This window comes from Gobio gobio (assembly GCF_949357685.1).
Source record: "Gobio gobio genome assembly, chromosome: 18".
NCBI lineage: Eukaryota > Metazoa > Chordata > Actinopteri > Cypriniformes > Gobionidae > Gobio > Gobio gobio.
The window spans coordinates 41,022,311-41,094,225 of NC_137111.1; the positions used below are offsets into that span (position 1 = coordinate 41,022,311).

General features: G+C 39.4%; 4 protein-coding genes across 8 annotated transcripts in view; 1 reads left to right on the forward strand and 3 right to left on the reverse strand.

Annotated features, from left to right (window-relative positions):
• cpeb3 (cytoplasmic polyadenylation element binding protein 3) overlaps positions 1-1,493 on the forward strand; it is a 51,108-nt gene extending 49,615 nt beyond the window's left edge. For 4 of the 5 annotated variants that reach the window (XM_079843308.1, XM_079843309.1, XM_079843312.1 and 1 more), the window contains one exon: positions 875-1,245. In XM_079843308.1, the coding sequence (XP_079699434.1) occupies positions 875-1,102 (228 nt within the window). In that variant the 3' untranslated portion in view covers positions 1,103-1,245. Of the gene's footprint in view, positions 1-874 lie in introns of all 5 variants that reach the window. The other variant, XM_079843310.1, reaches the window with a different exon arrangement.
• Positions 1,494-7,086: 5,593 nt separating this feature from the next.
• On the reverse strand, positions 7,087-38,331 carry btaf1 (BTAF1 RNA polymerase II, B-TFIID transcription factor-associated). Its single transcript, XM_079843307.1, has 38 exons — positions 37,966-38,331; positions 35,058-35,181; positions 31,985-32,099; positions 31,589-31,735; positions 30,786-30,985; positions 30,465-30,592; positions 27,289-27,418; positions 27,109-27,177; positions 26,475-26,564; positions 26,298-26,393; positions 24,508-24,684; positions 24,017-24,157; positions 22,523-22,647; positions 21,839-21,959; positions 21,546-21,650; positions 21,312-21,461; positions 20,638-20,780; positions 20,377-20,551; positions 20,096-20,299; positions 19,521-19,956; positions 18,946-19,133; positions 18,701-18,854; positions 18,485-18,594; positions 18,190-18,391; positions 17,245-17,393; positions 16,931-17,083; positions 15,763-15,884; positions 15,501-15,668; positions 15,312-15,389; positions 15,088-15,217; positions 13,588-13,729; positions 13,290-13,420; positions 12,807-12,932; positions 12,570-12,722; positions 11,197-11,408; positions 10,947-11,106; positions 9,250-9,420; positions 7,087-9,129 (listed from the first exon to the last, which is right to left on the reverse strand). Exons 1-38 carry the CDS (start codon positions 37,977-37,979, stop codon positions 8,986-8,988), a joined length of 5,583 nt encoding a protein of 1,860 aa, XP_079699433.1. The 5' UTR covers positions 37,980-38,331; the 3' UTR covers positions 7,087-8,985.
• A 4,277-nt stretch (positions 38,332-42,608) lies between these two features.
• Positions 42,609-47,988, reverse strand: LOC307141740 (androgen-dependent TFPI-regulating protein). Its single transcript, XM_079842168.1, has 5 exons — positions 47,728-47,988; positions 47,496-47,627; positions 44,484-44,585; positions 44,254-44,369; positions 42,609-44,119 (listed from the first exon to the last, which is right to left on the reverse strand). Exons 1-5 carry the CDS (start codon positions 47,890-47,892, stop codon positions 43,948-43,950), a joined length of 687 nt encoding a protein of 228 aa, XP_079698294.1. The 5' UTR covers positions 47,893-47,988; the 3' UTR covers positions 42,609-43,947.
• A 7,310-nt stretch (positions 47,989-55,298) lies between these two features.
• Positions 55,299-69,080, reverse strand: fam83ha (family with sequence similarity 83 member Ha). The gene is made up of 6 exons (XM_079842169.1): positions 68,753-69,080; positions 67,167-67,618; positions 65,951-66,115; positions 64,766-64,890; positions 57,361-64,657; positions 55,299-56,756 (listed from the first exon to the last, which is right to left on the reverse strand). Exons 2-6 carry the CDS (start codon positions 67,608-67,610, stop codon positions 56,748-56,750), a joined length of 8,040 nt encoding a protein of 2,679 aa, XP_079698295.1. The 5' UTR covers positions 67,611-67,618; positions 68,753-69,080; the 3' UTR covers positions 55,299-56,747.
• Between the last annotated feature and the right edge of the window lie 2,835 nt (positions 69,081-71,915).

A 71,915-nucleotide genomic window follows, 5' to 3' on the forward strand; every position in this document is an offset into this window, starting at 1 on the left:
GAAAGCTTACAAACTCAAAATTCATCCTGTGAAAACCGTTTTGAAATCGGACATTGTGTTGCCATGGAAACGTTACTCTAAATTATTCTAGTGGGCTCCTCCCCTAGTGGGCGCTGTCATGTTTCATATTACAACAATTATTTTAACTACTTTATATTCAAAATCTTTTCCAATCTTGACAAAACGCATATTGTCGGAAAGGTCTGAGTCTCAAGGGTCCATATTTGGTTTTGTGTTTTGTGATGGAAGTAATATTTGGACAGAAATTTACAGGAAAATGCATCAAAACAACAATAAATGGAATTTGAATGACACCCGGTGGCTATTTTTGGTACAGCACCCTAAACAAAATCTCATGGGGACTTCAATTTTTGTGATATCAACTTCAAATTTGGAACACAAATTGGTTAGACATATGGCTTTGATTTTATAGTAATTTTAGAGTAAATTCTTTTCTGTAAAATATATATTTTATATGAAATAAAAAATATTTAGTACAGTATTTTTCATTTACAGTAAATTTACTTCCATAACCATTTCATACTTTCATATTTTGAATTGCTTTCACTTCAGCAATAATCTGCAGAATGTCGTCTTTAAAACGAGACCAAACTTTGGTCTATATTCCAAAGCATTCTTGAATTACAGCCCTTTAAGTTTGGATAGTGCATTTTCATGTGTATTCTCAAAAAGGGGGGTGACAGTCAAAGGGCTAGTCAAGAGCAGCGAGTGATTTTTCTCTTATTCTTTTGTTCTTTGATTAACATTAATGATGGACTGCAGCCAGTTTATTAGGCTGCTGTCACTTTAAGACCTGCCCCACATGGCTTTGAATTTAGCTGTCTATAATGGCTCTTTCTGCCCGTGTCCGCAGGTGGAGGTGAAACCGTACGTGCTGGACGATCAGATGTGCGATGAATGTCAGGGCGCTCGCTGCGGAGGAAAATTCGCCCCTTTTTTCTGTGCCAACGTCACCTGTCTGCAGTATTACTGCGAGTACTGCTGGGCGAGCATCCACTCGCGCGCCGGCCGCGAGTTCCACAAACCGCTGGTGAAGGAAGGTGGAGACCGACCTCGGCACGTGTCCTTCCGCTGGAGCTGATGACAACCGTCACATCACCCTCTCCACCCACCAAACACCTTCAACACCATTACCAGTAACCACACACGGATCTCCCCTCTCATTTTTTGTTATTAGAAAACAAATATCATGATATCTCTGTCAAGTATATTCTCTGCTTACGAACATTTAGGAAAATATGAATTTTGTTCATATTGAGTCTGCGCGCTCAAACGTTGCACTTTGGCACAAACAGTCGATGTTAACGCTTATCAGGATGTTGTGCTTTAATTCTCTCGTTTTCCTTCGTTTTGATCGGCTTAGTGCTCCACATAGGTAACATTAGACAGTGTGAGACATATATGATAATATATATATATATATATATATGCACGATATATATATATATATATATATATACACACACATTTACAAAAAGGATATATTTTTATTTTATATTTATCTATATACACATAGATAATACATTTTGAGTGTCAGACTTTTTAAAGGAGCATGCACTTATTGTGATAAAAGAGTGATAGGAAATTCCCCTGATGATGACAAAAAAAAGAGTTACCAAAGGTAAAAGTAATTCATTAAGAAATCATGTTGGGTGAGCTGTTAAAAAACACCCAAGTTATTTAAGTAAACCACCATTTGCTCTCCATGTTGAGATGAATAGTAATACCTCATGCATGCATCTCATTCTGTTCGCTTGAATATTTTTTTTACGAGTTTTTTAGTATTATCTACATGTAATGCTGCAATAGCTTTGCTGCTAAATCCATGGTATGAACCCATACCGTCATACTTTATTCAGGCGAACGAGCGCTCCGAAACTGCATGTAAATGAATCTGCGATGCATGCTGTAAGATCGGGCATCACTTTCATTTCCTCCACGAGACCGGCCAGATGACCGTGCTAAGGAGCTCTTCAGGGCACATGGGGATAGGAAAAAAAATAAGATTGGAGGAAAAATTATGTCTCTCTGCTTTTGTTCACTCGTAAAACATTTTGTTTGTTCCAAAAAACCTTTCCTTTCACTCACAAAACATTTGCGTTTGCTCTAAAAACATTAGCGTTCTCTCACAAAACATTTGCGTTGCCACAAGAAACTTTGTGAAAAAAATTTTTGCTCAAAAACATTTCCATTTGCCCACAAGACATTTGCGTTTGCTCGAAAAACAGCGTTCGCTCGAAAAACAATTGCATTTGCTCGAAAAAAATTAGCGTTCGCTCACAATTTTTTTTGCGTAAGCTCGAAAAACCTTTGCATTCTTGCAAAACGTTCGCGTTTGTTCAAAAAACATTTCCTTTCGCTCACAAAAAAAAGTTTTCTCTCAAAACATTAGCGTTGACGTGCAAAATATTTTTAGTTCGCTCCAAACACATTAGCGTTCACTCTCGAAACATTTGCTTGCCCACAAGAAACTTTGTATTCACTAGCAAAACATTTGCTCAAAAACATTTCCATTTTCTCGCAAAACATTAGAGTACACTAAAAAAAGTTTGCGTTCTCAAAACATTTGCATATGGCGAAAAACGTTTGCGTCCTCAAAACATTTGCATATGGTGAAAAACTTTTGCGTTCTCAAAATATTTGCATATGCCGTAAAACGTGTGCGTTCTCAAAACGTTTGCGTTCTCGTTCTCAAAACATTTGCATACGTCAAAAAACGTTTGCGCTCTCAAAACATTTACATTTGCTTTAAAAACATTAGCGTTCGCTCGCGAAACATTTTGCGTTCCCACAAGAAACTTCGTGTTCACTAGCAAAACTATGCTGGAAAAACGTGTGTTCTCAAACATTTGCATTTGTTCAAAAAACATTTCCTTTTGCTCACAAAAAATGAGTTTCTTCTTAAAACAGCACTTGCTTTCAAAACATTTTCGCTTGCTTTAAAAACATTAGCGTTCCCACAAAAACACTTGCGTATGCTCGAAAAACACTTGCGTTCTCTCACAAAAGTATTGCGTAAAGAGAAACTTTACGTTTCCTTGCAAAAACACCAGTATGTTTTTTCCTCCCTCTCCCATTTTAATTCCATTACAGAATTTCGCAAGAAAATGCTAAAGTTTTGTGAGTGAAATATCCTTTTTCCTCCTATCTCATTGTTTTACCATCACCGTGTCCCTTTAGGGGCTCCACACAGAACCGCAGTGGTGTGTTTCAAACCAGTTAGATGTAGGAAATCTTCTAGCGAAATAACAGGTGAAGTATTTTTGCAGTGATTGTTCATAGAATTGTGCAATTTTTATACACTATGTAGTTCAGTTAGACGACGCCTAGAACTGTGATTCGCTTTAACTGTTATTGATGTCTGACATGGAACGTCCTGTGAAACTAGCGTATGTAAACATACGGTCCCTTCTCTCGCACACTTCTGCTAGTTGGTAGCCCACGACGCGCGTCCCGTCAGAACCAAAGAGTCCGGCTCGAAACGACCAATAACACTATGTTGCATGCCAACGATTCACAATACTGTGTCCTTGCGGTGACTCTGGTAGAATAAGCGAACACTGGCTCTGAATCAGTAACCTAACGGCGAGATACGGCGGGCGGAATAACCTTGAGCGACCGCTGCATTTATATCCAGATTATCCTGCGAAGCTTGAAGTAGAATCATGACCTGCTAATGTCGACATTTTTAAACTAAATTCAGAAAGGTAGAGAGGGTGGAGAGGAACGCGGCGCAAGAAACGCGTCTCGGCTGCTTATCCGAGAGTCAAAAAACTGTCAGCTTTAGGGCGGCACGTTTAGTTCGTTCATGTGTGCGAACACTGCTTTTGTACCGAAAGAGGATTGTGGGTAACCCCCGTCCTGATGATGGTGAATTCTGGGTGTCTTTGTGATATTTCTTTCCCTGCCCAGATTTTTCTATGTTTGTTCCTTCTCTGTAGTAGATAATATTTGTTATGCACTACTCTTTGTATCTGGATGGTTGAACAGTCAGCGTTGTTATTGTTGTTGTTGTTGTTGTTGTTTTTCCCTTTATTTTTTTAATAGAAAAATATGTGTGCTTTCTGACTGACGTAATCTTTTGCAATACCTCAATTTTGAAATATAATAGGAGAGAGATTGATATTTTCTAAGTAAGTTTATTCAAATAAAGACTATATATATATATTAATTTAATTCTGCTAGAGAGAAAAAAATGATTTAACAGATGCTTAATTTTATTTTTGTCATGCTTATTTGCTTTTAATTTTATTTTTGGAAAAAAATTAAAAACAAAAACAACTGAAGGAGTTAGAGCTGTATTATTTGAATACTGTAGGAAGCTGAAGTATACAGACGCAACATCACAGTGTTCCACAAACATCTGATCTTATTAATATTATAATATATATATATATATATATATATATATTTGATTTCAATATATATATATTCTTTAGGGTCAACCGGCCGTCAGGTGCTTATAAAGTCAACTGAACATACTACTTACGTTTTTATATATTTACAAACAGTCCTTTACTATGCTGACCAGAGTTGTGAAATCTTCTGTTCGTTATTTTTTATGTTTCGTGAAATGATGTGTTCCCCTTCGTTTTGTAAAGCGCACATGCCCCGATTTGTTAATTTAGGGAAAACAAATTTTGTATGGTTTTTGGCAGGACGGAAAGAAAATAATGTTCATTTTTGAGAAGCTGGAAAGATATGAAACCCGATGGAAAGCCTTCTACTCACCCAAGACTTGAATTAGTCCCTTTTTTTAAAGGCTGAGAACCTCGATTCTTTGTTGTAATGTGCAATACTGTTTGTACTGTTTGTAAAAAAGAAAAAGAACAGAAAAAGAGGCATATATCTTTATTGTAGATTTATTTTCATTGCAAGCATTGTGATTCACTAAAATCATTTTCTACTCGACATGCTAGTACCTTCCAGTAGTAATGTAGCCTTTGTACGGAGAAATTTTTTCATTATTTTTTAGAGATTTTTTGCAAAAAAGAAAAGAGAAAAAGAGACGACTTAAAACACATTTACATAATTGTCATTCTTTTTTATTTGTGTTTTCTTTACACACTAATTCCTCAACCATTAATGTTAGCTATTTCTGGGAGCGACTTTCATGTCTGGTCAATGTCCTTATTATTTTGTATTTTTACTTGGAATAAATTAATTTTAAGGTTTTTTTTTCCATTTTATTTTTTTAAGCTAAAAATGTGTATGATGTTACTAAAATGTCTGTTTTTTTTAAACCTAAAGCTTGTGAGTTCTGTTGCTTACATTAGTGTGATATTTTTTTTTTTTTTTGGGGGGGGGGGGGGGGGGGGGTTGCACACAAAAATTAACACAATCATGGATGGTAATATATGTGATTGAAATGGGCAATAAAAATAATGGCGGAATGGAGCAAATGTGAGGTTTTGGTGAAATAACAACATTTCTGAAGCTCTGTAGCTCCACATTCACCGTCAGAACACAGCATGTGTGCGTTTAACTGACATGATGTTTCCCAGAATGCATTTTATTTATGAGTAGATTTCATGCAGTCATCAACAGCCTCAAACATGACAATTCCCTTTACTTATGTCACTTTAAACGAACTTGAGACTCACACCGTCTACACCCGACGCGACTAAAGCAGATAGAGCCCATTATAATCAGTGATGATAATGGTTGAATCCGAAATCGCCCCCTATACCCTCAAATAGGGCATTATTTGAGGGGAAAGCCATTTGTAATGATGTCCGAAACCATAGTGGTTGTTATTGAGTGCGCATTCAATCCCACAATGCAATACGAGTGTACAGCCGATGTACGCTCAACGGCTGTCCGAATTCACTCACTCGTTTTCATTCACTCCTTCAAGTGAACTGTATTAGTGGACTAACGTGGGGAATGTGGGTTTAGGAGGCGATTTCGGATTCATCCAGCGTTTAAGTTACACTGACTGGACGTCGCGCGAAGCCACTCGACATATTCAAGCTCTCGCGCGATACTTCTGATAAGAACGAATGGGGTTTTCAACGGTCACGCTCAGTGTAGTAGACATTAACGTTACCTCGTTTTCATTTAAAGCATCTTTGTCTTCAGATTTTGTGCTGTACAGTCATGAGACGACCTGTGTTTAATAATAGTTTCACAAAAACACCTCTGTAATATCTAATCAGGTCATTTTGGCTTGTGTTTTTCTCTTCTACCACACTTTTAGCTCCATTTGTCAATTTTGTTGAAATGCTTGACCTTTTCCTAATGCAGTTTAACTTCTGATTTCATATTCACGTCTGGAATTGAGATTGTTAACTTGGACCTCTGCTTGTCTAAATTTGCAGTAAAACTGTGATTTAAATGATTTATTATTTTTTTGGATAAAATAAACGCAGTGCTGCTAATGCTTACTAGCTTCCCCACTTTCATGATTTTTCCCTTTTCTGTACTAAACAGCAAATCTTATTAAATGTAATTGTATGACACTGTGAAACTCTGTCATCTTTTGCAGTCTCTTTCTCTTGTAAATCTTCATCATCATCATCATCTGCATACAAACCAACCACCAGTTGCGAGATGTTGGACAATTTTCCTAAAATAATAACAATAGTTTTGAGACAGTCCGAATTTTTTTTCCCTGACACTTTATCACAGACGTTTTCCAGAAGCTGTGGAATATTTAATATTCTGCACCCCAGGTAAAGAGGGCAAGACAGTAATATTCTACAACAGGGGTTTTCATGATGCCAAGGACCCCCAAATATGATGAATCTTTTACAAGGAACACCCTTCCTAATCTATATATTTTTATGTATGAAAAAAAACATTCAAACTGTTAGATAAATAGTATGCGTGACATTATAAATACATTTCAAACTTAAATTGGCTATACTTAATGTTAGATGTTAAACCTGATAAAGAACATTTTCAATTAAAAATGATTTGTATAAGCAACTTTCACAATTAATGTATATAAGCAGCTTACATACTAACCTACTTTCCAGAATTGTATACGGCAAGAAAGGAGAGAAATGTTTAGAAATTAAACAATGTTCGGTACTTCATCCATTTTTGCTTTGTCTTTTTATTCTCTGAACTTTTCTGGGGATCCCTTAGAACCTTCTGGAGGACCCCAGTTCTACAAAACAGGTGCCGTGTGTCTCTGGCATATAAACTAAAATATAATCATCTAAAAATGACTTCAACAATAAACGGGTGACTACACACACCATTTAATATAGGAAGCTTCTCCACAAAAAATTATATGATCTAATGGCTAGTTTTCTCACCTGTCTTTACTCCTGCATTATTTGTTATATTAGAAAATATGTACATTGAGATGCATGTAGTATATACTCATTTTATCCATGCTATAAAAAGAAAAAGAAGCCAAATTAGCCAAAGGGTCCAGATGCTGTTAGATCCCATGACTAGAAGTAAACAATAAAAAAAAGCAAACTATTATAGTTGTTTACCTGGGCTGCGATATAAAAAGATTTATATATTTGAGTGAGAGAGAACGAACCAGTCAAAAGTTTGGAAAAATATATATTTTTTAAAATGTCCTATGCTCATCAAGGCTGCATTTATTTGATCAAAAATAAAGGGAAAAAACGTGAAATATTAAAATTATGGTTTTCTATTTTAATATACTTTAAAATATAATTTATTTCTGTGACGCAAAGCTGAATTTTCAGCATCATTAATGTGAAATTAGAAATCATTCTACTATGCTGATTTATTATCAATGTGGGGAACAGTTGTGCTGCTTGACATTTTTTTATAATCCGATACTTTTTTCTGGATTCTTTAAGTGAAAAAAAAAGAAGAAAAAGAACAGCATTTATTTACAATTGAATGCTTTTGTAACAATATACACTACCTTTCAAAAGTTGAGTAAAAAAAAAAAAAATCATAGTAAATATTTATATTCTTAGAAAATACTTTTTTTTTCATAACCTGTAATAACTTATTCATCAGTGAATCCTGAAAAAAGCAGCAGCAGCAGCACAACAGTTTCCAACATGAAAAATAACAGTATCAAATTAGCATATTAGAATGATTTCTGAAGGATCATGTGACACAAAGCTGAATTTTCAGCATCATTACTTCACAAGACTAAATTATATTTTAGTTTATTAAATTAGAATAATATTTGAAATTGTAATTTCAGTTTTACTTTTTCCCCCTGTACTTATCAAATAAAAGGCAGCATTGTTGAGCATAAGAGACTCCTTTCAAAAAAAGTGTATAAATAAATGGCAACAACAATAAAACCACGCAGTTCCGCAATTCTACTCTGTACAACGTAATACTTAAATATTTCATTATATCTGATTTAACAGTTCACAGATTTTTCATAAATGTAAACCGACAAGACATTTTAAACAGAGCTCATTAGAATTTATTAAAATTCTACCAGCTTACCCAAAAAAGGCAAATAACAGAAGTATTTACAATTCTATTTTTTTCCTTTTAAAACTCTACAATGTTTCTGAGGCCGTTGTCCTGCCGCTCTTCCAGCTGTACCTAAAGATCTGAGTCAGTGAGTGTTAGACATTTGAGATGGAGCAGCAGCTACAGGAGTTAGTCTAGCGTCTCCTAGTGGTCTGATGAACCATTACAGTCCTTCATCGTGGAAGCGTTTCAGTGTGTCCCGTCTCTCTTCATTCAGTCCTGGAATACTGTCATCGTGGATACTGATGGTGAAATCCTGAGGTTCAAATATTGTAAATTCATACAACACTCAGCTTTGTAAGATTAACTTTAAGACTTCCTCCAGTGCCACATTAAACACAGACATTTTTCGATTGCAAATCTTGAGCGAATTGTAAGAACCTAAAGGAAGAGCTGTAAGACTGTGACGAGCGTTAGACGGGAGTGTTTAAGGCCGATAGCTACAGTGCTTGTGCACGTCTCTCCGTTCGTTGTCCCATCATCAGACGGCTTCAAGTCATTTCTGGTTTTGTTGTGCAGGTTGAATTAGGCTCATTTAAGTGAGTGTATGAAGCTGTCCAGGTCGTATTCGTTCTCGTACTGCTGCTGGTCCCACAGGTCGCCCAGTCCATCCAGAACAGACTTCATGCCGGTTTTACCAGAGGACGACGCCGCCTCGTTCTTCTCCGCTTCATCCTGAACATCATCAACACAAAGCATCAGTATATGAATGTGAATCTGTCATTTCCTCATTAACAATGTTAGTGCAGATGCAGCACTGCTTCATGGGACGGCGATTTCTCTGTAAGCACTGACCTTGTCCAGTGTGAAGAGGTTGAGCAGCTGATCTGTGCCCATACTCTGCAGACTGGCGTTCTCTTGGCTGATGACTGTATTGGCGATGGTCATCTTAAATTTCTGCAGACCCATGATCTTTTCCTCCAGCGTGCCTCGTGTGATGAGACGATACACATTCACCACACGTTTCTGAAACGCACAAACACACAATCGTTCTATGGATGCAAATGGATCTATTTTTTTTTTTTTTTTTACGAAACACCACAAACTCAAGTTCTCATTTAGCCAAAAACCAAAACAAAAAGTTAATTTAATTAATCAATTTCTTTTACACTGAAACTATAATTAAAAAGTTTGTATAAAAATGTACACATTAACTCATGGTTGAAAGGTAAACCTTTAAAAGATGGCTTTAATTAATGCGTTTTAAATGTATGCTATATAAGAAAGACATTAGGTTAAGTAAAAATATAATGAATATGTCATTTAGTGCATACATTAACTCGAGTTTATGGACATGAAATGGCTTTGAGGTAAATGTATTTGTACATCTCAATGGCTTTCTCTTCCTCTTACCTCTGCACTTATAAACACTAATACGCTTTAATACAGAAATGCTTTGTGTCCAGCAGTAACCAAGAAAACAAAACCGCTGCTGTTCCATAAGCACCACCTACTGTCAGAGTGAATCTGCATTTTCATTCAGGCCGTCTGCAGTTTGTGTTTTGTGTAGCATTTCACAAAGATATCTAATTTAAATTAAAAACGACTGCTCATCCTTCATGTGTGTAACATATTTGCATGGATCATGATTCATATTCAGTGGTTGCCTCTAATTTCAAAAGGCTACAGATATTTTTTTAGGCCCGTTTGGCTTGTAATTAAAGGCCCACTGAAATTCAATGTATTGAATTTTCCCTGAAACGGCTCCAGCTGTAAGCAGCTCCTCCCCTTTTTTGAAACAGCCAATAGCGTTTTGTTAAAACCACAGTATGACTAGAGCCTTTCTGTTTGGTAAAGCCACAGTTTTATGTTTATCATCATAATCGCCTCCATATCGCTTTGAAATACGGCATTCTGTGCAGAATTTAAACGGGTCCGATATGTTTTGTTGCCTGGCCGGTTCGTTCGTTCGTGTGTGTGTGTGTGTGTGTGAAACTTAACGTGGAACCAGACTTCATTCGCCTCAACTGAAAGCATTACATGCGATAGGAAACGATTCAGACATGTATAGTGCGCTATGTGCCTTTCACCATGTAGAAGTTAGTAAATGTGTGAACAACTGACCGAATTTAGACGCAGCTTCAGTGTCTATTTATAATGTAGGGGGCGGGACGCTTCAGATTCTAGAGAGCATTTGATTGGACAGAAGAGGTGATGAGAAGGTGAAGTCTGCGATAATGTCATCAAAATCTGTGATTCATTTTAACGGAAGTGAGAGACTAAGTTTTGAATGCTTATATCTCCTAAATGCAAATTTTGTCATTGTTTTGGAACACACCAGCTTATTCCTAACCTTAAGGCCAAGTTATACTAAAAGCTTGTTTATTTACTCTAAGAAAAAAAGCACCTGATATCTGCCTATTTTCTTAATAAAGACCAGTCGGAATCACCCTTAAAGCATGATCAGTACATCCCTAATTTTTGCCCAAATATTTAATTCAGTTCATTATTAAATACTGATGTAGGTAATGAAAACGGCAACTCTTTCGTACCTGTCCTATTCTGTGAGCTCGGTCCATAGCCTGCAAGTCTCTCATTGGGTTCCAGTCGTGCTCCACAAACACCACAGTATCTGCCCCGGTCAGATTCAATCCCAGTCCACCCACATGGGTCGTGAGCAGCAGGACATCTATGGACGGGTCATTATTGAACCTGTATAAGGAAAAATATCACATACAGTGACCCAAATGACACTGGCTTTTAGGTTAAATATTTCCAGGGTAGTTTGTGTGGCCGTCTCACCTGGAGACAATGGAGTGCCTGAGGCCGGCCTGAACGCCTCCGTCCAGCCTGAGGTAGGAGATGGTGGGCAGCTGAGCTTTGAGCAGGTCTTGCTCCACGATGTCCAGCATGCTCTTCAGTTGGCAGAAGATCAGAACGCGGTGCTGGGCCACCACAGCCTCTGTGCCGCCATCCGATGCTCCAGATGAACCCAGTCCACAGTCCAACAGCAGCTGCAACACAAAACAGAACAAAAATAAATACATCCTGCTAGTACTGCATCTTGTTCATACTTTACACTAGATGGCATTTATTGATGACGATGAAAATTGGGGAAAAGAAAACACCACTGGATATTGATGATTTAAAACAAATCAATTCATATAAGAATCACAATTCTATCTCCTACCAATTCAAATCGATTCACAAATTTATGAAAAATGTATTTTCTAAATGTTTGTTAACGTGGCGATGTCAGATCAAAGGCGGCGGCGGCGGCAGTCAACTGTGAGAGCAGTGCAGCACGCGGACAGTTTCGAGAGCTAAACCGATCACTCTTTAATGATGCAAAGGACATGCTGTGAGAGGCGAATATGAAAGGCTGAGCGTCAGTGCCTCAGTCTCTGCCAGGCTAGAGTAAAAAGATTTCAATTATACACGCCTCGTAACAGTTACTTTATTAATTAACTCTCAACCAATCTGCACTAACAGTAACTGCAGGCAGCGTTTACACATGAAGGTACCTCACAAAACAAGATCACCCATTTCTGTGAAGGATCCAATAGAAAATTCTTAAATTTTCAGTTTCATTTTAATTCTAGTTCAAATAAATAATTAAAAACAAGTTTAGAATCAAATCAAAAATCAAATGTATGCATATATAGCGAATTGAAATCAAGAATACATTTTTATTCGAAAATAGTGAGCAAAAACCAATTGGAATCGAATCGTGAGATTCCAAACTTTAAATCAGATTCACAACCTTATTGTCTGATATTGATGATACGAATCCAAAACACTAAAATTGGCTAAAAATAATATTATTGCATATTTTAGAAAATCAAAAAAAAAAATATACGATATACCACCCCACCCCCAGAAATAAACAATAAAATTGGCTGATATTGATTAATAACAGCCAATTCTCCTGTTTTTATTTATTTATTTATGATTAATTTAAAAAACAGCAAACATAAGAAAAAAAAAGAAACGAGAAATGAAGAGAGCAACAACAACAAAAAAAACTTGCTCTTGGCTGATAGTGATAGAAAAAAAACAACTTTCATATTAGCAGATAAGTATCTGTCAAAATGAATGTTTCTTAAATCATCCATATTGGTTTCATATTGATATGTTCGGTTATCTCTTTGGTAGTACAGATGTGTGGACGGCACCTGTTTGAGGGCTGAGAGTTTGGGGGCGTGCTGAATGTCTCTGAGGTTGGAGTGCTGGCTGTTCAGCTGTTCGGTGATGTGTTTGTACTCTGGGTGTTGAGGTGTCAGCACCAGTGCTGGGTGATTACACAGCTTCCTCAGATACTGCAGAGCCTGAAACCACCAACACAACAACATTATAGACTGTTTGACAGAGGAGGAGATTCTTGCACTCTTATATGACTTCCTAAGACCAACCTGGAAGACATGTCCGGTGGCCTTTAGTTTGGGTTTCTCTTCCTCCTCTTGCGTAGACGTTGTGGAGATCACATCATCCACGTCCACCTTTGCGCGAGACTTTGCAAAGTCCTCATACAGTTGAACCTGAGCAGGCACAGGTGAGAATACAAGAGTGATGTCAGCAATATTACTTTAATATTTTTAGATTTAGATTTCAGATTTCTTTCTCGCAAAACTTAATAGTATGCCTCCTGAACACTTTCCATATATGGCGGGCGGCTCACTGTATCATTGCGTGATACTTTTGTAACCTATTTGTAAAGCTTAAGCCTGGTCACCATTCACTGCCATTAAATGGAGGAGGGCGTGCAGGACCTTTTTCAAAATGTCTAATTTTGAACAGCAGGGTGAGTAAAAGATGAGTATTTTAATTTCAGGGTGAACTATCCCTTTAAGTCATTTGAGTCTAATTTCATCAACCACATCCTGTGTGTTTTGTACCTGTAGAGGACTGAGGTTGCAGTAGTAATCTTGTATGATCTTGGGTGGCAGATCTTGAAGCACATCATCCTTCATTCTCCTCAGGAGGAAGGGCAGAACCTGTCTATGGAGTGCTTCCATTGCCAGCACACCTGAAAAACACCAACACGTTATTTTAGACTAAAAAGATGAAATGACTAAGCAATGAAATTAAAACAATTTATGTATTGATTTAAGTCCAGAGCTTAAGATAAAAAAAGCGCTTCAGAATGAGGTCAGTGATGCTAAAAATGAAGAATCAGAGATGTGATAATCACACCTGCTTCCTGTTCGCGTGAGGAACTTTTAGCATCTCGACTGGCAAGGATGGGCTTCCCATAGCGGGCAGCAAACTGGCGTTCAGTACCAAGAAAGCCTGGCATCAGGAAGTCAAAGAGAGACCACAACTCCAGAACATTGTTCTATAGACAAAAAACAAAACAAAGGACAGTCATTAGCTTGTCAAAAATCAAACTTCAGAATGTTTCAAGTCAAAATTCTACTTCATGTTGGCAAAATCTGAAAGTTACATTACCATTCAGAATTAAAAAAAAGAAAATAGTATTCAGCAAAGTTTCAGACAAGACAATGTTACAAAAGACGTCCATTTCAAATAAATGCTATTCTTTTGGACTTTTTATTCATCATCAAAGAATAAAAAAAAAAAAAAAAAGTATTATGGTTTCTGCAAAAATATAAAGATTTCTTGAGCAGCACATCAGCATATTAGAATAATTTCTGAAGCATCACGAGACACTGAAGACTGGAGGAATGATGCTGAAAATTCAGTTTTGGCATCACATATAACAATTTAAAACACATTTTCAAATAATAAAATAGAAAACAGTTAATCATTTCACAGTATTATAGTGTTTACTGTATTTGATCAAATAAAAACAATATAGATATTTTAAAATTGACCACAGAGCTTTGAACAGTAGTGTATACAAGCCACTTAAAGGGATAGTTCACCCAAAAACGGAAATTTGATGTTTTTCTGCTTACCCCTAAGGCATCCAAGATGTAGGTGTCTTCGTTTCTTCAGTAGAACACAAATGAAGATTTAACTCCAACCGTTGCTGTGTGTCGCTCATATAATGCTTGTCAATGGGGTCTAATTCTATTAGAGTAAAAAAAAACATGGACGGACAACTTCAAATTAAACCCTGTGGCTCGTGACGACACATTGATGTCTTAAATACCGTTCGGTTTCTCTCAGAAACTGATCGTTTCGTGTCTTATGCAATTAATTTCACCTCATATCAGACGAGCGCTTCAGCTCTCCAGACTGCCATCACTTCCCGTGAGTGAGGTCAAAATTCCGGCCGGGTCAGATATATACATAGATACCTCATTAGTGCCTGCGTGGATGGCTCGAATGAGGATTCTACGTATGCATATCTATGACCCGGGTGGAATTTTGACCTCTGGCAGTCTGCAGAGCTGAAGCTTTCGTCTGATATGAGGTGAGGTAATTGCATAAATACCATTCGGTTTCACTCAGAAACCGATCGTTTCGTGTCTTAAGACATCAATGAGTCGTCACGAGCCGCGGGGTTTAATTTGAAGTTGTCTGTCCAGGTTTTTTTTACTCTAATAGAATTAGACCCCATTGACAAGCATTATATGAGTGACACACAGCAACGGTTGGAGTTAAAAATCTTCATTTGTGTTCTACTGAAGAAACTAAGACACCTACATCTTGGATGCCTTAGGGGTAAGCAGAAAAACATCAAATTTTCGTTTTTGGGTGAACTATCTCTAAGAGCGCAGCTCTCACCTGAATGGGCGTTCCTGAGAGAATTATCCTATAGTTGGCAGATAACTGCTTGATCGCTTTGGAGAGTTTGGTCTTTCCATTCTTAATGACATGACCCTCGTCAAGGATACAGTAATTAAATTTAATATCCCTGTATGGGAGAAAAAGCATTGAATTAAGAAAGCTTTCCTTCACCCCCACTGTATATGAAGTCTGTGAATGATAAGAAAATAACGAGTTGCTACCTGAAAAAGTCAACGTCATTCCTAACGACATCATACGAGGCAACAATAAGATTGTGTTTCTTCACCTGGTGCTGCAACCTGCATAGAATGAAAAATATATACATCATGCATGCATGCATTTCCTATTTCTTTTTTAAAAATGTATGACGAGTCAATATTCATTAAGCAAGCACTTTCTTAAGATCGTACCGTGCTCTTTCCGTAGGGGGGCCAGTATAGTGCAGAGGATTCAGATACTCTTTAGAGCAAAACTTCCCAACCTCATCCACCCAGTGACCTGTCAGGGTGGGCGGACAAACCACTATGGAGGGCAGAGGGCAACAGTCAGGAGCCTTAGTCTTGGTGTACTCCTGAGCCCTACACACACACACAACAAAATTATTTGGCAAATAAAGTCTTGTTTTAACATATAATGCTGCACTATGAAGGATGAAGTTGATTTGGGGTGTACCTGAGGAAATGATCGCCAGCCAGAATACAGATGGACTGCAAGGTTTTACCCAGACCCATATCATCACACAAGATCCCATGAAGCTTGTACTTGTTCAAAAATGCCAGCCAGTTCACACCATCCTACAAAAGAGAACAGACATTCTTTAAAAATGAAACCCGTTTAAAAAGGATGGATTTAAATTACCAGCGATAAATGCAGTCAAACTTTTTATATTCAGGGTTCCCACTTTTTCAGCGACCATTTTCCAGGACATTTTCAATTTTACTGCGACGGGAATATAAGAGAGGAATATTTGGCATGATCCTTGTCGAAGTCTTTAAAAGGCATACAGTTTACTGCCATGACTAAGAATAAAAAGAAAAAGGTAATTGTGACTTTTTTTTTTTAGTTGTGATGGAAACAAGCTTCCATAGTCATAATGCATGATTTAAGAGCTCATATTAAAAATAGTTTTTAATACGAGCTCTTAAAATCATGCATCTCTCACTATTCTGACTTTTTCCTCGTAATTGCCAGTTTACATAATTATGATATAAACTTGCAAATTGTTGCAATTTTGAAAATTGTTCACAATTCTCTTTTTCCTCAGAATTGGACTTTGTGAATTTATATCTTGACTTTTCTCAAGTTATAAAGTTCAATTCTAAGGAGAAAAAAAAGAATTGCGACAATTTGCAAGTTTTTATCACAATTATGTAAACTGGCAATTGTGAGGAAAGTCAGAATTGCGAGTTTATATCGTGCAATTCAGGCTCTCTTAAAAATGTTTGTATCAAAATGATGATTAGGTAGCTGCTTACCAGTTAACATTCACTGCATACATTTCTGCAGTTAATCGCATTAGCTAACTGCTGCAAGTAGCAACACAAAAGGCTAAACATCCTCATTCAAAATACTTCTCACTTGTCAAAACTCAGCATCCCTGAACATAGCACTTTCTGCAACTAGCAGTAATTGTTTGGACCAGCGATAAACTCTTTATACTTGGCTAAAGAAATAACTTTTTTTTTTTTTTTATCCAGGACAACAAGAAGATTTTCCAGGACGAGTGGGAACCCTGTATATTAAAGTTCTGTATTTCCACCCTCATTTCATTCTCAGAAGGATTTGCCAAAAAATAAAACAGACATTTTCATGGACAGAACTGTGAAAAAGCAAAACACACCTGTTGGTATTTCCTGAGCTCTGCTTTGATGGGCACAGGAATCTTGTAATTTTCCAGTTTCCTTCCATCCAGCAGCTGCTCGAGGAAGTGTCGTTCTCTGGCCTTCTGCCGAATTAGATCTTCAGACATTGACGGTGGGTCTGGGATTCCAGCCTGAAAGGGAAAAAAAAAGACTAAGACGAAAAGGAAAACAGCTGCACAGAAGTTATGCAACAAGCAACCCACCCATACTGAGAACCCTCTGCAGGATGTATTGCATTATTAGAAACGATGAAAAGCATAAATGCTGGACTGTGCTGTTACGGATTGCTCACCTCAAGAGGAAGCAGTCGGATCAGAGTAGCAAAGCATTGTGTGGCCATAAATCGGACGCTGTCACAGGGGTCACTCATCCGGCCCAACACAGGGACCACCAACAGCACAATGTAGGGCACAATATCCACATCCAGCTGTTCCATCACACCTGGACATGTGCTCAGGGAAAATATTTGTGTTCTGAACAACACTGAACACATTGTAAATGTTTGTACACTGCTATATAAAAGTTTGGGGTTTGGTAAGATTATATGTTTTTGAAGCGTCTTATGCTCACCAAGGTTACATTTATTTAATCAAAAATACAGTAAAACATTTTCTATTTTAATGCATTTTCAATTTATTCCTATGATTGCAGCCTGCTGAAAACTCAAGTCACATGACCCTTCAGAAATTATTCTAATATGCCAATTTGCCACACCAAGAAATACCAATGTTGAAAACAGTAGTGCTGATTAATTTTGTGGAAACAAATTTAAGGATTCTTGGATGAACGAGTTCAAAAGAACAGCATTTATTTGAAACAAATATTTTGTAACATTATAAAATCTTTACTCTCAAACTCTGATACTTCAAAACATTCATAAAGAGATTGTGTTATGCCAGCGCATTTTAGCTTCTGCAATAACCAGTGAGGTTTGTTCTCACTCATCAAGCATGTACGGTTGAGCTTCTGTTTATATTGCCTGATCAATGTTTATATCAATTAAATCAAATAAAGTAATCATGTCTCTTCAGATGACTTGGTTCACCCAAAACTGAAAAATCTGGTTTAATGTCTTTGATATGTCTTTAAATTTCCATTTTTTTTTTTTTTTTAAATCTTACTGACACTAAACTTTTGAACTGTACTGTTTCTTACACAAATTATAATGCACCTTGGTGAAATACAAAGGCATTTAAAATATGAAAATCTAGCGGTTTTCTTGTGACGCAGAGGATACAGGCCATGGCTTCGATGGCTCCCTCCTGCTTGGTGTTGTCATCAATAGCACCCAACCAGGGCAGCACGTGTTCCAAGAACACATTCATAGTCTGCATAGTAGCGATCTTGCTGAGCACGCCCACACAGCGAGCGGCCATGTGACGTACGGCTGTGTATGGATGCTGCAGACAGGTGCACAGGAAAGGCAGCTGCCCCATCAACTGCAGATATAGAGACAAAACGAGACCGACTATAATTGCCAATGTTCATGTAGTTTGATGCAAGACGTTCTTGAAAGTTGTATGTGTACATACTACAGGGATGAGCTCTTGGGACATGGCTCCTGCTGTGACCTCTAGCACCTGCAGAGAGTTCACAAGCTCCTGAGCAATCGAGTCTCCCTGCTTCAACAACTGGCTGGAATCTGCAACAGAGACAAAATGAGAAGCTGGAAAAGCATATTAACAAACATTCATCTGAAATATAAAGAGTTTCACTTTACTCAAACTCCACTGAAACATCAAGATTACCAAATCCCTGAGCATTCAGCGCATTCCTCAGCGGACCAGTCATAAACTCCCATAGATATGGCAATGTTTGTGTCAACTCCTGACCGAAATGCCTAGCAACTGTCATCAAGCAGAACTCTGCCCCTCTCCTCTGGATAAGACATGGCTTCTTGCTCTACGTTAGAATTATAAAGAGACTTTAAGCATCAGTCATGAGATCATTGGGAAGGAAACCGTGACGCTACTAATTAAAACACTGTTAATACCTCGTCTGTTTCTGTAGTAATGCTGCCTCCGAGGGGCAGGTCATTGTTGGTGTTGGTTTTGGGGGCTTTTGGGGTAGGTCCCCTCTTACTGGTGATGGCAAAAGCTGCTTTCTGATGCCGGTAAAGAGTGATGATACCCTTTGTCTTGTTTACCATATGATGCATGGCATCCTTCTCTGCCACAGACCCTGCAGGACAGATTAAATGCACACGTCTAAAACCCATGAAACAACAGAGCTCACATTTTAAAATGAAATGCCAACATTCAAATTAAATAGGATGAATCTGGACAATACTAATATAATTAAAAATTACTATACAGAAAGAAAAGGGAAAGAAAAAAATTCACATTAAAAAAAAAAGAAAAAAAAGTTGTATTTCCATACTATACATTTAAATACTATATTATATTTTATTTATTATATTTTTTATTTCCAATAGTATCCATTTTATAATACATAAATTGAATTTAAATTGAAAGGGACAACAAACAATTTACCCACAAATTCGTTCTGCTCAGGTTTCATAAATAAGGCCGGCCAATGAAAATATGAAAGCTATTGTGTTCATCTCACCTTTACTGCTCTCTTGTATTGCTGGAGTGCTGGATGGCGGGACAGGACAGGCAGCGCTAGGGGTGAGCATCGGATCTACACACACGGAGCTGCAGAGATTCTTCACAATCTTGGAGTTAGGACAGGGAGCTCTGGCAGCGCACAGCTGCAGCAGACGAGCGATGTTGGAGGCTGCGTAACCCTGAACGAGTATGTTCTCTTCACGGCGGGCCGCCTCCATCAGGGGTCTCACCAAAGGATTGAGTTTATCCGGCAGCATGGCCAGTCCCACCACAGCGCAGGCAGTGAAGGTGTGAACTCTCAGCTGCAACTGCTGCCATTCAGCACTGGTCTCGCTCACAGTGGAATGAGCCTGCAGCCTCTTGCCGTCCAAAGGCTGGAACTGACGGGACTTGAGGTTCAGAGAAGAGGTGCAGTCTGAGAAGATGGTGGTCACCTAGAGGAAATGAGGGGATGAATAAGTCTTCTGTTTAAATTTTTTATTTATATACGATCAAGGATGGACCTTATTCTTGAAATAAAAGCAGAATGCTCTAGAACTTGAGTTTGGGCTTCTTTAAGCATCTTTTACTAACCAGCTCATTGGCCTGATCAATGGTGAACACAGCAGAGTTGATTCGTTCGGTCACGTCAATTTGGGCATCAGCCAGCAGTGCTATGAGCTGTTTGCATTCATTCTGCATGCGAGTAAAAGGAATGGCGATCTCATCGTAGTAGAGTTGTTCTGAGAGGATGGTCAGCAACCGGGGCTGAACCACGCTGGATAACAGCTCACACTCCTGTGATGCAGGACAGCACGTCATTAACATGTTTTAAAAAAAACCCAAGGCTGACCTGACACCTCTCCCGTTCTCACCTTCTGAAGGCCTGCCCACTCACAGATCACCATAGAAACCGCAATCCGCTGCAGGGCCGATTTGGAATTGAGATGGAACAGTAAAAGTTGAGCAAGAGACTCGGCAGGTCGGAGTTCCTGAGAAGAGCTGTTCAACCGAGGGTCACATATACAACTGCACAGCGCCCCCAACAGCCTAAGAGGACACAAAGTAGTCAGACTCAAATATGGCACAAAAAAAAACAGAAAAAAAAAAAAGTTTAAAGATTCCCCCACACTCACTTTGCAGACATTAGACGTGCACGTGTCACCACATAGTCTCGTGTGGCAGGGTCTTCAGTAATCGTCTCCGCTCCACCGATGTATTCCTGGACCGTTTCCTTGACTGGAACAGATCCCTGACGGGTCTTCCCAGAAGCCTTCTCCTGCGGATTAACAGAATGAAGCTCAGAACAGATCTGTTTTTGGGTGTGTGGGAAGTGTGAAGGTTGTAGGCTGGATTAGTCTCAGCCTCAGACAGTATGCCCACGGTCCACCCACATTCTGTTCACTGACCGTCTGATGCATACTGCACAGAAGAAAAAAAAACTGGAAAGCACTTTCTCACTCTAGAGAGCTCTAATCTGAAGTGTTAAGTCTGCTTTGTTTGAGTCATGTCTGTACTTATGACTTTTTGACAGGCAGAAAGTTTGAAGCACATGTACACTACTGTTTAAATGTTAGGCATCAAAGTACAGTACAGAGTAATATTGAGAAATTACGATTTAAAATAAGTGGTTTATTTTAAAATATATATTCCTGTGGAGTAGTGTTGCTAAAAATTATTCAGTCTTCAGTGTCACCAGATCCTTCAGAAATCATTCTAATATAATTATTTGGTTTTGGATTTCTTAGATAACGATAAATTACTGGTTAACTGAAATTACTAGTTAAGAGATTTGGACCTCCACCCTCACCTTTAAGCGGGCTTTCACTTCCAGCAGCATGTTGGGGTCTATTGGTATGTGTGACGCTTGCATCATCAAACAGAGCCAGGCACCCATCCAAGGACAGCTGGCCGCCACCACATACTGCTGTGGGGCCTGTCGCAACAACTCCCCCCACACCTAGAAAAACATTAACATATTAATAAACGAATTAACATATCAATCAGATAAAACATTCAAAGAAGGAGTTTCAGTGGGCAGCACCTTCAGTATCAGCTCTAGGATCTCTTGGTTGCTCTCCAGGATGCAGGACTGAAAGATGTACCTTAACATGTCCTGCATGATGGGATTCAGCCACACTGCACAACTCTAAAGGCAAAATGTTAAAATCAGAGCAGGAAACGGGAAAGAAGAAATTCTTGTAACTAAATGCTGCATATTTTGATTTTCATTTTGCTGTGCAACCCTAGTTAAAAAGACATCTACTTTTATGTTGATCATCGCTATATGGCAAATACTTCCTGTAAAGGTGTGTGACTTTACACAAAATATCCAACCTGGTCAGCTTTAGAAAGCAGGGTGAAGAGGGTTTCTAGGGCGGCCCGACGAACAGAAGCAATGGTATGTCTGAGGAACGGCCACACTCGAGGAACCAACACAGTCAGAGACTGTTGCGTGCTGAGAAAAAATAAAAAAGATTTATTTTCCCATTAATTGTCAAGAAAAGTGGTGTTAAAGGGATAGTTCAGCCAAAAATGAAAATTAGCCCATGATTTACTCACCCTCAAGCCATCCTAGGTGTATATAATATTCTTCTTTCAGATGAATACAATCAGAGTTATATTAAAAAATGTCCTGGCTCTTCCAAGCTTTATAATGGCAGTGAATGGCTGTTTCGGTTTTGAACACACATAACAGTTAGCGGAAGTTAGAGATTACAGTAGGTAAAGTTTTAAATATGGATATTTTTTTTACACACACGTATCGCTTCAAAAGGCCTTTATTAACACCCCAGAGCCATGTTCATGACTTCAAAACAGAAACAGCCATTATAAAGCTTGGAAGAGCCAGGACATTTTTTAATATAACTCCGATTGTATTCGTCTAAAAGAAGAATGTCATATACACCTAGGATGGCTTGAGGGTGAGTAAATCATGGGCTAATTTTCATTTTTGGGTGGACTATCCCTTTAATAGCAATAAAGATGAGAGCTCCTTTCATATTTAATTAGAGATCTAACCTGCACTGGCGGACCTGTGGGTAAATGAGCAAAGAGGACAGAAGGGTCATGATGCTGTTAGTTGAGGCTGTGAGATCGTCCAGCTCCAGCAGAGCATTCCACAGTGTGTCCACGATGAAAGGAACCTATTCAGCACACAGGGGATATACATATTAGTGTTGTCAAAAATAGATATTTCGATATGTATCGATACTGAAATATCTGAAACAATACCAATACTCGTTTCTACAGTATCGATACACTGATACCAGCTGCGCTTTCTTGCTCTCCGAACAACAGCGAGTTGACACGCATTCACTCATTCACTCCGGTTAAATAGTGTTGGTCTGACGGGTCTGAATTTCCCGCAGGATTGCACATAATTCTACTCATTCCAGATTTTGTGCTCATCTCAAGCACACACACAGAAATAAAGCTGCCTTTGACATACAAGTGCAAAAATGAGCTCCTTTTCCCAGCTTATTAAATGATCAAACACACTCAAAAATAATCCACAATGTCCATATTGGTGAGTATTAGACACAAATGTAAACAGTTCAGGAAGAATGTGTAACAGGAACAGGATTTTACCATGTGTGCGTCAGGTCTTAGAGTGGCACATTTATTTGCTGCTGTCCCTTTGTATTAATGTTATTCAAACTACAAAAAGACAAACAATCACTTACTGCTCATGACTGTGTAACGTTAATGGATTAATCTGAATAAAAAAAAAATTAAATAATTTTGGATAATCTTCATTGTAAAAAATTTAATCAAGTTTCTTACCAACTGTTAGACCTACCTGAAAAAATAAAGCAGTCCATTTCATTTGTATCTTTATTCTATTGTATTTATTGGTGCTATTGTTAGTCATTTGTTTATTTGTTCTTATTTTATTACGGTTTACTTGTCTTTTTAAATTCAATTTACCATTTGAAAATCAAGCTCTTGTGCTGTGTGTAAGCTATTGCAACACAATTACCCCATTGTAAAAATACATTGAGTTAGCAAATATTTGTGAGATAATTGTAATTGATTAAGGTTTATATATGAAAAAAAGCTTTATCATATAAAGTTACCTCTTTAGAAGAAATTTGATTGCCTAGACTTTCAATAAATGGACAAAAAAAAAATATATATATATATATTTTTTTTTAAAGTACAGTATATGCACCATTTTTCCCCCCTGGTATCAAAAATGGTATTGAATATCAATACTTTTCCAGGTATCGTATCGAAGTTAGAAATTCCAGTATCGTGACAACACTAATAGATATATACAGGCATTTACCCAGAGAAATAACTGAATAAGTGCTAGATGTAAGAATTAATTAAATGTGTTGGAAAATTGATTTCCCTGCACAGTGACAGACCGACCATTTAATAATTTAAGATCGGCATCTGAAAAGACGACATGCGCTCTCTCTCGATATCATATATATATATATATATATATATATACATATATATATACATGCACTGACTGTCAAAAACAAATTAACTTTGAGCTCAGACCTTAGTAGGCAGTAACTGAACCAATCCATCCACCACAGGGATCAAAGCTGCTGCTGCCACAGCACGAACATCATCATCCAGATCCCGCAGGCCTTCTGTAATGGCAGGAAGAACCCGGGGCAGGAGTGCTGCGATCAAATCCTAAAGGTGTGAAGGTCAAAGTCAGGTTACTCTACAGCACGAATGTCACTTTAAATCCCACGACAATCATAGAGGTAAGAACAGCTCCAAAAACAGTCATTAATATACAGCGCAGAGTTTCATCCATCAGGTCTTCGTTGGGCACAATACCCTTGTTGAGTATTGTCATCACCTGTGCTTATATAGAGTTGCATCAAACTCCACAAGGGTATTGTGCCTGATGAAGACCTGATGGACGAAACGTTGCAGTGTTTATTAATATATATTTTTGGAGCAGTAAACTCAGTGTGAAGACATTACTCTTCTTACCACTTTCAATCTCAGCCAATAAGAATGTAAGACTTCTTCACCTGTCTGACAGCAAGAACATATTTGATGCCCAGCAGTCCTCCGTGTCGAACTTCCCACTGGTCTTCAGTTAGCAGCTTAAGCAGAATGTCCACAGTCATGGCAACGCCACTGTTCGCCATATGCCTCAAAGCCACACCCAGAGTCTGGGCACACGTCTCTCTGACAGGTGCAACCACCTGGAAAGTTAAGAAAAGGAAGTGCTTCAAGATGAGACCAAGAAAATGAAAGCCTTGCCACAAATTTAATAATAAAAATAAAATTAATAATAATAATTAAAAAAAAAACTAGTTAGCGCTGCCACTAATGATTATTTTGATAATGGAGTAATCGGTCGATTATTTGGATATTTTTTGTTGTAATAAAAAAAAAGAGACCCAAGCAAACAGTAGCCTTTAAAATAACTTAATGCATATATAATATCAATGAGACAATAATAGTTGTTTCAAATAATTAGAAATCTGATGAAAATAGCATACATTGAGTTGCTTGTAACGTTCATCTGGGAGTGCAAACTCACAGCATATGCAGAGATGGAGTTTGAGACACGAGTCACGCATGTAAATGATAACAGTTCGTGTGGAGCAGCATCTGTGAAACGAGCCGCCCTTCAGACGCACGGAACCTACATGCATTAAAATAATTAAAGCACTCAATAGCTTTATCTGTGCTGTAGTATGTTTTTAAATGGTTAACACATTGTGCAGCCTTAGAAAACGGTCTAATTATGCGGTTCATGGATTCTTGTAGGTGGAATGCGGCATTTCCGTTATTTTGCCGGTTACTCAACGTGTAAATTGCAATTGCAATCAAGGATTTTTTTCAATTGAGTACTCGAATTGAATCGAGGAATCGTGACAGCCCCGACTCTAGTCTTAAAGGTCCCATTTTTCCTGCGTTTTTGAAGCTTTGATTGGGTTTACAGTGTGCAATATAACGGGTTCGCGTGTAAAAAAAACCCAGTATTTTTCACACAACTTACTTATCTGTATACCGCTGTTTTCACGGTCCTAAAAATGGCCTGATGATTTCCTTGTTCTATGAAGTCCCTCCTTCAGAAATACGTAACGAGTTCTGATTGTGCCAGCGGTTCCCGTGTTGTGATTCGACAGCAGCTTAGCGCACGTTGCCCGGGAAGGTCACGCCTCTTACCATAACGGGGAGATGCATGTGCTCAATGTTATTGTAAACATGTCTATATTACTGTATGAATTTGAGCCGGAATCAGGCCCGGGATGAAAATAACAGCGTCTCGACGACATGGTGACAAACACACTCTACAAACGCAACACTTCCTCTTCTCCACGTGGGAGAGCAACAAGACCACGCCCCTTTTTTGTGTATTCTTGTGGGCAGAGGTTAGTCAACAAACTGTTCTACTGACGTCATTAAAGCAGAAAGTACAGGGAGGTAGTCCTAACCGGCCGTTCGCTGTAGGCTTTGAAAGGGAACTTCTAATAAATAAGATACCTCGCTTGGCATTGAACTTTGAGCTTTATAATTTTACAGGTATTATGCTCTAACAGCAACATTACACACTAACTAAAGTTTGAAAAATAGGATCACGAAGAACAGGACCTTTAAGGGAAATAACCATCACCATTAATTCAAATGTATTTATATAATATATAAAAAAGACTTAATTGAATACAAAAATAAATGATCCATTTTTTTTTTTTTTATTGTGATGCTGACACATTATTGTGCAATTACAGGTTCTAATGTCAGTCTTTTTCAGCCACTAAACAGGGCTACAGACACTAATAAACAAACTTTTTACAAGATGACAAACCTCATCTGATACAAAGTCTCCGAATCTGTCCAGAGCGAAGACGCACAAAAGCCGGATGACCAAATCCTCTAGCCACTCCTGGTGCTGTCGCTCCATCTGAGAATGCAGAAGGCATCAAACATCACACACTGAACTTAAAATTTTAACAGTGAAAATGTGCAATGAGCTGGTGAACACCTGTTCTGCTGTACTGCCAACAGTCTTTCCTCCACCAGCACCATGACACTTCAGCACTTCCCTCAGCCCCGTGCCGGCACCGTGACGGATCTGAACATGCCAAATAAAAACTGAGTGACCATCCACTACTCCTTTCACTAGAACCACACAAATAACTTCTGTTCACATGCAACTGCAAACTGCACTTAAGATCATTTGTCTCTCAAAAAGCACAAGACCAGCAGGAATCAGTGTCGTCATTAACTAAAACGAATAAAATGACAAAAGGCACATAAAATGAAAAATATTTTTAAAAAGCCAATTCATTATATTAATAAATACTATAATAGTACTAAAATAACACTGCAATTTATCTCTAGCTGCCATGCCTGTCAATCTCAACCAGGCCTGGGAGATGTATTGAATATTTATGATACATTTGCAATGATTTTACCAGCAATATAGTTACGCATTGTGAAATATAGCAATATTTTAATGCACTTTTTATTGGTCCATTAAATTTTCAGAAGCACTGATTCATTCAATTAGTTGTATGATCCCTTCTTGTCTTGCGGCCATTTCAGAGCAAGTTTTTGGGATGTGGGTGGGATTGTAGCTATAATAGATTTGCTCTATTTAATGCATTTTTTAATACCTCCCACGAGGGGTTGAAGAGGTCATTGCACAGTTCATCACAGAAGCTTTCCAGGGGCCATTCCGGAGTCTGTGAAATAATAACAAAAAACTAATATTAGACGGGCACAAAAGGAAACATTGAATGTGACCAGCTCAATATGTGAAAGAAAAAAAGCAAGCATGTGTGCAAGTCTCACACCTCCTCACATAAACTGGAGTTATCAGGGATATTATCAATTAAGACTTTGCTGTCGGTTGCTGGCTGCTCAATGACTACATTTGTGGTTTTCCGTCGTTTCTCCTCTGGCTCTCCCTCAAAACTGTCATTGCTGTGGCAGAGGAACATAAGAGCAGTGGTCAGACTGAGCGCCCACATCCCCAGAAACAGTCATTACCTTTAAAGTCAACATAAAACACTGTTTATAGTGCTGGGAGTCTTCAGGCACATCACGACCTGATTCTGAAAAGGATTCATCTAATGCATTTAGGGGTGCAAATCTTTGACACGTGAAGGTGGCTGTATAAACCATAAAAAGACTAGAATAAGTCTCTCACACACTAACAGAAAAAGTAGGTATGATAACCTAGTATCACTGAAAATTCAATGCTGCAGAGCGACCTTAAACCCTCAGCCTACAACGCTTTCCTTTTTTTTCTCTCGACTTTGAAGTGTGTGATAGATTGTGTCCTACAATAGTGATTCCTGTATAAAACCTTTATATCCACTATAAATATAGTGTTCATTATCCATAAAGTTGCTTGATTGTTGTCGTCTTAAAAGGGATGGTTCAATCAAAAATGAAAATTACCCATCCTAGGTGTATGTGACATTAGAGCCCTGCATTTCTGCCAGAGCCCGACTTTTTTACACCCCTAGGGCCGGGCTTCGGGCCAATTTTCACGTCATACCTCAAACGCGGGCCGGCTTCTGGCCTTTTTTAGGCTTCTCCTTCGTTTTATATTTTAGACATTCATTAGTTAAAAGAAACAATGAGATGTGCTGCGCTGGTGGAAACCATGAGACCATGATACCGCGACTGTCAAGACTGGCTTGCACAGTGTTTAAAGTAGGCTATGGCGCCATGCAACACACATCGCCGTAAATGAGTAAACCAAGCCAACACTCAAACGGCCGCAAATGAAACTGAAAATAGGTTAAGTCTTAGATGCTCAAAAACACAATCATCTTTATTAAAACTAATGAGACTAAATGCTCTTACCAGTGCTTATGTCGCTCGCTCTCATATTGCAGTCTTAGATCTTGAAGTAAGCTGATGAATAAAATGCAGCTCATCTGTTGTTTTCGTTGATGTGAACTCCGTTAAATGTGCATATAGCGTGGGAATTGAAGATCGGATATATATTCATTTTGCAGAGAGGTGTAAGGTAAGACAACCTGCATGTTTTTTTAATTTTTTATTTGTTTAGATTGTGTAGCCCGTTTGGTTTGCAAGTAGCATCAGCCTGCCTCAACTTATCAAAAATGCCTTTTTAATGTGGTGGTGATAGTAGGCTAAACGTTTAAACTAACATTGTGATGCTTGAAGTGTTTTATATCTATCGATTTTATTATAGACAAGACAAGTCAAGTGTTGATTTGAGAGGCTAAATTGATCAAACGTGGTTAACTCACTGTCGGCCGCTGGTCGCTTGGTCGTCACTTAACTTTTAAAACTTTAATTCAACAAACAAACAAAAAAATGCTTCAAACTTTTTTCTAAATTAACTTCAGAAATGGAATATAAATACTTTGACATTAAAAACAAAACTGAACTATTCTAATGGCTGCAACAATGTGTAATAGGGAGGATTAAAAAAAAGTCGGACTCGGGACGAGAATTTTGATAAGCTCGGACACAGGCAAGGCTAGGGCCTCAGCGTCTCGGGCTAGGCCCTAGATTTGAGGCCTGTGCAGGGCTCTATGTGACATTCTTTTTTTCATACTAATACAATCAGAGTTATATTTAAAAAAAAATGTCCTGGCTAATAATGGCAGCCCAAGATTTGAAGCCCAAAAAAAGTCCATCCATCCATCATAAAAGTAATCCACACGGCTCCAGGGATTAATAAAAGTAGGGGTGGTGAAAAAAAATCGATTATCGATTAATCGCGAGTATGTTATGGACGAGTATGAATCGATATTTAAATTTTCAAAAATCGATTTTTTTATTTATCTAAACCTGACACTACCACCGTGCATGTGTGTGTGTGTGTGTGTGTGTGTGTGTGTGTGTGTGTGTATGTTCATTAAATGAATGTAAATCTGTCGTTAATGCTGAGATGATTCTGAGGGAACACTCTAGAAATCCTCCCGCCTCGCCTCCTCTGGAGCTCAGGCACATTAGCATTAGCGCGTTAGCACAGCTCAGATTCGCGCACAAACACAGAATAAACGCCTTCAATCCGCAGATTTATGAGCACGTCAGATGAGCGAGCGCGACACACATCGACGCGCACATTCGCGGGAATAAAGGCGATCCTGAGGACGCGATGAGCGGATCACACACACACACACACACACCCGGACTGATGCTGGAAACACAAACAACGCCACACTAAAGCAGCACAGATGTCTGATAATGGGATGTGTATACCGGACAGGCCCGTCTGATCTCCCCGGTTTTTCTTCTGTCGTTTTTTCCCCTTTTGTCTTTCTCACGTCAGGAAACGAACGAGAGGAGCTCGAGCGGTCCACGCGCGCACCGCATCCATCACGCACACTCTTGACATTTTGTCACTGTGTTCTACAGTACAGTATATAAGCTGAAGCTACAGTAAGTTGTTCAAAAATGTTCATTTTGTCTTCTTACTGATTAAATTGGACAATTTTCTTCTAGAAAGACAAGGTGTTTAGGTGGAGAAAACTTCTTTACCTTGACATGTTTCGACTGCAACCTGCAGTCTTCCTCCACCTGAACACGTTGTCTTTCTAGAAGAAAATTGTCCAATTTCTACAGTATGTTGGTTCTGATCTACTTCCTAAAGGAAATAAGCCTTTCATTTATTTGTTATTGTTTAGTTCAACTTGATGAGTCACAAAACAATGTGATGTATTCATTTCTGTGTAACTACACGACAAGTGCTTTGAGTTGTTGTTACTCAATAAAAGAGTTAAGTAATTCAGTAGCTGACTTTTTTTTTTATACTACAATCACTTTGTAGTGTATTTTCGTTTACTGTTGTGAAATGGAAAATCAATAATCGCTAATCGAGAATCGTTAATAATCGAAAATCGACTGTAATCGAATCGGGACTTCAATAATCGTAATCGAATCGGGAAATCAGACAGATTAACCACCCCTAAATAAAAGCCTTCTGATTTTGTGTTGACTTTTCAAATCAAGGAACAAAGAAATACAGATCTATTAGCTTTACCTTTTCTCATTAGGATCCGTGTCTCTGGATCTCTGCTTTGCCACCAGTTTCGCCATCCTCTTGGCCTTGTTCTTCTGTCGATTGCTCATGCCTGGACGAAACTGTGAATCTATGAGCTCTGCAGCTGGCTAAAGAGGAGAACACAAAATTGAACATTTTAATATGATAAGTGCCCCGATTAGACCTGGCATCAGGGCTGGACGACATTAAATAATCAAAATATAGCTGCAATGATTTATGCCCATTCACCTTCTCCTCTTATGTGAGCTTTTAAACCTTTGTAAAATGTGATGAAGGTAAGAAATTCCCTGCACAACTCACCAAATGGTTGCGTGAGAATTGACAGCCCAGGCTTTTACCAGGCTGTGTTCTGTTGGTACTGGAGGCACAAGCGTCCTCCAGGTCCTCATCATTAAAAAGATCCTCAGTGTTCATGCCAAGCGCAGCGCCCATATCCAATCCCAACTTCTTCTGCAACTGCTTCCTCTGCCGGGCCAAACGCTCTTTGGGATCCGTCTCCCCTGAAGAACGGAATGCAATCATGACTCAGAACGTCAAAACCAACAAAGGTGTTCTTTATGGTTCAAGTCAAATCTATGATATTCTGGTCTCTAGATAATCACCCATTTTATTGTCTACCAGGTATAATCACAATCGCTTGCATAGAAACGTAATAGCACCAATCAATGAGGTATCATTCATGTTTGGTGCAGGGTAAAGTACATGCAAGTTTAATAAACAACACTTACGAAATGACAAATTAAGGTGTACATGGACAGACAAAACATTTCTAGTCAAATTTCTTCCATATAGATATGCAAATAAATGCACTTATCACCTGCACCTCTGATCCAATTCTAGGACAAAGAATGTCAAATGTACAATGCTTATTACATTTTAATTTCCTTATTACAGTCAAATTCAAAGGCATTACATCCCTTTCCTGTAGTTATCTACACATATGCAAAAATTGCATTTGATATAACTGATGTCTGTTACACAAAAGGTGCATGGCGAGTTACACAGCAACGTTTAATTATAAACAATATAGTATAAACGATAGTAATAACGACATGAAAGTTACAAAGCTGTAGTGTCAACACGCGTGCGAGATCTAACCCTACCTGACTTGTCTTCTTGCACCTCAAACTCCGCTCCTGCAGAGCCAAGCAGCGACGCTCCATGCTTGAGCAGACGGGAGATATCAAACCTGTAGAAACTCAGCCGGTCTGAAGAGCCGTCCTCTGGAGACATATCTTCTGGACACATCTCTGAGAAGGAAAACACACATTAAAGCTCTTGCTCGGCTCAAGACACACATTAGATAGAAGCTTAAGACTTGTTGCTTTTAATGTTCCATGTGGCATTATCACTGCAGGAAATTGGTGCTTATTTGCATTAGACTGCATTGATAAAGTGTATAACCAGTTACCACAGCAATGTGCTTTCCTGTAAAAATGAAAGAAAAACCCCGAAACCTCCAGTTTTCCAATAATGCATTCTGGGAATATTCAGCTCACCGTCTTTTGGCTTTGGAGCCGGGTTCCATTCCGGAATATTCTTCACTATGGCTTCGACAGCCTGTCCCGCTGCAATCCGCGTATCCCAGTTTGGACTTCTCAAGAATGTTAAAACCTATTGAGGCCAGAGGAAGGGGAAACAGATCAATAATCGGATTCGGAAGGGTTGAACTTCAGCAACGGGCAGGTTTTCACATGCACCACACATTAGGCAAATTAGAAATTCCAAACCTTTACCTCATTTCCTATATTAAGAAATCTCTCTGTAGCCTCTTTTTCCATTGAAATTAACCCATTTTAAAAAAACACATACTAAGAGCACCACTGTTATAGCACCACTAAAAGACACACAATTGTAGGATACCAAAGAAAACCAAGTACAAAAACCATGCACCATGGTGGACAATGTAAACAAATTAATTCAGTAGCATGTATACAGCTCAAAGTACCATAATAGCATTTGATACCACCAAATCATATTTTGCAAGAGGATGTACGATGTTGCCATTCTTTAAAGGCACAAAAACTGAAAATTTGAATCCCCTACACAAAATTCTGTGAATATTTGCTAGATGTCTGTTCTGTATGTTTGCTGAAATAAAATGGTGTTTGTACTAGAGTTGGGCAATCGATTAAACGTGATTTCCCAGCCCTAGTTTGTACATATCCCTGGCTATGTAAATAGGAGAGGAAAAAAACACCGATCCACGGAGCACAAAAACACCTTGTAGCCAATCAGCCATAGGGGCGGAGAGAGAGTGAGCAAGCGGGACATTGGCAATATCTTTACCATCTCTCTTTCTACAGTCTTTTTACAAGAGGAAATAGAGGAATATAACTGGAATTAGGCTTAGAATCAGACAAGAGCTTTAGGACCAGGGCTCTACACTGCGACCAGTTCGGTCGCATTTGCGACTGAAAATTACTGCGTGCGACGGTGAAAAAAATCCTTAGGTGCACCAGTGCGAGTGATCTGATCGATTCTCATGAATAGATGTATAATACAATCGGAATAGAAAGTAAAGCTCCTAAAATTAATCTACACTCAGCAACAGTTTCGTACTGTGATCGGCTGCTTTTCATGCCTTCAATCAAAAACAATAGGCTTGTTCGACTTGCAGCGCTGCACAGACCGATCAGTTTATGACATCAAAGTCTGTGCAGCGCTGCAACAAATCAAACATGCCTTAGTTTCTCTTCAGTCAGCAGAGCAAGCGCAAAAAAACGTGTGACGAACTACACTTCAAAGATTGCCAAATCGACTCGAATCGAATTTGACTCTGCTCCTAATTTGTTTTTTATTGGGAGCACAAGTGCTCCTGTAGAAAAAATGTTAGCGTAGAGCCCTGAGGACCCATGTTAATGTTGGAAAAGCTTTTCAGCGCTGGAGAGACAGAGCAGAAAGGCCTGAAAATGGACGCAGATGTTGCTTTGTTTCTGTTAGATATTTGAGTAACATTGGTTTTGAAATGTTTCACAGACCCAATGCGGTTTTTCAATCACAGCCGATTCATCCACACTTGCGCAAGCTGTTAGTGGTTGCCTGTGTTGTATAGCATGTTCGTGTCATTTTGCGGGCGGCGCAATGAAGGGAGGGGTGTGTTTGTCAAATATCAACAGGGTTTCTCAGAAATCGCTTACTGCACCTTTAAGTTCTAATTAGACATGGTGTCGGTATATGGTAACAATATATCACGATAATGAACCGTCACAGGCCTAGTTCTGATGTACAGGTCTTTTATTTCCCCAAATCCAATCAAGTGATGAAATGAAAGGGTTAGTTCACCCAAAAATCATGTCGTTCCCAACCCGTAAGACCTTCGTTCCTCTTCAGAACACAAATTAGATATTTTTTATGAAATCCGAGAGCTCTCTGACCCCTCCATAGACAGCTATTTAATTAACACTTTGAAGGCCCAGAAAGGTAGTAAAGACGTTGTTAAAATTGTCCATGTGACTCCAATGGTTCAACCTTCATTTTATGATACGACGAGAATAATTATGCACAAAAACAATTTCTTCACGTCTGTGTCTGTCTCCTACGCTGTTGACGTAGTAAACACAGTACAGTGCTTCCAAGTTATGTCAGAGCTACGCCAGCTAACCATTGGCTGATGCTGTTCGTGAGCACCAAGACGCATGCATGTGATGCTGACGCAGGAGCTGAACAACTGAAACTGCATAAGAGACTGATGCAGATGTGAAGAAATTGTCGAATAAAGTCATTATTTTTGTATGTTTTATTTTTTTGTACACACACACACACACGTGTTCTCGTTGCTTCATAAAAGGAAGGTTGAACCACTGGAGTCACATGGACCATTTTAACAATATCTTTACCACCTTTCTGAACCTTTAAAGTGATAATTAAATTGCTGTCTATGGAGGGGTAAGAGAGAGCTCTCGGATTTCATCAAAAATCTTAATTTGTGTTCCGAATATGAACGAAGGTCTAACGGGTTGGAAAAGACATGAGGATGAGTAATTAATGACAGAATTTTCATTTTTGGGTGAACCAACCCTTTAAACCCACTTGTTCATACAGACAAGCAGTGTATACAAAAGTAATGATGCAAGCATCCGCATGGTGCCAAAAGACTCATACAACAGATCAGCAGTCAGTGATCAAAACAGATGAGCAGTCAGTGTAGAAAGCGAAAACTGGACATTTATTTTAACTAATATATATGGTTTGATGTAATTGTGTTTGTACAGATCAAATGTCATGTGTTTTTTTTATTTTATTTACATTAAAATGCATCTGCTAAATAAATGCCTTATCCACAGCGATTCACAGTAATGTGTTTTCACATCGCATAAGAGCATTGTGAACAACAGATGGCAAGCAGGCTATTTGGAACCCTGCGTGCTAGGAAAGACGTTTTTCCTGTCCAAATACAAACAAAACGCTACAAGTACAACAATACAGATACATTAGTCTTTTGCATAGCTGAACCATTTTTATGGGTTTAATGCATCTCTTTGCTGTTCAAATTACAATCTACAAAATGAGCCTGATAGGTCCTGCGTGCTAGGAACAAACCCTAGGTCTGAACAAACCCTAAACACTCACCTTTGATAGCAGGTTATTAAGCTCATGTGGGTGAAGCTTAACGACATCTCCCAGCTGCTGAGCAGCTGCTTTACGGGTAACAGGAGTCGTTCCTGTATCCAATAAGATAAATAGACGTTCCAACCTGAAGACAGTGAGAAAAAAACAAAACAATTAACACAATACAATTTTACAACGTTATAAATACATTGATAATTTAAGCCGTGGTCACACTAGACTGTGCATGTGAAATTTCTTCTTAATATTTTTTAGAAAAATGCAGTATATTCAACATTAATATATAATTACACAAATCAACTCCACTTTCCTGCTACACTGCAAACCTGAAGCTGAACATCACAATTTACTGTAAATATGCTTTGAAACAATGTATATTTGTATAAAATTCTATACAAATAAAATGGATTTTCTTAACTTAAAGTTTGTGTTTATTTAATAAAGCTAAGAGGTCACATTGGGACGTATCGTTTTTCTATTGGTCACACGTCCTCACATGGTGAGAGTTAGCGAGTCAGTTCAAACAAACTTGAGCAGTGAAGTTTTTCACTTGAAATGTCCCTCCTACATTGGCATTGAAAAAGATGATTACATTTGACTTACATGATTGCATTTGTAAGTTTTTGTTTAGGTTTAGCTGGGTCTTATGCCACCCTACATTATCAGCGGTTTTAAACACAGTGACATCTAAAAGGTCTGGGGCCCATTCCATGAAGCCAGTTTGGGTGGATAGCCAATCAGAGAACGCTTTTCGGAAGGAAGGGCTTTGAAGAAATCGATGCGTTTTAGAAAGAAAAGGGCATGGAGGAGCTACAATAATGTACTGTATGTTTATGTGAAAAATAATGTGTTTTTTGTACATTATACCAAATACACAAAATAATGATCTTTGAACATAGCATCATCAGTGTCACTGCTGCATCGTCACAAAAGTTTAAGCCTTTGCAATTGAAATATTTAAGCGCATGAAGATGCGAAAGGGAACTCAATTCGTTACTGAAGCGCACACGCCCAGAAATCTGCTTCTCAGGCAGCATGCGAATACTGCATAGAGCTCTCCTTCACATCATCTTGTGCTTAGACATATTCAAACTAAATTGTGTCATAAGGCTCAATTTGGCAAGTATCCTCGTAAACATAGTCAGTTATCTCTTATCTCTTATGTGTATCAGTATATTGAATCCGTGCAGGTCTTAATATTATTAATAGCAGCCTAATATTCCTGCTGCTAACTGTTTTTAATGTTAATCAAACAACTAAAGACAAAGAACAAATCACTCACTTCCCTGAATAACTTTTTGGTACATTTTCCGCGTGCAACAGCACATGCGCCAGCAGTACATTTGAGTCCACTAGGTGGCAATACGAAGAAAAGTGTGCAAAGACCGGTTTAAAAACAACACGCTTGAAAAAAAGAGAATTTTTTATTCTTCAGAGTTTCTTCCAAACTGTTGCAATGGTGGATGCACTACAGTTCTTCTCCGATCATGCCCAGCGAATGACCCGTTGATGACAGGACTCCGTGCTGCCCTCCGATGTCTGGTAGAGCATTCGAAAAAAAAATGTACCGCGCATGTGTCAAACGCGATCATCCGCGCGCATCCGTTGTGTAGTATACTTTGAAAGACTCGCGGACAGGGCTGCGCGCGTGACGCGTCCGGGCGTGGTAAGTGAAGTATACCCGGGGCTTAACAAAGCCTGACTGGGTTGGTTTGGATGTCTTAACTCAAAACTAATGCCCTGCCTTGAAGTTTGTTCAACTACCATTATGGTACAAGACCATGGATTGCATGAAATTTGTGTTTTAAAGGTGCAGTGTGTAAATGTTAGCGGCATCGGGTGGTGTGATTGTGAATTGCATCACCCAAGACTCACCCCCTCCCTTTCTGAGAACATAGAGAAGCTACTGGGGCCGACACAGGACAAAAATGTCATCGTCGGACATAGCAGAGAGTGACTAGCGCTCTGTAGAGAAGTTTGTCCGTTTAGGGCTACTGTAGAAACATGACGTCGCAAAATGGCGATTTCACTGGACGGGGACCTGCGGTGTATGGTGTATCTTACTCATTCTAAGGTAATAAATACATAACGGTACATTATGTAAGGTCTTTATACACCACTGAAACCATAGTTATGTATATTATATTGCATTTCTGGCAATATATTCTCATAAATATTTCACACTGAACCTTTAACTTTATTATTGGAGATAACTGGTCATGTGATACACTTGGCTCCGCCCATTGGGGGAGGGTGGTGACCCGGTCTATAAGGAATAGAAGCTTTCAGTGAGTCTCATTTTAATTTATTTCTTAATATGAAAAAAAATTACCAAAAAAAGTAACCTTTGAAGGGTGAAAATAGACAACCTACAGCAGCTTCCCACACCATCCTGTCAGACGCGTTATATAACGGCACATTAATCTACTGCATCAACTGAAGAGATGGATTAGAAGAAACGAGAGCTGCCTTCAGACTATCTGAATGTTAACTATTATCACTGACAGTGCCCAACCCGGAGAGGGATGACACTGCGTGGGGTTAGTCTACTAATCACCCGTGGATTTACACATTAGCCGGAGATTTACCAGGATAAAGTAGAATCATTATGGCAGACCACAAACTATTTAAGTTGGATTCATAACGCACATGAAATATAACACAAAACACTACGAATATATGATATTCAGCATGAGGTAACACAATTTGACAGGTTAAATAGTGACGTGTTCCTTTGGGGGAGGTTATATTGCTTCTGCAGGGCTGTGAGGAATTAACTTACGTTACTTATTGTAAAATATTAACCGTTTTACCTATTAATGTATATCATAAAAGTAACAGTTATTCCGAATTAGAAAATTTAAGGAGATACATTTGCCGGCTGCAAATCGACCATAACCCACCAACTCACCTTGAAACAGCCATTTGAGGTGTTCGGGTGACCGGGTTGGGATCCCGGCGCGGGGTTCGGGTTCAGGATCGGGCTCGCGCTGCTGCTGACCGTCGCGTGCGCGGACAGGCCCGATCTCTCGCGCACTGCCTCAAAATCGGACTGCTCGCTTATTATATATCTCCCACAGCGCCCGAAGACGCCGAATAACACCTACGCCAGCGTACAGGTTGATTCAGCCCTCCGCACTACCCCGAAAACGGTATTTTAATCGAATAAACGGGGGGAAATAATTTTGTTGGTCACAAAAGAGAAGCCAGGCTGCTGGTTTTATATGAGGAGCCATCTTGCATTTATTCCTTCATCCATGGTAGGCGCGCTGTGATTGGTTACATGGGCTCCAGCTGACCAATCACAACGCACCTTTCAAAAGGAAGCACACAGGACAAGAAAAAAAAAATGCTCCGGAAACACGATTTTTAATCTTCTTTCCATTAGAAAAATGTTATATATTCTTTTGTAACGTTACCTGTAATTATTCCAAATTCATATTTGAGACATTTAATAAAATAATTTCAACCAAAAACATCTGTGACTTAATCCGGCAGATCGGGCTGGGTTTACTTTATGGAATTTATGGAAAAATGTACTTGCCCAAAGACAAATATTGACTTGGCTACTCTAATCACTAATATGAGGGGGGAAAATCTCTTTTATTATCACTTATATCACAAATGTACGTATATAAACTAATACTATGTATTTGTAGAATACAAATTGTATATACAGATTGTATATGCGAATTATAGGCTATTTCCCCGTATGTAGGCCTACCTACCTTATTTTCTCCCTGAGAAATATACTTAAAAAAAACTTCCTTGGCTTTGATGAATGTGGAAATGTATATTCTACAACTTACAAATGATACATTTCGTAATATCTTATTCATTTAATAAAAATGTAAATGTTCTCTCGCTATTTATGATTAAGCATAAAACACATTGGATATAGGATATCGAGTGCATTACAGTTGAACCAATAGTCAATAGTTGTGTGTAATTCAGGTAGTTGATGGTGGTTTCTATGTGTGTTTTGCCTCCCTCTCGCGTTGACCCTGAGTATGTTCATTTAAAGAGTGAATTTAAAGTGAAGCTTTGTAATATGATCAAAGACTCACTGAGACATACAGGGCTGGCATAATAAGGCTCAAGATGCACATCAGTAATGTTTTTTTTCTTCCTAAAGCATCTTTATAAAATGTCCTGATTGAACTAAAGTCTAATCCTGGCTTAATCTAAACCCTGTCTGTGAAACCGGGCTACAGTATTGCGCTTATGCTTTTAAAAATCACAGTTTCATTTAAGGAACTACAATTGCTGCAACTGACCACTTGCAATCAGCATCTTATGAAGCCATAAACTGATAAAATATTGATACAATAGGCGATGACTGCTGACTGGCCTCATTATTGTATTATTTTAAAGAATGTTATGCTTATATATTCTACAACAAGCAGCATGGGAACCATGAAGGATTGATGACAAAAAAATATATTTAATAGGAAATCCAATACTGAAAAACATTGCCATATACTAACCCATCAATTACATTGAATGACTTGAAATGCAACATGAATACTTAATTATTAGCTTCACGTCACATTAAAAGAAGCCCATGGGTGCTTCTGATTGTCAGTGTTGGAGATTTGTACTTTCAGATTATTGATTATATTGATGCATATAAAAAATAAATTTGCCTTCTTCATCAGTGCACTATTGTATTAAATCCTCTTATGTCTCATTTGCCTTGAAACTCAGTGTAGGCTACTTCCTTCATCTTATTGTTGCAGGTTTTCTACATTTATTCACCAAAGGCTCCTCATCAGTTTCCAAAAATGATTTTAGTATATGCTCTAAATGGTTTTAATCCAAATGCCCTGTTGTCATGACAACATTCATTTTTTCTGTGTGTGATGTAAAAGCATTAAGCCACTTTTCCAGTTCAACGCCACCATGACTTCTGAAGATGTTTCTTGAGATGAATACTGTTTTATTGGTCTATAGTATTTCCCTATTTGTCGTTATCAAGATCTAAATAACCACACTTTTTTTTTTTTTGCTTTCTGTACGGCAACAGCTCATTCGTTATCAGATGTCTCACAGAATTTATTTATCTCTTTCATATTCCTTCTGAAAAAAAAAAAAAATGAGCAAAGTGCTATAACCTGTATTTCTAAAAATAAAAATAAATTCCGTCAGGTGCTCAAAATAGAATCTAGATTAAAAAATACCAAAAATATTTGTTTGTCTACTCTGCATTTTGTGATGATTCACTACACAAAAGGTGTTAAAAAGGCGATCAACTTGGATTTTTAAGTCATTTCAACTTAAAACTGACTTAAAAAATTAGTTGAATCTTGTACAACTTATAAAAAAGCTGGAAATTGTTATTTTGATGAGCTGAAACAATGTAAAAACATATGTTATCATAACTTATTGACCATAATTTTTACATTTACATTTTAGATTTTTTATTTTATTTTTTATTACACTCTAAAAATACTGGGTACTGTTAAATACTGTTTCAACCCAATTTTGGGTCAAATATGGACAAACCCAACATTTGGGTCAAAATTGTAATGTAAAAATTTAACCCAATGGCTGGATTTGTCCATATTAGTTGAAACAACCCAGCATTTTTTAGAGTGTAGTGCTTTAAAGTAGTGTGCCGATCTGAAGAGCCTACAGAATATAACCAAAAGCTTGAATAATTAATCAATTCCTTGACAATAAGAAGATTCTTTGTTGAATAATACGTAAAGCTTGAGGTAAAATGTTGCACGTCACCTCTTTTTGGTCACATGAACGTAAAACTACAGAAATGACACTTGAATGAATGAATGACCTCTGATTAAACCCTTAGTAAAGAAAAGAAAAACACTGGGGTCTAATTGTTACTCTTAAAGTAACGTCAGTAGTCCAGAATTGTGACACAGACCTGTGCGTCAGTTTGAGTTTCCAGCTGTCGTGTGTGTGTGGAAAGCTCATGATTGTCTGGTTTTGTCACTTTGGAGTTTGGCACATGCTGTTAGACCTGTACATCTGGTTCTGTTCACATGATGATCTCTCAGTTTCTTATAACTCACAGTCCTGAACAGAGACAAACACACACGCAAGAGGAACACACGCAGAAACAATCATGTTGTACATTTTGGGGGTAAGTTTACCTGTTAACTGCTTTCTTCATGTTTTAAAGCTTGTGCCTTGTGTTGTGCAAAACTATCAGAAACAAAGGCTAAACATCTCAGTATAAGGTTTTGGGTCAAAAGTATAATTGCATAAATGCTTATTGTATCTAAGAGTTAAAAAACATTGTACATACATTTGATAAACTTTATCCTTAAAACAAAAATTATAGTATTGTGTGTGTGTGTGTGTGTGTGTGTGTGTGTGTGTGTGTGTGTGTGTGTGTGTGTGTGTGTGTGTGTGTGTGTGTGTGTGTGTGTGTGTGTGTGTGTGTGTGTGTGTGTGTGTGTGTGTGTGTGTGTGTGTGTGTGTGTGTGTAGGCCTATATGTAAAATTGCTAAGATAATTTGTATTGTTTCTCTTGAATTCAGTTTTTCATACTTTTCTCAATTTTAATGTCTATTAATATTCAAATGTTTCTATCCACAGATTGTTCTGGGGCTTATTGGCATCATCAAGTGCATGTCACATGGTCTAAGTCAGGTAAGAGGAAATATTTATATATGCTCTCATAACTGGTTAATCTGGACTTAAAAGTCATACATGAATTATACATGATTATCTTGCTATTACATCTGTTGTTGGGATTAGCAGTCAGAAGAGAATCATATGACAAAAGCAGGTGGAGAGGGAGTTAACACTTACATAATGCTGCCTGCTTATGTTAAGCGTTTGAATTTTTACACTGTCTCCAGTTCCAGAAGAGTTTTTCCTAAGCGACTGTCTTGGAAACAAGACACTGAACTGCATTAAAGCACACACCAGTAAATTCAGTAGCTTTTGAAAAATCATTTTAGAACTAGAAGGGGAGAAGCGGAGATCAATGTAATGCTGCTGTTTTGTCCTGAGACTGTTTGAATGCAGTCTTACATGTTTGTTGACTGTATTGTCTCCAACACAGAGACATGCCAAAGGTGGGAATGCCTCCCAAGAAAAAAACTTGCTTTACAAAAATAAGGTAGATGGCTATACATGAGAAAACAGCTCTCATTCTCTTATGGCGGACTGAAGGAAGCACATGCTAATGTCTGATTGTTTTCCTGCAGAGAATGAATGAGCAGGAACTTCACCTCATCATTAAACTCCTCTCTGTCGGGCTGGTGGATGCGGATCCAAACACTCTGCACCATATAAAAGAATACAGAGATCTGAGGGGAAGTTCAACCTGAGAGAGGAAGTGTGATTATAGAAGGCTTCCTTCCTCATCTTTAACCCTGATAGAGAAAACCTGAGAGCAGTGGTTCTCTTTTACTTTGGTTATACTCAAGAAAACATGTGACATGGCAAAGACTTTTGCCCTCCCAGACCTTAAAATGACTGTGAAAAGCTTGGACTCTTTTTCCTGAAATGATGTTCGAAATATATGGATCACCTTTTCTGAAAGACTCCGGTGGAATGAACTTTGAAAAAAAACATTTTCGGTTCCCCAACGAACCTTTCGATGAACAGTTCTTAAAAGAACCATTTATTAATAGTGTAGAGAACATTCACACTGTAAAACACTGTAAAGAACCTTTTGTGGAATGGAATGGTTCCATGGATGTTAAAGGTTCTTCATGGAACTATCAATGCATTGCCAAAAAAGAATCTATATTTTTAAGAGTATAGCAATGAAAAAGCCCATTCACTCTGCACCGACAGACGGCAACAGCAGTTGGTCAGGTTTTGCCGGATCAGTGTGTTACCCTGGTCTGAGTCTGTTGGCATCTGTTGGAGCTAGTTTTGCCATATTGAACATGTTGATTCGGAATTGAATGTCTGAAAAGTGACGTTCTCTAATCTGGTGACTGTCGACGTCGGTCTGCGTCTGTCGGTGCACTGTGAATTGGCCTAAAAAGAACAAACATTTTCTTTAGAGAATTGCTGCATTATGAATTATCAGTATGTATTTCTAATACTTGGATCAGCAAGCATTAAAGGGATAGTTCACGCAAAAATGAAAAACATTAATCAAACAGTTGACGGTAGCATTGACTTCCATAGTAGGAAAAGAAAAACTTCAATTTACCAATAAATTACCAATTTCTTCCAAATATGTTCTTTTGTGTTCAACAGAAGAAAGAAACTCATACAGGTTTGGAACAACTTGAGAGTGAGTAAATGATGACAAATTTTTCATTTTTGGATGAACAATGATTTGCAATGTACAGAAAATATTTGCCATTGTCACCCAAAATTTGTTTCGAATTAAAAACAGATCTAAAATGAACTGAAGAAATGTAGTTCAAGATATGTTTCGATATAAAGCTATAGTTTTACAAAGTCATGTTGAGCTTTATTTATGAAGACAAATTGTTCTGAAAGTTGCAGATTGTGACGATTGTCTTACATAAAACAGCACTTGCACACAGTTTTTGATTTTATTTAATAACTTGCTCAATAGATGTTAGAAGACACCAGCTTTATTATTTTTTATCATTGGCAAGTTCCCAGAAATGTGTATGACATACACCACAGATACACACTGTAGTGTCACATTTACATTAGCATAAATGGAATGGTCATATACAAAACATACAAAACTCTGATAATATTACAAATGTGCAGCTGCAGACATTCAAATCACTTGGAACTGGTTCATATCAGATACTCATATCATGTGTCATTTTTTTATTTGATAAAAACTTCCTTCTGACTCATCAGGTTCTTGTTTTCGATGTTCTTTCCCTGTGAGTATTAGGTATATTGGTGAAGTATTTAGCATCAATATTTCTCACAAATCTTCCAATAGATGAAAATATATACTTTTATAAAAAGATTATCTTGCTCTTTTCTCACCCCAAACTTTTCGGTTCAGAGTTTGACCCAGTAAGAACAGCAATGACACAACAAGCATGTTATGAAAGAAGAAGACAGCCAATCCTGAGCTGCTGAACAGCCCCAGTAAAGGGTAAACCCAGATTCCTACCGTTAGATACACCCAAACAATCCTAAAAAAGAAAAGTATATGAATTAAATGTCTAAAGCATGAGCAAATCAAGTCTCATAACTAGCGTAGCCACCCTCTGTTTAGTTTCAAATCATCAGTATAACTACATATCGGCTAAACACATGACATACTCACCATCCTAAGTAAGCGAGACCAACAAATCCCAAAGCTGCTAAACCATTTCTAGTTTTCGGGTAGACATGTGGCTCCAACAGGATCTCACCCAACAAGACTGGGAGAACAAGAGTGTGCTACGAATCAAACATACAAAGTGACTATTAGTTCGTTTATTGATCCAAAGATCTATTTAGTTGTGAATGCAGATTATTTAATTGAAAAGTTATCAGAAGGTATAGAGAGCAAACCATAGCATGATTCATCCATTGAGGGAAGAAGTTGTCGATTGAAGCTGGATAGACTAGCTGTCGGTCATAGGCAAAAATCAGCCAAAACAGCAGAACTACAAACTTAAGACAAGAACAAACATTAAAAAAAACAAAAACATTAAAAATAAAACATAATCAAGGCACACAGATTTTGTAATGATTCATTTGTAATGTATTTATTGAAGAAGTGATAAACAATTTTATTAACATTAATCACCAGTAGATGGTGCACATTCACTATCTATCTATCTATCTATCTATCTATCTATCTATCTATCTATCTATCTATCTATCTATCTATCTATCTATCTATCTATCTATCTATCTATCTATCTATCTATCTATCTATCTATCTATCTATCTATCTATCTATCTATCTATCTATCTATCTATCTATCTATTTTAAATAATGTCAGCATTATTCTTTGAAAATAATACACTAAATACACTAAAAATAAGTTGGGTTGAAAATGGACTAACCCAGCAACTGGGTTGTTTTAACCCAGCGGTTGGGTTAAATGTTTGCTTAAAACAACCCAATTGCTGGGTTAAAACAACCCAATCACTGGGTTAAAACAACCCGATTGCTGGGTTAGTCCATTTTCAACCCAACTTGGGTTATTTTTAACCCAGCAATTTTTAGAGTGTATTGACTTTATTTTGAGTATACAGACTACATTTACTTTCTACCATTTATGGTTTGGTCTATATATAGTTCACCCAAAAAAGATATTTCTGTCATTAATTCCTCATGTCCCAAACCTGTTTTTTTTTTTTTTTATCCGAGAGCTCTCTGACTCCTCCATTTTAATTTAATTTTACACTCTAAAAAATGCTGGGTTAAAAACAACCCAAGTAATCGGGTTGTTTTAACCCAGTGAATAGGTTGTTTTAACCTAGCAATAGACCCTTTTCACATTTCCGGGTTTCTCAGAGCGGAAGTCGTCATAGTTGGGTTAAATATTATAGCTGTGAATGAGAGAATACATTAAATATTTTTTTTGTGTGCCCATTTGCTAACATAGCAAAAGAAAAATGCCACAGTAGTGATTTCACAACTTTCAAAAAGAGGGAAAAAATAGAGTGAGATTGATAACGGCCTTGAAAAGAGAGAAATATGTTAATTTTTACCATCACATAGACGCTATTACTAAACACCCTCACAGCAGCGGTAACTTTTTTATTGTAATTTGATGCAAAAGTAATAAAATACAAAGTATTAGTGTTATAAATGTACATATATATATTTTTAAAAATGAAAATACACAAAACGTTGCAGGATTTACGATATTGATGACCGTTAAAACGCGTCATCACAGTCTGTGAAAAGGGTCTATTGGGTTGTTTTAACCCAGTGAATGGGTCGTTTTAACCCAGCGGTTGGGTTAAATGTTTGCTTACAGTTTTTCTCAGTCGCTTTGGTACATTTCTCAGATCAGAATTGAAATTCTCAAAGCTACCTGTTCAATCTTCACATCATTGTGTCACTTGTGCACATCAAAAAAGCAGTTCCTCATAAGTTGCAAATGCTTGTGTACATCCATGCAAATGATTATGTACAATTCTCTGCTGTTTCCTACATTATCAGTTGCTTATGTCATGTTGATCAAAATGTATTATAATGGGTCTCTGTTGAATAGTCTTACCCCCCACAACATTAAGGCATTAGTTCATAGCATAAGTCTTTACATGCAAAATGGTTGAACAAGTTGTCATAAAATGTCAAGCATTTCCATTACGTTCACATTTCTACTTTTGTTTATCTGGGGGGTTTTCTCTTTGTGCTATGCAGTGCTGTCTTTTCCTTTCTGTATCGCAATGACATGGTCTGTCAACAAATTAGAGTACAAACAGTAAAAGCATAAATGTGAATCTTGTCCAGTCTCTTGCATTCAAACTCCCACATACACTAAGGTGTAACCTACAATTTACAATAATTGTCATCAAAATTTTTGCCATATTTACATCAGAACATCCCTCCAGAGTACAGTTATATTGACAATATGACTAAGCAATTTGACTGTCTTATTCATACACAATGACACAAGGACTTGTCATTCTGATGGCACTGACATGTTCATTGACACAGATATTTACTTTTGAGAGATGAATTAAGGATTTTGAGCAAGAGACTGGCTTTTGCAGGTAATCCATGGTGTTTTGCTATTTGTACGAATTGTTTTGAGAAATGCACTTGCTGTTTTGCAAATGTCGAAGATGATTCGAGAAATGTACCAAAGCGACTGAGAAAAACTGTAAAACAACCCAATCGATGGGTTAAAACAACCCAATTGCTGGGTTAGTCCATTTCCAACCCAACTTGGGTTATTTTGAACCCAGCATTTTTTAGAGTGTACTTAAATTAAATAATGCAATTTAATTAACACTTCCACGGCTCAGAAAGGTCCACTTTACTCACAAGGACGATTTTAACAATGTCTTTCTTACCTTTCTTGAAAGTGTTCATTAAATTGCCATCTATGGAGGGGTCAGAGAGCTCTTGGTTTTCATCAAAAAACGGTCTTACAGGTTTGGAACAACATGAGGGTGAGTAATTAATGACAGAATTTTCTTTTTTGGGTGAACTAACCCTTTAAATCATGAAGAAGAAAAAAAAACAATATAGCCATGACTGGCACAACTCACCATGTGAAGCTAATCAAATACGGGATTAAAATAATATACAACATCAGTTTTGTTCTATGGTACCCGTTTTCCTGTTTTAAGTCAAGTCAAGAACCTTTTTTATTTATATAGCGCGTTATACAGATCGTTCCAAAGCAGCTTTACAGTGATAAGGAAAATTATGCATTTCGGCTGTAGTTCAGCTGAATTCAGTTCAGTGTTGATTCAGTTCCATTGTAAAGGGCATCAATGATTAAATTAGTTATTTTCATCTATAAAGCAGTTCTGCAAAAATGATGTCATCATCCAGCTCAGTTCAGTTCTCAAACAACAGCACGTTAAAAAGTTTCCAAAAGTCACACTCACCATTCCCACTGGAAACACAAAGACGGAAAACAGCAAATCCTTGCAGAGGCACAGAAATGATATTTTCGAGCCTTTTCCCACAGGCTGAAGGTCATTCAAAGACGCCATTCCAAAAAACACCATCTGTAAGACCTGAGAAATGAACGTTAACAAAATTTACAAGCAACCTCAAGTAATGTCCAAAAGACCAATAACGCTGATGTAAAGTACCTTTACATGGGTGGCATCTTACCAGGTTTAAAAATGTTAGGTATTTCCAGGGTCCGCCATAGACAAAGATCCCAGACGGCAGATCCGAATCCCCTTTTGCATAAATAGACTGAATGATAAAGGCATACCAGCTGAAAGCAACAATGTGGTAAAATTTCTTCAAAATGCTATTCATGTCTGCAGTCATAAAGTCTGTTGCTGAAATACAAATTTCATCACCATCAACTGAGTTCTCTGCTGTTATATGAGCAGCAAGAGACTAGGAAAAGCCAGGGGAACTAATTCAGATTTGTGAGAAGAAAAGCTTATATTGAGAGATTAGCCTAAATTGACAGGCTATTTTGACATGGTGTTATAAAAGTGAAAATCCTCACAAAGGGCTCTGTGTTTTACGGATGACATCACACATGCTATTTATTTTCTTTCACCCAAAGCACAATTTTATAACACAGCCTTAAACATCATGAGCTAAAAAAAAGAGTATGCTGTTATTTGGTTTTGTAAAGTTGAATTTAAGATTAACTGCATGGCTCACATATTTTGCAGAATGACTCAAACTGCCTGAGAAGCTAATTATAGATCAGTGATGTCACAAAGTTAAGTACCCTTACGAAAAATAAGTTTATCCAAGTATTCTATTAGTATACTTCTTTTAAACGGAAAATAAGAGGGTATACTTTCAGTCTACTTTTTAGATACTTCTCAGAAATATACTTGATGTACTTCTCAGAAATATACTTAAAATTGACTTATACTGACTTATACAAGTATATTTGGGCTATATACTTGTACTCAATTTTTTGATTGAGATATTTAAAAGTATAATTAAGTATTCAAAGTATACTTGGCTTGTAATCGTGTTAAATCTTTTGATTGAGTAGCCTATTAAATATACTTTTTTTTTTTTTACATAGTTTTACATGCAGTCTTATTAAACTTACATTGTTTGAAAATATTGATTAGAATATTGAAATAAAACAGATTCTGCGTATCTGAATTTTTGTGTAGGCTAGTCCAGGGGTTTTCAAACTGGGGTCCTCCAGAAGGTTCTAAGGGGTCCCCATGAAAGTTCAGAGAATAAAAAGACAAAGCAAAAATGGATAAAGTCTACTGAACGTTCTGTTTCATTTCTAAATATTTCTCTCCTTTCTTCCCGTATACAATTCTGGAAAGTGTTATGTGAAAGGAGGATGAAGAAACCAGGGAGGATGCAGTTCAGTCTTTAATGGAACAAAAGGAAAAAGTCCTCAAATAGCAAAACGTCAGGCAACAGAGCCAAAACAGAAACTGCCAAAAGGCTGAAACAACTCAGGATCCCACGAGGACAGAGTGATGATTCCTTGTAGGAGGCCACGGGAGAAACAGCCAGGCGCCACACAGGTACTCTGCACACAGTTACAATATGAGCACAAACACTGGATAGGACATGACAAGATCGGGTAACAAACCAACGTCTCTCATTTGCAGAAGTAATAATCCGACAACTAGACCAAGACGGAGAGGGACTTAAGAAGCTGAGACAATCAAGACAGAAAGAGATAACAGGTGAGGAAATAGATCGGGAAGGGAAAACAGCTGTGAGAGATAATGAGTAGGGATGAGCGTGATGAGTGAGTGCGTACGTGAATGACCACAAGAGGGAGACAGAGAAAGGAAAACCCAGGATCATAACAGTACCCCTCTCTCAACGAGCGCCACCCGGCGCTCCTAGGGGCACCTGCCGAGACCGGAGGAAATCAGAGATGAGGGAAGGATCCAGGACGTCCCGGGATGGAACCCAGCTTCTCTCCTCTGGACCGTATCCCTCCCAGTCAACCAGATACTGATGACCGCGTCCCCGACGGCGCATGTCCAGAATACGGCGAACCCTAAAAACGGGGATATCCTTAACCATAATAGGACCCTGAACAGGGCGGGAGGGAGGGCGAATGGCAGGCTTAACGCAAGAAACGTGAAACACAGGATGAATCCGACGAAATTTAGGCGGGAGGTGAAGCTTAACAACGACAGGATTAATCACCTTAGAAATGCGAAAAGGTCCGATAAAACGGGGCGACAACTTGCGTGAATCGGACTGGAGAGGTAAATTAGTAGTGGATAACCACACTCTCTGACCGCAAACGTAGCGAGGGCTTTTAATCCTGCGTTTATTAGCGGCAATGGTCATGCGCTTTCTAGCTCGACAAAGGGTGGACCGCACTCTTTTCCAGGTACGCTTACAACGACTAATAAAGGACTGTACGGAAGGAACGTTCGATTCAGAGTCCTGGGAAGCAAACAGCGGCGGCTGGTAACCGAGGCAACAATGGAAAGGGGACAGTCCGGTGACGGAGGATGGAAGCGAATTATGGGCGTACTCGGCCCAGGAAAGATGCTGGGACCAGGACGCGGGACTCTGGTGAGTGAAACTGCGCAGCATGCGGGCGATGATCTGATTGGTTCGTTCAGCTTGACCGTTAGTCTGGGGATGATAACCGGACGAGAGACTAACGGATGCCCCAATCAGACGACAAAACTCTTTCCAAAACTGAGACGAAAATTGAGGCCCCCTATCTGACACTATGTCAGAGGGAAGACCATGTAGCCTGAAAACCTGATCAACCAGGATCTGGGCGGTCTCTTTGGCAGAAGGAAGCTTAGCGAGTGGAATAAAATGGGCTGATTTCAAGAAGCGGTCTACCACCGTGAGAATAACGGTATTACCTGCCGACGGGGGAAGCCCGGTGATAAAGTCAAGGGCCAAGTGAGACCAAGGACGAGAAGGCACCGGTAGCGGCCGAAGCAGACCGGCTGGAGGAGAATTACCAGCCTTAGTCTGCGCGCACGTAACGCACGAGGACACAAAACTACGTACATCACGCTCCAATGAGGACCACCAGAAGCGCTGGCGGATAAACGAGAGGGTGCCCCGAACGCCTGGATGGGCAGTCAATTTAGATGTGTGTCCCCATTGAAGGACAGCACGTCGCGTGGATACGGGAACAAAAAGAAGTCCCCTAGGAACATTCTGCGGAACAGTGACACGAGCGAGAGAGCGCTTAACCAGCCTCTCTATTCCCCAAATGGACGTACCAACTACCCGACCCAAAGGGATAATTTCCTCTGGCTCAGAGGAAGAGGATAAATCAAAGAGACGAGATAACGCATCCGGCTTGACGTTCTTGGTACCCGGGCGAAACGAGATGGTAAAATCGAAACGAGTAAAGAACAGAGCCCAACGGGCTTGACGGGCGCTGAGTCTCTTAGCCTTACGAATATATTCGAGGTTACGGTGATCGGTCCAGACCAAAAACGGAACGGGAGATCCCTCCAACCACTGTCGCCACTCGCCTAGCGCTAGACGAATGGCGAGCAGCTCCCGGTTTCCAACGTCATAATTACGCTCAGCGGGAGAGAGCCGATGGGAAAAGAAAGCGCAGGGATGTATCTTTCCGTCAGCGGCGGAACGCTGGGACAGAACAGCCCCGACCCCCACCTCGGAAGCGTCGACCTCGACGATAAACTGTTTAGCGAAGTCGGGGGTCAAAAGGATCGGCGCGGTGGTGAATCGGGACTTTAGTACGTCAAACGCAGCCTGTGCCGACTCTGACCACCTAAATTGTGACTTGGTAGAGGTAAGAGCGGTAAGAGGAGCGGCCACCTGACTAAACCCAGAAATAAAACGACGGTAAAAATTAGCAAAACCAAGAAAACGCTGTAGCGCTAGGCGAGACTCGGGTACGGGCCAGTCAGTGACTGCCTGAACCTTAGCCGGGTCCATACTAATTCCTTCTGCCGAGATGACCGAGCCCAGAAACGTAACAGAGGGAGCGTGGAAAGAACACTTCTCAGCCTTAACGTAAAGACGATTCTCCAATAGCCGCTGAAGAACACGACGAACATGTTGGATGTGTACTTGGAGTGACGGTGAAAAAATTAAAATGTCGTCCAAGTAGACAAAAACGAATACGTTAAGCATGTCCCGTAGGACGTCATTGACTAAGGCTTGAAAGACAGCGGGAGCGTTTACTAACCCGAACGGAAGGACTCGATATTCAAAGTGCCCGAGGGGCGTGTTAAACGCGGTCTTCCATTCGTCCCCCTCCCTGATTCGCACCAAGTGATAGGCGTTACGTAAATCGAGCTTAGTAAAAACCTTAGCTCCCTGCAAGAGTTCGAAGGCCGATGACATCAGTGGCAAGGGGTAACGGTTCTTGACAGTGATGTCATTCAAACCTCGATAGTCTATACAGGGACGCAGAGAGCCGTCTTTCTTCTTAACGAAGAAGAAACCAGCTCCCGCAGGAGAAGAGGGAACGATGGTACCGGCGTTAAGCGAATCGGACAGGTAACTCTCAAGAGCCTTACGTTCGGGAGTAGACAACGAATATAGTCTTCCCCGAGGAGGCGTGGTCCCTGGGAGAAGATCTATACCGCAATCATACGGGCGATGAGGAGGAAGAGAAGTGGCCCGAGAACGACTGAATACCTCCCGCAAATCGTGATACTCCTCCGGGACTCCAGACAAATCTCCTGGCTCCTCCTGAAAAACAGTAATAGACGAGACAGGAGGAACAGCAGAAGACAAACAATCAACATGACATGACAATCTCCAAGACAAAATAGATCCCTCCGCCCAGTTAAACTGGGGATTGTGGAGTACAAGCCAAGGATGGCCTAAAACAACTGGGCAATAGGGAGAACTAAAAACAAAAAAAGAAATAGTCTCTCTATGATTACCAGAAACAGTAAGTGTCAATGGAACAGTTCTCCTCTGTACCCTAGGAAGGGCGCTACCGTCAAGAGCGTACAGGGGGGTGGAGTCTTGTAAGTCAGAAAGAGGAATACCTTGCTCTAGAGCCCATGACTCATCAACGAAGTTCCCCTCCGCTCCAGAGTCAATCAACGCTGAACATGAAACTGACGACCCCGGCCAGCGAAGATGAATGGGAAGAGAAGTGCAGGACTTAGAAGGAGAGACCCATGACGTGGCGCTCGTCAGTAACCCTCCGCCTACTGACGAGCGTTGGCTTTTACCGGACACCTGGAGACAAAGTGATCAGCGGCAGCACAGTACATGCACAGGCGATTCATTATCCTGCGCTGACGTTCCCGTGTGGAAATACGAAGACCCCCAAGCTGCATCGGCTCGGGATCCGTGGGCGAAGGATGTGACGACTCTCTCGGTATGGAAGAGGAGAACAATGAAGACTCCAGTCTGCGGGCCCTCCGTCGCACCTCGAACCTTCTCTCCACACGCAGGGCCAGCTCGATCAGAGAATCAAGGTTCTCCGGGACCTCCCGGGCAAGGACCTCGTCCTTGACCTCTGAACACAGACCCTCGAGAAAACGGGCTTGCAGGGCAGGACCGTTCCATCCGCTGGTGGTAGCCAGAGTACGAAACTCAATCGAGTAATCAGTAACTGACCTCTTCCCCTGACGCAGAGTGGACAGAAGACGAGATGCCTCATCCCCATGAGCAGAGCGATCAAAAACTCGGATCATCTCCTCCTTGAAAAGAGAAAACCTCTGGACACAGTCTGCCTCAGCATCCCAGTTAGCCGCAGCCCACTCTCGAGCCCGTCCGTCAAGGAGAGAAATCACGTAAGCCACTCTCGATCGTTCCTTGGCATAAGTCAAGGGCTGGAGAGAGAACACAACCTCGCATTGTGTGAGGAAAGATTGGCACTGTGTTGGCTCACCCAAATAGCACGGTGGATTGTTGATGCGCGGCTCAGGCGGATCATGCCCTCCAGCGGAACTCGTGGCCTCCTGGCGATAATAGTGGAGCTGCTGGGACAGGTCAGAAAGCTGGGCGGTCAGAGAGTCCACAACACGTCTCGTGGCGGCTAGGTCCTCCTCGTGCTTACCCAGCAGAGCACCCTGGTACTCGACGGCCGTCTGAAAAGGACTGCTACTCGTCTGGTCCATCCCTTTGGTCGGATTATTCTGTTATGTGAAAGGAGGATGAAGAAACCAGGGAGGATGCAGTTCACAGTCTTTAATGGAACAAAAGGAAAAAGTCCTCAAATAGCAAAACTGAACAAAACGTCAGGCAACAGAGCCAAAACAGAAACTGCCAAAAGGCTGAAACAACTCAGGATCCCACGAGGACAGAGTGATGATTCCTTGTAGGAGGCCACGGGAGAAACAGCCAGGCGCCACACAGGTACTCTGCACACAGTTACAATATGAGCACAAACACTGGATAGGACATGACAAGATCGGGTAACAAACCAACGTCTCTCATTTGCAGAAGTAATAATCCGACAACTAGACCAAGACGGAGAGGGACTTAAGAAGCTGAGACAATCAAGACAGAAAGAGATAACAGGTGAGGAAATAGATCGGGAAGGGAAAACAGCTGTGAGAGATAATGAGTAGGGATGAGCGTGATGAGTGAGTGCGTACGTGAATGACCACAAGAGGGAGACAGAGAAAGGAAAACCCAGGATCATAACAGAAAGTATGTAGGTTACATGTTTGCATGTTTGAGATTTTCTCACTATAGTGCCCTTTATCTCGCTCACTGGGGTTGTAAGGCAGTGTTCTTAACGCAGTATGTAAGCTGCTTATATACATTTAGTGTGAAAGTTGCTTACATAAATCATTTTTAATTGAAAATGTTCTTTATCAGGTTTAACATCAACATTAAGTATAGCCAATTTAAGTTTGCAAACACTATGTTGTATTTATAATGTCACACGTACTATTTATCTAACAGTTTGAATGTTTTTTTTTCATACATAAAAATATATATATTAGGAAGGGGGTCCCTTATAAAAGATTCATCTTTTTTGGGGGTCCTTGGCATCATAAAGTTTGAAAACCCCTGGGCTAGTCCACTGGAAGTGTACAAAGGAATTTACTTTACTCTTTAAGCTATAATAAAATGTTTTTAAAATTAGTTAAAGTACAGTTAAATGTATATTTCAAGTATACAAATGAATATCTACATTTGAACATAGTAGTATACTGAAAGTGCAAAAATAATATATAAATGGTAAACTATAAGTATAATGTTATGTTCACTTAAAGAAAACTTACAAGTATACTTGCACTATAAACTACTAAACTAGTAGTGAACTGAGAGTAAACTTCAAAGTGTACTTCCATAAACTAAAAATGTATTAGTATTAAAATAGTAAACTACTAGTATACTTAGTTCGCTTGTAGTACAAATGCAGTACAAATGAGAAACCTAGCTGTGCACTTTAAGTTTACTACTGTTACACTTATAGTACACTTAAACGTATACGTTTATATACTAAAAGTGGGCCAATTTAGTCCCAAGCAGTATTGAAATAGTACAATTACAAGTTTACTAAGTACACATTGATATTCGTATACTTACTACATTAAGTATACTTAAAATATACTTGAACATTACTTAAGTATACTTCATAAAATGAACTTTTCGTAAGGGTAATAAGCACACTCCAAAACTCAATTTAACAGTCTAAAACTGGCACTGGCCCCTATACTGACTTTCATTGTATGGACAAAAGTAAAAAAAAAAAAAGAGAGAATAACAAAAGAGACATTTTTCAAAATGTCTTCTTTTGAATTCCACAGAAAAAAGAAAATCATACAGGTTTGGAATGACACGAGAGTGAGTAAATGATGATGACATTTTTATTTTGGGGTCAACTATCTGTTTGTTCCCACATAAAATACTATAATAACATTAAAAGGGAATGAAAACGAAAACACTGTGTAAACTTTCCTTTCATCAACATATTTTTCTTTCTGTGTAATAAATCCCTTCCCATTGAGCATTTTAGTTCAGTTCTACTCTGATTGGCTATAGAGAAAATAAAAGAAAATAACACAAAAGGACATTTTGATATTTGAAGAATATCTTGAGTCCTAGTTTTATTTTATGATCATGTCAGTGTAGACCTCATTTTGTTCTAAACATGATTCAAACATACAGCCTTTGGAATGGATGGCAACATGTAACAGACATTATTGGTTCTCAACACACATAATGGGACACTACATTAACAGTGGTTGACAAACAGATTTTACAATTTAAATAAGTCAATATCAATTTCTAAAATTCACAATATTGCACATTTCATTTAACTGCACATGAACTTAGTTCTTCAATTCTGCATTTTTGTCCTATTTTTATTGTGTACTTTAGCGCTTTGTGTTACTGAGAAACTGTTGCATTCACTCCTAACATGATATGTTGGACTCATAGACATGTGCTTTAGGAGTTTCCATCGTGCATCAATATAAACTAACAGAATATTATACAGTGGCATATAAAAATATAAAATATAAATTTCATGCTTGTAAATGGCATATAAAAATGGATCAGTGAACACAGGCATCTAGTGGAACGTCCTTTCCTGTTCTCTGGCTAGAATATGTGACTGAACAATTTCCACTCCAGCTCCACTTTGTTCCATGTTTTCTAGTGCCTACTGCTCACTCACTGCTTCAAGTAAACTACATAGAAAATCATGTGCCCAATCAACTATAAAGTTCTTTCAATGTTTGTTTTAATATAACAAACATCTGGGCACAAGAGAATTATAATAAATGAAAAAATAAACAATACTTGGAGAAAAGTTTCATGCTGTATTGAAACAAGAACACTAGTCTGTTAACATGTTGGAGTGGTACTGGAACAATCTTGGAGACTTTCAAAAAAACCCTTCTTGCTCCTGGCAATATTACACAACTTACTATTTGGTAAACAACTCTTATAGATCACTATTTCTGGATATTACAAAAATTACAAAAGATTCAGAAATACGTTTCATAGCTATATATACACACACACAATAGGAAATACCTGCCCTATCGAAAGCTTATTCCAGCTGGTAAGGGTTATGTTCTTGTTTGTTGTTTTTTTTGTCAGGCATTTCATCTGGTACGTCTTGAAGGGATTTCCATTCTCTCAATTTAGGCAGCAGCCTTTGGTATAATCACACGTTATGAGACACTTTTCATCCCAAGTTTGTGCAAGTTCACAGTTATGAGGTAAGACAACAAAATTGTTTCCCTCTTATTGTTCCTTTACTGGAGCCATTCTCCCAAAGGTTTAAATTATGAGGCCTGTGAAAACACCAAAATACAAATGCCTGAGTAATATAAGTAAATGTAAATTAAAACTTGGATATTGTGACAATAATGAATCTACTAGAATATTAGATGCACGCACACACACACACACACACACACACACACACACACACACACACACACACACACACACACACACACACACACACACACACACACACACACACACACACACACACACACACACACACACACACACACACACACACACAACATGACAAAAAATGTTGAATCTATATGAACTAGTGCTGGACAATCGATTAATCGTGATTAATCGCATCCAAAATAAAAGTTTGTGTTTACATAATATATGTGTGTGTACTGTGCATAAATACACACTCCTTCATGTATTTATTTAAGAAATACTTGTATGTATATACTGTATAAATATTTAAATATTGATATATAAATATAAACTTTTTTCTTGAATATATAGACATAATAATGTATATATATATACATCATAATTATACACAGTACACACATATATTATATAAACATGAACTTTTATTTTGGATGCGATTAATCACGATTAATTGATTGCCCAACACTAATATGAACAAATTCTACAACGTACCTCAAAACGGCTGTAGACCTTCCTCTCTTTCCGCATTTTCTCCATCTTCTTTATGATCAGGTCACGTTCTTCTGGTGTAGCTTTGGAGGACCAGGGCCTTCCCGAATGATTTGAGAGCAGATTATCTGCAGAGCTAGCCACGCCCTCTTTGGCTTCACTGGGTGCAGCAAGAGTCTGCTTGGACTGGGATGATCTGCTTTGGTTCTTTGCTGAAATTTGCTCTAAAAGAACTTTGGTGTCATCTCTAAGGTTGCTGCACGAGATAACATTTGCAGTAGATAACTGATGGGCGGACATGATTGATTTTGGATTCTTTACAGTCAAATCAGATTTTTCTGACACCTCTGCAAAGTTAGTCACAGAGTTCTCCACCTCCGGTGTTGTTTGTTTAGGGTCTAGGGCTGTAGAAACCTCTGTCTGAGTTATCTTAGTGTCGTGCCTCTGAGATTGCTCTGTAATGGTCTCATTCTTCTGGCACTCATCTGATTTCTCAGGTTTTGGCTCATTTAGACAAGATTCCGTTGGGTTTGATGATATGCTAGATTGTGTGACTCCCTGAGTTGAGTTAATTTCATTAGAGGACAGGCAAAGCTCTGGTGAACCTTGAGACTGAGTTGAGCTAACCTCCACTGAATTGAGACTAGCTAAAGCATCATTGTCTGAGTCTTTTACCATATGAGTTGTACATGGTTTGGTCCGTGCTTGTGTTTGACTATCACAAGGTGGAACAGTATCAGATTGGGAATGCTCAGCTGTGGAACTAGAGTCTGTAATGACTGTAATTTGAGATACGCTATTGTCTGCTTGAGTAATGGGTTTACTAAAGCCTTCGGATAAGTTATCATCTTTTTTCTTTTTCTCATTCACACAGTCAGACTCTGTTGCAGTGATGTGTTGAATGGATTCATTTTCTGTTTCAATAAGATGTTTGGAAGTGTCTACCGTCATTTTAGAGGAGTTTGGGGATGATTCACTTTCTGTTACAGTGAGCTGCTGGAACAATTCATTCTCTTTTGCAATGGTCTGATGCAAAGAGTCTTTGGCTGTTGTGGTGGTTTTCTGGGAAGAATCTGTCTCTGTTGAAGCATTTTGTTGGGAAGAGTCTGTAACTGCTATAATGGGTTGCTGTGAAGAGTCTGTGACTGTTACAGTGAGCTGCTGGGAAGAGTCTGTTTCTGTTCTAGTGGGCTGCTGGGTAGAGCCTGTCTCCGTTGCAGTGGGCTGCTGGGTAGAGTCTGTCTCTGGTGTAGTGGGCTGCTGGGTAGAATCTGCCACTGTTGCATTGGGCTGCTGGGTAGAGTCTGTCTCTGGTGTAGTGGGCTTCTGGGAAGAGTCTGTTTCTGTTCTAGTGGGCTGCTGGGTAGAGTCTGTCTCTGGTGTAGTGGGCTTCTGGGAAAAGTCTGTTTCTGTTCTAGTGGGCTGCTGGGTAGAGTCTGTCACTGGTGTAGTGGGCTGCTGGGAAGAGTCAGTCTCTGGTGTAGTGGGCTTCTGGGAAGAGTCTGTCTCTGGTGTAGTGGGCTTCTGGGAAGAGTCTGTTTCTGTTCTAGAGGGCTGCTGGGTAGAGTCTGTCTCTGGTGTAGTGGGCTTCTGGGAAGAGTCTGTTTCTGTTCTAGTGGGCTGCTGGGTAGAGTTTGTCTCTGTTGCATTGGGCTTCTGGGAAGAGTCTGTTTCTGTTCTAGTGGGCTGCTGGGTAGAGTTTGTCTCTGTTGCATTGGGCTTCTGGGAAGAGTCTGTTTCTGTTCTAGTGGGCTGCTGGGTAGAGTTTGTCTCTGTTGCATTGGGCTTCTGGGAAGAGTCTGTTTCTGTTCTAGTGGGCTGCTGGGTAGAGTCTGTCTCTGGTGTAGTGGGCTGCTGGGTAGAGTCTGTCTCTGGTGTAGTGGGCTGCTGGGTAGAGTCTGTCTCTGGTGTAGTGGGCTTGTGGGAAGAGTCTGTCTCTGTTCTAGTGGGCTGCTGGGTAGAGTCTATTTCTTTTCTAGTGGGCTGCTGTGTCAAATCTGCCACTGTTGCATTGGGCTGCTGGGTAGAGTCTGTCTCTGGTGTAGTGGGCTTCTGGGAAGAGTCTATTTCTGTTCTAGTGGGCTTCTGGGAAGAGTCTGTTTCTGTTCTAGTGGGCTTCTGGGAAGAGTCTGTCTCTGTTCTAGTGGGCTGCTGGGTAGAGTCTGACTCTGGTGTAGTGGGCTTCTGGGAAGGGTCTGTTTCTGTTCTAGTGGGCTGCTGGGTAGAGTCTGTCTCTGGTGTAGTGGGCTGCTGGGAAGAGTCTGTCTCTGGTGTAGTGGGCTGCTGGGTAGAGTCTGACTCTGGTGTAGTGGGCTTCTGGGAAGGGTCTGTTTCTGTTCTAGTGGGCTGCTGGGTAGAGTCTGTCTCTGTTCTAGTGGGCTGCTGGGTAGAGTCTGTCTCTGGTGTAGTGGGCTTCTGGGAAGAGTCTGTTTCTGTTCTAGTGGGCTGCTGGGAAGAGTCTGTCTCTGGTGTAGTGCGCTTCTGGGAAGAGTCTGTTTCTGTTCTAGTCGGCTTCTGGGAAGAGTCTGTCTCTGTTCTAGTGGGCATCTGGGAAGAGTCTGTCTCTGGTGTAGTGGGCTTCTGGGAAGAGTCTGTTTCTGTTCTAGTGGGCTTCTGGGAAGAGTCTGTCTCTGTTGTAGTGGGCTGCTGGGTAGAGTCTGTCTCTGTTGCATTGGGCTGCTGGGTAGAGTCTGTCTCTGTTGCATTGGGCTTCTGGCAAGAGTCTGTTTCTGTTCTAGTGGGCTTCTGGGAAGAGTCTGTCTCTGTAGCATTGGGCTTCTGGGAAGAGTCTGTTTCTGTTCTAGTAGGGTTCTGGGAAGAGTCTGTCTCTGTTGTAGTGGGATTCTGGGTAGAGTCTGTCTCTATTGTAGTGGGCTGCTGGGTAGAGTCTGTCTCTGTTGCATTGGGCTTCTGGGAAGAGTCTGTTTCTGTTCTAGTGGGCTGCTGGGTAGAGTCTGTCTCTGTTGCAGTCGGCTGCTGGGTAGAGTCTGTCTCTGTTGCAGTCGGCTGCTGGGTAGAGTCTGTCTCTGTTGCAGTGGGCTGCTGGGAAGCGCTTGTCTCTGTTGCAGTCGACTGCTGGGTAGAGTCTGTCTCTGTTCTAGTGGGCTGCTGGGAAGAGTCTGTCTCTGTTCTAGTGGGCTGCTGGGTAGAGTTTGTGACGGTTACAGTGGGCTCCTGGGTAGAGTCTGGGACTGTTTTAGTCGGCTGCTGGGTAGAGTTTGTGACTGTTCTAGTCGGCTGCTGGGAAGGGCCTGTTTCTGATGTAGTGGGCTGCTGGGAAGAGTCGGTTTCTGTTTGAGTCAGCTGCTGGGAAGAGTCTGTTTCTGTTCTAGTCAGCTGCTGGGAAGGGCCTGTCTCTGTTACAGTGGGCTGCTGGGAAGAGTCTGGGACTGTTCTAGTGGGCTGCTGGGTAGAGTCTGTGACTGTTACAGTGGGCTGCTGGGAAAAGTCTGTGACTGTTACAGTGGGCTGCTGTGTAGAGTTTGTTTCTGTTCTAGTGGGCTGCTGGGAAAGGTCTGTGACTGTTGCATTGGGCTGCTGGGAAGCGCCTGTCTCTGTTGCAGTGGGCTGCTGGGTAGAGTCTGTGACTGTTGCATTGGGCTGCTGGGTAGAGTCTGGGACTGTTGCATTGGGCTGCTGGGTAGAGTCTGGGACTGTTGCATTGGGCTGCTGGGAAGAGTCTGGGACTGTTCTAGAGGACTGCTGGGAAAGGTCTGTGACTGTTGCATTGGGCTGCTGGGAAGAGTCTGGGACTGTTCTAGAGGACTGCCGGGAAAGGTCTGTGACTGTTGCATTGGGCTGCTGGTAAGAGTCTGTCTCTGTTGCAGTGGGCTGCTGGGAAGAGTCTGTCTCTGTTGCAGTGGGCTGCTGGGAAGAGTCTGTCTCTGTTGCAGTGGGCTGCTGGGTAGAGTCTCGGACTGTTGCAATAGGCTGTTGAGAAGAGCTTGCTCCCAATACAGGTGGTTGTCTGAAAGGTTCTGGGGAAAGTTCACATTTTTGAATGGTGTCTACCACTGATGATGTGGACTGCTGTGAAGTGTCTGTCTCCATTGCAACGAGCTTTTGAGAAGAATCTGTTTCTATTACAGTAGGTGGTTGAGAAGAGTCTGTGACTGTACCAGTGGGCTGCTGGGAAGAGTCTGTGGCTGATGGAGTAGTCTGTTTGAAAGGTTCTGCACCCGTTGAAGTTGGTTTTGGGTAGAGTTCACTTTCTTTTGCAGTGTGGTGTTGGGAAGAGTCTACCACTGATGCAACAGACTGCTGAGAAGAGTCCAGCTCTGCTGCAGAGGGGTGTTGGGAAGAATTTGCCCTCATTGCAGTGGGATGTTTGGAAGAGTCTGAAGATGTGGCAGTGCACTGTTGGGAAGGTTCATTTATTGCTGAGTCTGTCCCCATTACAGGGAGTTGTTTGGAGATTTCACGTTCTGCTACAGTGGAGTCTTGGGTAAAGTCTGGCCCAATTTTAGTGGTGAGTTGAGAGTCTTCCTCTGTTTCAGTAGGCTGTTGGGAGGAGGCTGATTTTTTTGCAGTGGAGTGATGTGATGATTTACTTTCTGCTGCAGTTGGCTGTTGGAAAGTATCTCCTACTGTTTTAATGGGGAAGTTTTGTGAAGTTTCACTTTCTGAAGCAGTTGGATGCTGAGAAGATTCTTCTCCTAATGCAGTAAGCTGCTGAAAACAGTTTGTCTCCGATGCAGGAGGGTGTTGAGAAGAGTCAGCCTCTGTTGAAGTAGATTTTTGGGAAGGCTTACTTTCTGACATATTGGGTGAGCTCTGTGCAATAGTTTGGGAGTAATTTGCAAATAGACAGCCCTCACTTTGAGTGGTGCTAAGGGGTGACATACACTTCGTCTGTGGTAACTTTACAGGCGGACAACTCTCTGTCAGAACGGCATGGGAGGGGTCTGTTTCTTTTGGACCCCGAAATTGGATGAGACCAGATTCATTTGAGGGAGTATTGAATGCAACAGATTCTACACGATTTTGAGCCTCCAATGTAGCACTGGCTGTTGAAAGGGAGTTTTTTGAGCAAGGTTCTGAAGATGAACTTACACAAGGATCAGAGGACTCACCAGACAAAGCATAGGAGGGCTTTTGTGCAAACATTTTTACAATGGGGGAAGTCTGATTTTTAGCTGTAGATACTGTTCTTGCCTCTTTAACAGGTTTTAGAGTTGGATCAGTGTCTTTTTGAAAAAATGTTAAAGTTGAGCCAGATTCTTCAGCAAGTTTTTTCTTAAATCTAATTTTTTCAGCATCAGTAGCTCTATGCATGATGTCTTTACTTGATTCCTCACGTTTGGTGTCTTGACAGGTTTCTTTGATCTCTGGTGCTGGGACAGTGGTATTTTTTGACTTGAGTGTAGTTTCTGGGGTCTTGAAAACAGGCCCTACATTTTTATCTGCATCATTGGTGCCCGGTTTTTCTGGTAAAGCAAACTTTTGGGTGGCTTTCACCGGATTGCTCTGAGGAACCTTTGCTGCTGCAAGTTTGCGTTTGGCTGCCAACTCTTTGAAATACCTCAGTCTACAGTCTGGGTCGTCCATATCCATGAAAGAAGAGGTATTTTGCAATAGATTAGATGGGCATTCATCCCTTTGGCTTTTTCTTTCAGGAACTGCTGTTTGAGGCTGGTCTTTTTCTTGCAGAGGACCCTTTTTTTGAAGATTTGGGGAGTTTTCAACCTTATCTAAATCAGAATTTTCCCCCTTTTTGTTCAGTTCATCCTCAGGTTGTGCAGACTCTATGGTGGAGTTATCAAATGTGTTTGATTTTACAAAATTGCTCCACTGAAATGGTTGAAATGGAGAACCAGTCCTCCTTTTATCTAAGATGTGTGACACACGAGGTTTTAAAGCTTCATCCCCATCTTTTTCCTCTGCAGTATCTTTCATCTCATCAGATGTATGCAACTCTAAATTTGAACTAAATATCAGTGAGTGTCTCAATCTGGAACCCCTCTGGAAAGGTTGGCTGGGTTTCCTCTTGAGGAACTCTTCACTAATCCGGTTTGACTCTTTTGGTTCTCTACTCTGCTTCTCCTCCACTTTGTCATCCTCAGTGGTGCAAGAAGACTCTGAAGTTGATGTCGGTGTTGTTTTGATATTTAATTGTGATAAGTATGTTGGATGATTAACTGAACTGTCAGGCACAATAGAATCTTTCCGAATCTGGACAAACATGGGATTTTCCCTAGGTGAAGGTATCCTGTTAAACTCTCTGTTTCCTGGTCTAATTTCAGCACGTACAGGACCACAAGGAGCTTCCTGCGTAAAACATGGAACGTCACCACATGTGGAGGATCCTTCAAGTTCAGCTAAATCCAGTTCTCCAGCATCATCATATGCACTAAGGTATGAGCTGATCCTCCAGTTCCGCAGGCCTTGCTTTTGACTCATATCTTGTGGTTTGTGGTTTACATTAAGGAGAAGTTTCTGTTCTGGCAGGTTTGGTTGTTTTGGTGAGCTCTGACAGGTATAAGACTGACTCATGCTATGTCTCTTAATATTGGAATGCACAGGTGACAATACATTTCTTGGACCATGTTCTTCCTCCATAGCAGATTGAGACTGCAGGTATCTTTGAACATGGTCATATGCTCCAGGTGGTTCAGCCTCATCTCCCTCATGAGGGTAGCCAGACCCTGTAAATTGATCAATGTGGTGCCCTTGGCCTCTAAACTTCCCATACATGTCATAACCAGGTTGCAATCCATCTCCCTGGTAAATATTTGGTTCCCTTGCAAAGTGGCCACTCGGAAGCATTGCTCCCTCCATGTACGGGTTTCCTCTCATTGTTGGATGGTTTTTAGGGGGCAAGTATTCATAATCAGGTATATTTCCATAGCTATGCCTTTTAAAGCCAACCATTTCATTTGGTCCTCTCATTTGCATTCCATGCTCAATAGATTGATGGTCCCCTCTATATGGTTGATCAACATGCAGGTTCATGTGCCTCTGAACAGAAGGATTTGCTTCTGCTGCACTGTGGATGGTTTCACTCCTAAAGGGTAACATTTTTTGACCCACTTTCATTAGGTCTTCTCCAGTACGTTCAGCCCATTCCATGCCCATAGTTGGATATTGTCTGTTAAACATGTGAGTCTTTTCTGTGTTGTAAAGTGTCAACATTTCTTCAGGTTCCCCACCATAGTTTGGCATATTTGCCAAAACATTTTCAACAACCAGGGGCTCTGAATGGGCAAACAGAATCCGAAACTCTTCATCAAAAGTGGTTACAAGCTGTCCCAGAAACAGATGAGCAAGACAGCGATGTATCTTCTCAAAAGACCACATGAAGCTGCAACACAAAGTGAGAAAATGTATTAACCAACACATTTTATGGACACCTTGATTAAACGCAACCTATAAAGTTTAGATTTATAGTAAAACAGTAAAATGCACCTACCTATAGTTGCCACTTAAAACAGCTCTGCAGTCTACCAGTATAAAACGCTCCATCATCTGACCTTTAAAGGTCTTTCCTGTGCGGCAGGAATAGGTACTTCCAGACACAGTTCTTACCCGCATGAACTGCAAGTAAAAAGAATATTAAAGGTGTCATTAATTGTTTTTTATTTTATTTTTGTATACTGTTGTCTGGGGTCAACTTATGACGTTCACGTGGTTTTTACATTCAAAAACATCATAATGAATAAGTAATAGGCTATTTTCTGCCATGGTTTTGAGGCTCTCTGAAAAACGCTCGGTTTTGATGGGCGTGCTGCACTGAAGACTTGGAAGTAAATGCCCACGGCTAGGATTGGATAAGATTTGCATATTTAATGAGCTTCAGCTCCCTCAGTACATGTGGGGATTGTTTTGAAAGCGTCTGGGGAAACGCTCACAGGACTCGTGAAATGTCCTTATCAAACAAACACAATGATTCATCTCTCATCCACCTGCGATTGATTGGAATGTTATTTTTGTATTTTGGCCCGCCCGATCGGTGAATAACAGCGACCTGTACACACACACGCACGTGCGCAAGAAACCGGGACGTTGGATGATCACGAATGAACCAATAACACCTTCTCCAGCCTGTGACAGCGTGCTAAGGTATGCAATCAATAGATATCAAACGATCTGTAACAATGCAATACTAACACATATAAAAAAAAATGTTTTACTCACATAAGTGTGTTGCACCATTCCTGTCGGATCCAATATAGAAGGCACAACATGTGTTTTAATCTCAATATGTCTGCAAATCCAGTCTTGACCTGTATCTTGTTTACAATCGATTCTGCAGTGAAATGAAGCGAAAAAACGCGCAATGTCTTACGCACGTGAGCTGCTCTGTAGCGCGATCCGTTTAGCTCCACGAGATGGTGGGCGGGCTTGAGGCAGCGCTTCTGCATCCTATTACGTCAGTGGTCGACATACTCTAAGATCTCTATTTTTCTGGGCGTGGTGTCAATAAAAGCTTTTCTTTGACTAACAAGGACGTTTTCAGCTCTGAAACGTACAGGATATTCTTATATCACGATGAACTTTTATATATCAAAGGCTCAAAGGAAAGTTGATTTCTCAATTCATCACCCCTTTAATGAATTTGTACTCATTTGAAACAATCAAATAAAAAAGTACCTACTTTTATCTCATCCAGATTCACCCTACAGTTGTTCACCATCCCAACAAAATGTTGAGCATTCAGTTCATCAAGAACAATATAAACAGCCACACCACGTGTTGCTGCACCAAGGATATCAGCAAAGATGTCAACATCTGTAAACATATCCATCACCACAGCGATAACCTAGAAAAAGAAATAAAAAAATATATTACCAAGTATATCAAGTAAAAAAAAATGGATTGCAATGTCAGAATGAGTTTCAGTTTCAGAATGAACTTTCACAAGAACATACTTTTACTATTAATCATCTAATAATTTTTTTTTTCAAACATTTAAAAAAAAAATGTAAATGAACTTTTCAATGATTTAGCATATTGTATGTATAGATATTAAAATGGTGGGATTACCATGTGTGCTTGTAAAGTGTCAACATTTCACGTTTCCAGCAGAATAACCAAACATAAATGACAAAGAGGTGAATATCAGATGAAGAGAGGTGGAGGGCAAACAAAGCTGTCTACTTTTATGTTTGCTTAGACTTCGTTTTACCATTATTGTTAACAATTATGGCAGTTTATTTTATAATTAAGCAAAAGTTCAATCATGAAAGAGACTGCCAAATTAAATCACCCCAATCTGAAACTCAAACGGCCTCAATAGAAAATTAAATGTAACATAAGAAGAACATTTTGGAAAGAAAACAAGCCTGCACGATATTCATGATAGTTTTACAGTACAGAGGAATACTGTGAATGGCATTTCTGCAGGCAACAGTGCATGTAATATCAGCCTTTTCACTGATCACATTTTATGATAAAATTACAGAACAGATCTTGTGACAATTTGGCATAAAACCAAAGTGTTTTATTCAGCACCTTTAGGCAATTTGAAACGATACACTTGTATCACTTGTAATTTAATTAACCTGTAGTTATAATATCTAAATTGAAAAAAGATAATTTGGTTGTGTATTTAAATCGAAGTTGTCAATAGATACTACAATCCTAAAAAGTGCATAATAGCTGTCATTGTTAAGCTTAGAATGAAAGACCAGCTGTGAAACTAGTGTGACCAGTTTGCCGTTTGTACTAACCTCTTACTGCCTACTTGTGAAAACAGTACCTAAGTGATTAATGAGGTAAGACAGTCGTATTTATTGACTTTTGTGATGTATTAATAAGTCTAATTTTATGAGTGCACTAATAATGCTTATTAGACAGAAAGCAAAACTCACTTGTTGTGCATTCTTGATCATTCTGCGGACTTGCTCTTTGATGCTGGGCATCTCGGGGTCAGACGGGTTCACCAATGTAGTGACCTCAGTAGGTCCAATAAATCTGCATTGCTGTGGCCAGCCTAAGTCCAGGTTCGGAGCATCATGGTCTGAATGTACCGGCCAGTATGTGTCCGAAGAGCCATCTACATCTTCAGCCATGCATCTCCTCTCTAGTTGTGCGGTCTGATGTGGAGCTTGCACCATGCATCTGATATACTCAATCTCTGATCGGGATAAGAAATCAACCACATCTACTTCATGAAGACACCCATAGTAGCCCTCCAATTCAGCTTCAACCAGGGCGTCGATAGCCATTCGGTATTCCTCCCGGTAGTGAGGGGGCAGGTAGTTGGGGTCCAGGGGATTGTCCCCGGTGGAGGAGCATTGGGAACGATGAGCCATATTTACACCTGGACCAGTGGAGACAGAGTGAAGAGATTAATTATCATCAGAAAAAAATGGTAATGCACATTATTTCCACATGAGGGCAACCACTCTGTCCCCCCAAATACATTAGCATGAGAAGTAAACATGTGCATAGATTATTGTGATTCACATATTTTTTAATTAACAACAAAAAAAAAGTTTTAATAATGAATAAAAAAACGGTTTCAAATGCAAAAATGTAGGGGGCATTTTTAATTTCAACTTAACCCAATATCTATTTCAATGGAGAATTTTCTTTCTTGAGTTTTTAAATGTTTTGTCATCCAATGAATGACAACACTAAAATGGACGCTAACTCAATCTATGAATACTGCAAAAAAGCCAGAAATCTAACATTATATTTATCCCTCAAAACTACATAAATTATAGTAAGGGAACTCATAATATCTATGATTTCAGTAAATGAAGTAAATTTTGTCTGGTATGTTTAGAAATAACTTAAAATGGTCACAAACCTTTATTAATATTATTATCATGTATTGTATGGTAATAATGCATTTAGAAATCAGGCATAGGCCTATTTGTGTGTCCCTGGAAGGTCTGAAAGGGTTAAATACAATATGGATACTAAAACAGAACAAATAAATAAACGAACACCGCGTCCATTTCTTTAAAGTCTACATTCAAGTAGTCTTAGTTAAAACGTCAAGTAAAAAAAACCCTCTGGAGTTAAAATTACATTTGAATTCAATAATAATGTAAACCAAATACCATTTGAATAGTTTCAGCCTGGTAGAAAAGCACGAATCCTGTGCGTTATTATTATCAGTCAGCCACTGAAATGAATCTGAGTGAGGTCGAGAAAAGATCTCACATCAGCTTCAACAACCTCTGGGTGTGTCGCGAAAACAGAGAGCCCACCATTTATGGACTAAACTTCAAATCTCTCTCTTGTGTTTTTAAAGACAAATCACTATTGTTAACTTCATCACAAACTGTTTATTTCCCATAAGGATCGACGCGACCCCGTTAGATTTTGACGTCGCGAATTATGAAGCTTTCAAATTGCGCAAATTTACAGCCAGACAGAAAAAGTACAGATTATGAAATCTAACGACGCGTTAAAGTTTCCTCACGTGCATTTAAAGTCAACTTACCTATTTAAATAGCAGTTTTCCTTGATTCCCTGTGTGAAATCCCTTTATCGACTACATTAGACCGTCATGACAAACGAGACGCTGTACCTTCACTCGTTGAAGAAGAGGAATACACACATCTCAGCCAACACACGCGTTCACGCACACACGCAGGCAAAACCTGTTTGTGTTCGCCCGTCAGTGAAGAGAACGATCTATTCCTGCTCAAGATAAGCGTTTTATCCATTATTCCAAAATACATTTGAATTAAATAGGCTACATTTCAGAGTTAAAGTCGATAAGCATATTTCATGACAGGATTCCTTAGGCTAACATTATTGATTAGCCTACCATATGAGTATTGGGTTATGTAAAGTTAATAATTCTCAGTCCTAGTCAATCTTTAACTATAAACACATGGTCCTGATAATAAAGACTTGATCTGGAGCTCAATTGAACACAAATTGTGGGTTGTGGGTTGGCTGTGGGTTGGCTGAACATACAGTCAGTCAGAGGTCACTGCAAACTCCCATTCAGCAAAAACACTGATACAGCCACTGTCATAGGCCTAAATAGCCTAGGCTACATATTATTAAAGTCATCGGTATATTAAATTAATTTAATGCTCTTAATTTAACTATAGGGCTAATTAATGCAATAGCAAACATATTTCATATCAAATGTTTCAATTTACTTACAGGTCACTCTAAAAAGTAATTCAGGGGACCTGTTACCACAACTTCAATAAATGTATGGTTGCAAGTTAAAAATTCTAATTTGTTGTTTTAATTAAACCGTTTAAGTTGCAAACATTATTTGGTAGAGTTCTGTTGACATAATAATGTTGATCATTACATCAATTCAGATTTCTGCGTTAATTGACTTTTGTTTTTAAATTAGGTTGTAATAACTTAATGAAATTGTCTTAACTTGGACTGGTTAAGGAGAATAAATATTGAAATTAATTGTTAATTTATTTGTTTTTAGTGAAGGGAAAGACCTGTTAGTGTTTTTTTTTTGTTAGTAAGTTTTTGTGGTTACCATTATGCTTGAAGAGAAGATACATGAAGGTAAACACTACATTGACTTTATAAGCAATGACTGTGTTAATGCCAGTGACAAGTAATATCTCACTTGTTCATTACATATACATGTTAAATAAGTTATGTTAGCATGTGTTATGATATCTGTTGATAATTGGTTCCAGGGCTACAACTCTGGTAGTTGGGGCGACTTAATTTTTTTGAGTAATCAACTTAAAAATTGTGTTTATGCTACAAATTATTACATTTATCTAACTCAATGTAGCTTGTTGGTTGAATGTAAATTCACTCAAAATTAAGTAGGTCTGAATTGTGGGAATCTGACTAGATCCACATTGACCACCCTATTGCACACATATAATACTGATTACAGTAATATAATTAAGAACTTATAAAGACAAGATTATACACAACTGTTATAAACATTCTGTATGTCCAGTATATCATCTGCCATCAATAAACAGTGAATGATTTCACTTTGTATAAGAGAACATTTTTATGTGTGCAATCCAAGTGCAGATAAAATAATGGGGTCACATGAGCCTGTGTGAACTTGTTTTGCTGGAATAGAGTAACTTCTGTAAAGACAGCATGGTTGGGGGGGGGAAAAGTACATGTGAATAAAACTGATTAGTGTGTTTTTCTCAAAATAAACAAAATTATGAATAATTAAGCTACATATACAATTTTTTTTGCTGGTAATAAAACATTGAAAGTGAGAACATTTTTCTTTTTTGCTAAGTACACACACACACACACACACACACACACACACACACACACACACACACACACACACACACACACACACACACACACACACACACACACACACACACACACACACACACACACACACACACACACACACACACCACACACACACACACACACACACACACACACACACACACACACACACACACACACACACACACACACACACACACACGTTCATGTTTTATGGGGACCATAGATATAATGATTTTTATACTGTACAAACGGTACTCTATCCCCCCACATACATTAACCCTACCCCTAAACCCACCCATCTCAGAAAACTTTCTGCATTTTTACAGTTGTAAAGTATGATTTATAAGCTGTTTTCCTCATGGGACCAAAAAATGTCCCCACAAGGACAAGGATTTTGGATATTGCCCTCTTTTTAGGGACATTTTGTCCCCATAACGTAGGGTTTACCCGAGCCACACACACACACACACACACACACGTCTAGTTTACTCTCTTTGTGGGGACATGAGATGATGGCAGGATTTTCTTTTCTCTTTTCAGTTTAAAGCAAATGATCTGTGGAGGGGAATTTATATATTTGAATGTGCAATTTCCACCACCTTGTTTAACAAAAACTCTTTACACTTTAAACACGTTAAAACCTAAAGCACTTGTGCAACTTATCAAAAGATACCAATATTTTTTTTGGAAGTTGCATTCAAAATCCAGTTGGTTCAAACACCCGAAGGGACTTTATCTGAATGCGCATGACTTTACTGCCTGTTTGACATGTATATCTGAAAGAACGCATAATGGTCTAAGATAACTTACAGATAATGCTATTGTTATTATCTTGTTTGCTGAGTTTCAGAATAAAGGCATGACCTTTATGCACATATCAGCGTCGACCAGGACAACAGAGATGACGCTTGAAATCACATAGAGCTCATCGGGTGTTTCTACGGCAGAGGGTCTGTGCTTTTTCTCTCTGGAAACGATTAACCTTATAGCCACCGAAGTACGATTAGTCCCACTCCCTGAAGCAGGCGCACTCTCTAAGAAACCTTCACTCTCTTACACCAAAAGTTTCACCTCAAAATGCTTGTGCATTTTTCAAACCTCATTGTCAAATATACCTCTATTGTTATAACAGCTATATTTTTGACAGGCAGTTTTGATTTATTTTCCGCACACAATCACCTCAAGCTTACATTACAGTAAGCGCTGTTGATTCAATGTTTGTAGAGCACCAAAGGCTTGTGTTCTATAATTGTGTTGCATATGAATTCATGTTTCCCTTCCGAGGAAAAAAGGAGAACTTGGCTACTGGAGGGCTACAGGATATGATGTCATTTCTCAAGTGCATGCCTGAACAATCCTGCATTGTTTCAACAGACACCGCCTAAAGC

Coding starts and splice junctions, on each gene's coding strand:
- LOC307141740 (XM_079842168.1), bottom strand. CDS start 47,892: ATGACTGCAGACATGAATAGCATTTTGAAGAAATTTTACCACATTGTT. Junction 47,628..47,727: donor ACCTAACATTTTTAAACCTG/GTAAGATGCCAC, acceptor TTCATTTCTCAG/GTCTTACAGATGGTGTTTTT. Junction 44,370..44,483: donor AATGGATGAATCATGCTATG/GTTTGCTCTCTA, acceptor TTTGATTCGTAG/CACACTCTTGTTCTCCCAGT.
- fam83ha (XM_079842169.1), bottom strand. CDS start 67,610: ATGGCTCATCGTTCCCAATGCTCCTCCACCGGGGACAATCCCCTGGAC. Junction 66,116..67,166: donor TGATCAAGAATGCACAACAA/GTGAGTTTTGCT, acceptor TTCTTTTTCTAG/GTTATCGCTGTGGTGATGGA. Junction 64,658..64,765: donor GTTTTAAGTGGCAACTATAG/GTAGGTGCATTT, acceptor TTTGTGTTGCAG/CTTCATGTGGTCTTTTGAGA.
- btaf1 (XM_079843307.1), bottom strand. Junction 15,218..15,311: donor AATGACGTTGACTTTTTCAG/GTAGCAACTCGT, acceptor TCTCCCATACAG/GGATATTAAATTTAATTACT. Junction 13,730..15,087: donor TCTCAGGAACGCCCATTCAG/GTGAGAGCTGCG, acceptor TTTTGTCTATAG/AACAATGTTCTGGAGTTGTG.